Source organism: Leptosomus discolor, chromosome Z (assembly GCF_034619465.1).
Source record: "Leptosomus discolor isolate bLepDis1 chromosome Z, bLepDis1.hap2, whole genome shotgun sequence".
Classification (NCBI taxonomy): Eukaryota; Metazoa; Chordata; class Aves; order Leptosomiformes; family Leptosomidae; genus Leptosomus; species Leptosomus discolor.
Window position 1 is genome coordinate 6,899,907 of NC_141419.1, and position 68,802 is coordinate 6,968,708.

Genomic DNA, 68,802 nt, shown 5'->3' on the forward strand with positions numbered 1-68,802 from the left:
GTTGAGCTGTAACTGGGGTTTTGAATAATGCTAAGCAATTTTAAGGAAGCACTTGCTGACGGCATGCACCTACTCGCTCGCTCAGTGACTCGAGCTGTAGGACGCAGAATGTCTTGTACCGAACTGAGCATCCGCACGGCTTCTGCACACGTCCTCCGCCTGGTTTTAGGGTTAAACCACCTTTTTTAAAGATGAGTCCTACTGTGTAATAGAAATCGTCTTTTGCAGTTTTGAGGGGGCTGTTTGTGCCAAAGAGGTGTAACAGAAAATTGTGCCTTGTGCAGCTGGGTCTGAAGTCCTGGAAAACAGGTCGGATTCCTCGGTTTCAAATGTTAGACCGGCATTTGAGCCCTGGCCCTCGGTTGGGTTACAGTGGCCTGAGCTGCAGAGCCAGGAGCGCCTGTGTGCCTCTGAGGTGTGGGTGTTTTGCAGACATGTCTTGATCTTGGTGATCCCATTTCCCCTTCCCTCTCAGGATTTTCAGCTAAGGAAACATTCCAGTCGTTTGCTGTAATTTGCATGGGTTTAGAATCCTCACAGTGTAGCTTACCTGATAACTAAATTTACACTTTTAAAGATTAATTTAGCAGACAGCCTCCAGGATGGTCGTCCCTAACAATGAGTCTGAAATCTTGGTTATGAATCTCAAACTCCTCTTATGCTGGCCCAAAGTTCCAGTTCTTCAGTACTTTCCCAGCTGTTACCTGGGGAAGTGCCCCTTTCACCACCAGGGAAGGTGACATCATTTCTTCGTGACGAGTGGCAGGTTCAAACCCGCTCGGACAAGTCTCAGTACACTGTTCTTACCCAAAAAAATGATCTTTTGGAGGCAGAGGAAATAGAGATAAGGGTGCCACTGCCTGACCCAGCCCTGAGCCTGCTGCATCTGAATCGCTTCCCCACGTCCACACAATTGCTTTGGTGGTTTCACCTTCTGCTTGTTTGGTGACGGTTTACATACGACATCTAGAACAAAGTGGTACTGAACATGGTTAAAACCCTGCCAAAAACTGAGAAGAGGGCAGACGTATGCTCTGAATTTATGCTGATGTAATGAATCATAGTCTTTATTCTTCTCATCAACCCGAGTTACTTAGAGTCTTGTAGCTCTAAGTGGAAAATAAACAAGCCTGATGTCAGTCCTTTGGTTGTTATGGGAATGTTGAAGGATAATGTGCATTTACCAGGTTTTTTCAGCAGTTAAGTGTACACTTTCAGATGTCTTTACATCTCACTCCCCAAGAAGGCTGTTGTAAAGCCTTGCAGGAGGAAGGCTGCGTATTCACGTGTGCACCCTCATTAACTGCAGCAGCCTTTAATATTTATCTGTGCCTACAGTCGCCTCGCTTTGAGCCTCGCCCTCCGGGCCCTGCCGTCGGCCAGGTCTGCAGCTCCCTTCCCCGCGTTCTCACAGCAGTTTCGCAGGGTCCCCTCCAGTCACTTCGCGCTGCAGCCACACGCGATACGCGTGTGACCAGGTTTTTCAGCGTCGAGGAAGAAGCCCGCCTGCTCAGGCAGCGCTCCTGGCAGCACGTGCGGGGTGTGGGATGTGCCAGCAGCCCTCAGAGCTCCCGCCCGGCGTGTTGGGGTGTCCCACAAACAGGGAGCTGCTCGGTGTGCTATGCTCCTGAGTGCGACCGAGGCTGAGGGGTGTTTTCTTCTGGTAGATTTAGTGAGGATTGAAAAAACAACAACGTAGTTTGTTGGGAACTGGGCTATTAGTCCTACAAGCTGCCGTACCCCACAACGGCCGCAGCACGGGCTTGGTGGGCTGGAGGGGGGAGAAGGAACACTGCCGTTACGGCTGCTGGTTGGGGCTGAGAATCCTCCTCTCTGAGGGCACGGGGGAAAAAACCCAACCCTGCGCTTTGACGTGTGACTCCTGCGGGCGCCCACGTTCGGACCCACTGGGGACGACGGCGGGCGCGGGCGCGGGCACGGTGTCCCGCCGCGGCGCTGGGGCACAGCCAGGCCCGTTCTTCCCGCACAGACACGCTCCGCGGGAGCCGGCAGCGACCGACGGGCTCCCCCCGCTCCGCCCGCCCGGCCGGCCGGGCCCTGGGGGGGCCCCAGGGGGGCTCCGGCCGCTCCCGCCGCTTTTCCCGCTCACCCCGCTCCGTTGCCGAGCAACCGCGCCGTCTCGCGCCTTTCGCCGCGCGGCACCAGCTACTTCCGGCCCCGCCTCTTTTCTCCGCGGGCTGCCGGAAGCACCGCCCCCTCCCTCCCCTCCGGAAGTTGCGCGCGGCCCCGGCGTGCGGGGGCGGGACTTCCGGCGGCCGGGGCGCGCGCGGCGGGGCAGAGCGGCAGCGCCAGCCGGGGCTGCGGGCGGCCACGCAACTTCCGCCCGGGGGGTCTCCGGTCGCCGCTGCCGCCGCCTGAAGGGACGGGAGCTCCGGGAGGCCGAGGCGACGCGCCGGGCCGCGGCCTGCGGGGAGCGGGGCGGGCCGCCGCCCAGCGCAGCCCAGCGCAGCCCCGAGCCGGCCGCCGGGCCCGGTTCAGCGGCGGAGCCCGCAGCCCCGAGCGGCTGCGCCCAGCTCCATGAATGGAAATCGGCAGCGCAGGTGAGTGCGGGCGGCGGCGGGGCGGCTTGGCCGAGTCGGGCCGCGCGGCGGGGTGGGGGGGAACGGGCGCCGGCCCTGCCCTGCGCCCCCGCCCGGCGCTGCCGGGCCGGAGCGGGGGTTCACCGGGCGTTTCACCCCCTGCCGGTCCCCGCCGCGGCGGAGCGGCGTGTGCTGTAGGGCAGAGGCTTCGCTGAGCTGCCTGCGGGAGCGGTGGGTCCGGCCGTGCGGGTTCGCCTCGTGGGTGAGGCGGGCGGGGAGGAGTTGTGCCCCGCCGGGGGAGCCGCGGGAGCCCTGGCGGTATGGCTCCGGGAAGCGGCGGGAAGCTGGGCACCGTGTCCTGCTCTGCTGCCCGTTTTCCTGTGCCGAAGGTAGTAGGGAATTAATTTTTGGTATTTCATAACTAGTGTTGCCCAGGCAGCGGCTGTAGGCCGGCTTGCATAATCTCGTAATGGGGATGATGTCTTTGGGGACCGCCTCGAATGCTGAAGCTTTACCGACGGAACGGGTACCGAGGAGTGCTCGGTTCAGCAGCGTCTGCCGGGCACAGGTGAGATCTTTAGTCTTTGGGAGCTCAGCGCTGGACCCTGCAGTTTTAAGGCTAATTGCATGTGCCTTCGGGAGCAAAGCTGCACACCAGCCAGCCCGAGGGCGTCAGGGTTTGGGCATCAGTCGATTTGGATGGGAAACACACGCTTAGCGTATGTAAACTTCGTGTTTGCAGTATATTTGGAGGGTTGGAGAAGCAGCTTTTGTTTAGCAAAAGAGTTTATCTTCAAGTCTGATAGAAAAGTGAAGAGTTTGGGTTTGGGCTGTGTTTGATTCGTGACGTAGCTGGATGGCAAAGGGACTGTCAGATGCAGCCCAGTCCCATTTCTGTCACTTTGAGAGGTGCCACAGCTGGTGAAAATGCGAGGCTGAAGGTGTCAATGCAGAACATATGTTTTCATCTCTTCATGTGTAGATACCTTTGTAACTCACATGGAAGATTTAAGTTAATGATGGATTTGGCTGGAAAAACTTCCCACTGAAGCTCTTGTCTTTGCTTAAATGACGGGAGTTGAAACTATTTTAGGAAGATGCTGGATTTTAGCAATCTGGCAGGGTTCAGATGTATGCTTGTAACCTGTGTGTGTTAAATAAACTTTAATTATAACCAGGTACAATTCTGGTTGTCTCACGATAAGAAATAGATTTGAAAGAGCCGCCCGTAAACCTTTTACTGTTTCTTTGGTATGAGCTTACCTGTTGTTAGGCCGCAACATGTTAGATTTTAGCAAACTATGCTGTTAGTGCGCCTCGCGGGCCCAGCCTGCTCAGCAGGATGGATGTTTCTTTCCACCTCTGCTGCATGACGAAGGAAGTCAAGCGCGGTGTTCGTGTCGCGAGGAACCTTCTGGCATCAGTATTGGCCCAGAAGGACACAAACCATTCTTGGCGGAGCAAATACAGGTTAAAGTTCTGTGGTAAAAGGGCAAAAGGCGCTGGGACAGGCTTCCTTTTCTGTGGGATAGGATAAGCAGAGTGGGGAAACAAAGCTCGGGTTGGAGTGAAGTATGGAAGCGTGTGCCAGGACGTTTCAGGTGAAGCCGTGCTGTGGGTGTCTTCCCACTTGTGCCATAGGCTTAGCCTGCGAAACCTAGAAAGTGTCCTCTGGGCCACGTGATTTGGACACAGTTTAAAGCAGGAGAAGGATGCGAAGCTGTCTGCTCAGCGCGCGGGTTGTGGGGAGGTCAGGTGAAGTGGGGAATGGCAGTGCAGTGCTGGCCGCGGAAAGGCGGAGCGAAGCAGGAGCAGCTCACGGTGACAGATCGAATCCGGTGTGGGGCGTCATGCTTCCGCCGGGAGTGTGAAGTGGCTTCCAAAAGGCAGGTGTACTCAAACAGTGCTGCCGTGGAACTGGGGATGCTCTGTGTGCGAGCTGAGCCGGATCACAGTCCTGTGGATGTCATTTACATTTCATAAATTGCTCCTTCAGAGTTCACAGCTTTTTGTGTTAAAAGTGTCAAATGTTTGGGTTTTTTACTCTAGTATGGTGTGTTTTTAATGAAGCGCTACAGGCATCTTTAATCATCTCTTTGCTTTTATGTACAAATTTTGGGCAGATAAAATGCTGAGAATTTGCTTTTCTCTTTCTGTGTTAAGAGCAGAGATTTGGGAGGACCATTAGGAGTTACATTTTTGTGGGTGGGGTAGAAGAGGGAAGGAGAGTGGACCATTGGTGCCTTCCAAAGTTGTTCTGTTCCAGAGCACCTGTGGTGAGAGAAACAGTGACAGTTTTCCTCTGGAGCTGCAGTGGAAGCCGTTTCTCACAGCATGAACTGTACAAATTGTTTCATCCTCAGAGCTTTACTTCCCTAGTGGTAAAGGTGTCGGGATGTTTCTTGAGCTAATTTCCAGTAGAAATTTAAAGAAATGACAGGAATACACGGCCTGTGCCTTTCGACACATCCGGTACGTGTTTAACAATGCTGTGGTCGAACGGCAGTCTCCCCCCGCGTCGGGCTCCAGCCAGTTCCTACAGCCAGGAGCCGGGGGTCAGCCTGCGACCGGCCTTGTGCAGCCGCCTGGGTACGGCGAGAGCCCAGCCGATCGCCCCAGGCTCGGATCGGGTCTGGAGTGAGAGGGAGCCGCGAGCACAGCGACCGGCCAAGTGGGCAGAGGTACCTTGGGAACTGGAGTAGTTTTTTTCTCTCATTAGACTAGACTGTGTGACCGACCTGCCTTGGCCTCTTAATTAAGAGAAGTTTGTCGTTGGACACAAGTCAGTTTTGTTCTTAATGTTCTTGAGTTGTAGCATCGCCTGTCTCGGTGCGCTTTTTCTGAAAACAATGACATTTGTCGTGGATTTATTGCTGCTTTTAATTTCGTTTGCATGCACGACTGGTGAGGATGTGGAGTAAGTTTTAGTGTTGTGTTTAAAGAACTTTTGTTCAGTAGCTGTTAAAGCTGTATTTTGTTCTGCCAGGGCCTTTCTGGTAGCGTGGTCCTAAATTCAGTAAAGTGACCGTGCATCTCAGTTCTTGGTGTTCTGCTCTTGGGTATTTTTCAGGCAGCAAACTGGAAGAAGGGTAACTGCTTGCATCTTAAACTTGAAACCTAAATAGCAGGTAGATGTGACAGCACATTTCACTCTCTATAGCAGCAACTCGGAGTTAGTGAGTAGGGGGAAGGAATTGCGTAGTTTTCAAAACAGTAAATATGAAAACAGGACGATAAAAACGAGTGTGTTGGGGATGGCATGTTTTCTTATAAAGTGGGTCCTTTAGCGTAAGTGCACATACATGTTGGTAAAGGTTTCTTCTGGTGGCAAAATGTGGTGTATCTACACAGGACAGTAAAGATTGTGGGGGTTTACCTTCCTGATTGTGGGCTGGGGAGATACCTTCAAGGGAAGAGCATCGCTGTGTTTGTGGCAGTTGTCATGTTCTCTTCTCCTAGAGAAGTTAGGTATTAACTTTACAATGTGCACATAGGCTGCTTTTTTGTGCTTAAAGTGCTTTATGGTTAGATTTTGTAATGGTTCAGGAGAATTTATTATCTTGTAAATGCTTCCAAAACGCTTCTCTATATTTTCTGTAACTTCGTTAGGGTAGAACAAGTTGGTGCACTGGTATTTACTTGTGCAGTTGGCTGCCACTGAGCATGGCATCAAAACGTTGGCTTTTGATGAGTTTTAACATGACCTATTATCTGAAACCTTAAAAAAAAAAAAAAGCCTAAATCGAGAGTAGGAATGTTTAGAAAACGTGGATTGCATTACTCATGAATAATGTAATGCCACCCAGAGAGGCTGCAGCTACAGAAATAAGGCAATTCATGGCTTGTGGCATGAGTAAGGAGCTCGATTGTTGAAACCAATATTTAAATACAATCTTCCCTGTCTGTTTTTTTAATCTAGAATTAACTTATTTTTTGGTAGTTAACAGGATTTTCTTTGAGCAGCACAGGCTGGGCCTGTGAGCCCAGGCAGAGGCCAGGGGCCCTCTGAAAGGGAATTCCACACACAGCCCCCTCATCCTCTCCCCCCTCCATGAGAGGTTCCTCCCGTGTGCGGACTCCAGCCTGAGAAGAGGCTCGGTTAGACAAATCTGCCTCGTGTCACTGAGCCAGAGGTTAAATAACATTTTACCTGTTAAGTCTACTGTCATGTGTTTAAGGCTGTTCAGTCACCCGTTCAATCAGAGATTTAGAACTGTTTTAGAAACACAAATAAAACTGTTAAGTAATCATCTGTTAATATTTTTTGGTTTTATAACGCTGAAGCCACAGTAGGAAAGAGGATCATTTTTTGCTGGAAGCTTGGAACTGATGTCTCTGTCAGCGAGGAAGGGATCATGTGAGGAAATCTGTATTTTTCTGTCGCCATCGTTCTAGAAATCAGTATTTTGCTTCATGCTGTAAAACTGTCTTGCATGCCAAAAGCTTCAATTTTCTGTAGAATGGTTTGTTGAAGGTACTTGCAGGTTTCTGCTTCGGCTCTTTCTGTTCAGGCTTTATTCCGATTAGGGCTTCATTTGGTTGCTAGGTAGATTCAAGCCTGCGTTTGGATGCATGCCAGATGTGTTCTGTACTGCTGGCTCTATTGCCATAGAAATTACAGTCAATTTTTGTTGTGTTTAATCTTTATTATAACATCCATAATTCCACAGAAGAAAAGATTCTGATTCAGAGCTCATTTAAACCATTAGAGGGATTTCCAGATTGGTCTGGAATGTGATCTGACTCTAATGGGAGTTTTCAGATTGTGGATCTGAATACTGACGACTGCAGATCTCCACAGTTTTCAAGTTCTATTGGAGTAAATTATTCTGTTGGCAGAGGTGCCACATACTTGCACTTGAAACTGATTTCATTGTCCACGTATTTTTAATGTTACTCCTGACTTTAGCTCTTTGAAAAAGCAGTTTTGGTGCAAGCTTTTTCTTCAGAATGTGTTTCATAAACAATGCACTTGCTCCATTTTAGCATTTTTTTTTTAACATTTTGAAATACTGGTTTCCTCATTAAGCCCTCCAAAAGTAATAATTCTGGTTTTCGTCTCTTTTTGGGTTTTATTGAAGAATTAGATTAAATGTGAGCACAACTCTTCAAAATACCTTCCATCTCTCCTCAGCAAGCTACATGGCTGTGGGATGCAGGTGATTTGACACGTTACCCAGCCTGGTGCGGCCGGCAGAGGTGACCAGCGTATGTTCCTGTGCACGCTGGGCTGGGCGGTGATGTCCCGTATCTGCCTGTGGGAAAACCCAGCGTAGATCCCCCGTGATGTGCAGCGGGGGGTCAGGACATCTGCCGCTGAGCGTGGTGGCAGCTGAAGGGAGCAAACCGTGTCTTTGTGCGCTGCTGCGCCCAGTAGCACGTCGGGCACCGCTGGTAAAAGGAGTAGGTGGAACTTCCCTGGTTTGGTATTTGTCTGGCGTGCAGATCTGTTGTGAGGGCTTTTGCTCCTACTTGTTTGTTGAGCGTTCACTTGGGAGGAAAAAGTCTTCCAACCTTGCTGAAGGATGTTCGTGAATACCGACTTCAGCAAATGCTGTGAATGGCAATGTGTAAGTTGATATACTTTTGGGTCCTGAAGAGGTTATTTTTTTCTGCCTTGTGTTATTACTGACCTTAATGCTCAGTTAAATACTTTCTCTGCAGGCTTTTCCTGTATTGTTTCTAATGAGTAACTGCACATTCAGATGGTTCGAGTTATTTGGTGATGGATCTTGCATCTCCTTGAAACTTACTCCCTCACTCTATAAAAGCCTTCCAAGAATCCATCTGAGGTGTCAGTTTTGGTTCCTGTCCGTGTGTTCATTGTTCCATGTTGTAAATCAGTTGGGGACTTCCCCTAACTTTTATGAATTAAGTGCTCTTCTGGCATGCTAAACAGACTTGGTTTACCTTTTTTTTTTTTCTGGGATTTTTGAGGACATACTAGGCATGTGTACATGTCTGATGCTCTAATGGCAGAGTAATAATAGTTTCTGAAACACAAAGAAGTTTCTCTAAAACTTGTGGGCAACTGCATGGTGCAGAGCTTCTCCTCTTCCACAGGCAGTGGAAGAGCGAAGATTCCTCCGCCTGCTGCAGAGCCAGGCCGTGCTGCAGTAACGCTTTTGCAAAGGTTTTTGAAACTTTTAACAGCTTTGGTTTTGCTACCATTATTTGGTTAAATAACACAAAGGAATCGATCTGCCCATCACAGCTGTTCGGTGCTATTTACAATAACACTGCTTTTAGTGTTCCTGGTTCCTGTGTTTATTTCCATGAGTTTGACACAGGACTTAGGCATGAGGTTGAGTGAGTCATTGATAGATACGGGAGCAGTAGCTGTCCTCAGAGAGCGTCGTTTGTTGTTTGTGTGTGATTGGGCTTTGAGTCACAGGTTTGGAGCCAGTGACACAGACTTTCACAACGAGCGATCTGGCAATTTAGGTATTTTGAAAGCAGGATATTCTGAGTGGGTGCTGGTGCATTTGGACAGTGATAGCAGAATGGAATTACAACATTCTCAGGTTTCCGATTTGTCCAAGGGAGCATTTGCATCGCAAAATGATGGCAAAATCAGCTGAATTTTTTAAAATTGCTCCCGAATAGTGTGTAGACCTGCACTACTTATTCGTTTATTGGTCACTTAATTCCTCTTTGCCAAAGTCTGGGCTCTAACTTCTTCCAGGGTGAGCTGTTTCCTGAGGAGCCGCGTGTGGTACAGCTGACGAGTGAGGCTAAAGAAAGCCTTTGTCTAACATCTGGTATTTTCTTGTTTTGCTCACCAGTGTTTTCCAAGGAGCAGAGGTTGGAGGCCTGCTCGCATACTTGGCTTTGGGTAGAGCATTTCTTTCATGACCCAGGGTTTGAAGTGCACCCTGCATCAGATTAGTAGCTGAATGTCGTTCCTCTGTTTCAGGTTCTTGCCCCTGTGCAGCTGATCACTAGGATTCTGTTAATCCGAGCACAGGGGTAAACAAGGGGACAGCAGTCCCGTAAAGGGGTTTGTCTCTTCTCCAGCAGTTGAGTGCTTGCTTAAAAAGTTCAACTTGATGCAGCTTCCAGAGGAGATGGTGACAAAGATTCCAGCCATACTGTATTTCCCTGTTCCGTGCGTGCTCCAACTTCTTCCCCTACCCTTGGTGAAGATGGTCTTCACACTGACTGTCTCTTCTGTGCTTACAGATTTTAGTGACTGTTCTTACACTTTCCATGATTTTAACAAACGGGGTGGGGGGAGGCAGGGCAGACCAGACTATAGCAACCTTTTTAGCATTATTTCAGCAGTTTTGTTAGCATTTCCTACAGATATGAACTAAATATACACTACGGCATGTATGTCTTTGTAATGTTAAAATAAGCTATTGAGTCATTTATGTCACTCAACTGTTTAGTAGTAACTTTTTGCATATGCTTACGTTCTGAAAATATATCTGGAGTAAATCGTAGAGCTGCATTTACTCATGTGACAGTAATGTTGAAGAGAACAGATGCTCGGAACAGGTTTTGCATAAGCATAGTCTGTGAGGGTGTTCTAAACGATGCTGCTTGTTTTATGTTTTTGTTTTATCTTACGGCTGGAAGCCAAGCCCACTCAGAATTTTTCGGTAGGTTTCTGGGCAGAGCCAGACAAATGTAAAAGCGGAACTTAGCTTTGGTGTTCACCTATTCTCAGTACACACTTTCCTTCAAGATAATGCATTTTTTTTCCTGGAATGGTGGAGATTAATCAAAAGGCAAATAAGACATTTTTGCTAGCACTTGACATTTTAACTCTTCTATGAAAGTGAGTGGGCTGGAATTGCTGTCTGCGTCACTGAGTAGGAGTAGAGGGGAGAACTTTTAACTAACTTAATCGGATGCTCTGTAAGTCATGACATTTGTAAGATGAGTAATTTTTTAAAACTTGGGCTACATAGTTGGTTGTGTTCTTGTTTCTTGACTGGAAAGATGTATTTTTAAGTGGAAATGCCAATGGAAATTCTTGAAAGTGGACTATGTTTACTACTGCCTTCTGTTTTGTGAGGCGTGAATAACCCAGATCTGGAGCTGAGGGTTCTCATCGAAGTCATGCAAAGTAAATTAAATAGGTAACCACATGAGAATGTGATATATATTACTAGACAGGTGTTTTTAGCTGACTTTCAAAATCCCCATCTCATTGCAGATTTTGATGGGCAGCTGTGGGTATTCCTCTCGAATGTATAAGTAACCAAGAGTTTTACACTCCTGTGCCTAAATCTGAGTGTTTCCTTTTCTGGTCAATTGGCTTTATCAGTGCAGTTATACAGGAGGTAATGGTCTTACTCTTCATCCATGTTCAGCCAGCAAAGTTCAAGAATAATGTCTTCCAAGACTAAGCTAATAATGGCGCTGAAATGAAGAGTTTATCACAGATAATGTACTTCACTCCAGAGCTGCTTCTGCACTTTTTTATTCTGTGGCAATTTGGTTGTTACTAGTGTGTTCAGAAGAGACTTGGAAAACTTCTTGTGTTTCAGTCGCAGACAGGCTTTCCACAGTAGTAAAGTGTCAGAAGGAAAAGCTCACTTATTTTGTTTGTTTTGGAAATCTCCTGGTTTATTCATGCTAATCACAGAAGCTGAAACTCATCAGTAAGAAAACAGTCAAGATGTGGGTGGAGGCTCAGGGAGGAAAAATGGGCAAGCGTTTGTTTGGAACTTAGTAGGTTAGCACGCTGCTTGCTGTGTGCTGTTTGATACAGCTAATTTTTCCTTCTTCCAGTGGGCTGGCCCTGGTGCCTGCCCGGTCATCCTGTGAGTTGGCTCAGGGGATTGCCTAAGACTGAAAAAGGGGAGTACGTTAATACGTCTCCATAGGAGACAAGTATGTGCACCCACAAATGCAAGGAGCCTCAGTACTTTTAGACTGCTGAGATGTAAGAAGTAGTACCTTTGCAACACAGCTCGTCTGTTGTGCTTAGCTTCTAATCTGTGGTTTTTGTTGTTTTTTTTTTTCCTTTCGCAGGACCCGTCGGGGCACAGCCCCTACTCATGGTGCCCAGACGTCCCGGCTATGGCACCATGGGCAAACCCATTAAACTGCTGGCCAACTGCTTCCAAGTTGAAATCCCAAAGATTGATGTCTACCTCTATGAGGTGGATATCAAACCAGATAAGTGTCCTCGGAGGGTGAACAGGTAAGAAGGTGAAGTTTGTCCTGTAGATGATACTGATACTGAAATTTTTAAGCAGCAGTGGGTCCTACTGAAGTAAATACAGTCTCCGTGTAGCTTAAAACCTCAGCATTATGCTATGGAGACCTCTGTGCAAGTTCTCACAAACATCTGAGATGGGTACAGAGCTGTTTCCAGGTTCTCTTCAGTTTGGTTGTGACCAGATGCTGTGAAGGGAGCCAGCCGTTATGGTCACAGTGCTTTGTGAGCCGTTTGGCAGCAACCCCTGTTCTTCAGGGCAACATAAATATGGTCTAGCTGTAGGCAGTTACCTGGTTTGGTTGCAGTACTGGCTGTTGAATCATCTGAGTTAGCAGGAATCTGCTCCTGTGCGTGATTTTTATCCTCGGTTGATACTGAGATACTTCACAGCATTGGTTAATCTGAGGAGTTCCCAGTTTAATTCACTTGGGTACTGTGGTCAGAAGCTAGTGACTAAAAGCCATCACTGTAGGTACAGGAGACGACAGCCTTCAGGGGGAAGGCTTCCATTAGGAGCAGTGGTATGAAAGCACCACAAACAAACTGTTTCTCCCCTTGTTAACAGATACTTCATGCAATCAGCTCGTGTATTTGAAATGGTCAGACTTGGTTTGAGCTCCGCCTGCTCCTTTCTCTGTTGTTACAGCGTGTTGTACAGCACATCGTATCTCATCTTGGTTTCACGTCTGCTGCGTATTACGGTCCGTTAAATCCCTTGCTGGGCTACTTCATTGCTAGGTTGATGGTTAAATGGAGAGGACACTGTCATATTCTGTATCCCTGTTCACTTAGTGATCCAACAAACTGTACGTATTGAGTGCTGGATGCTTCAGCCTTAACAGATTGTTACTACAGCTTTTTGTATATGGTCTTAGTGTATTTTGTCCTAAACCTCATAAAGTTTGGGAGCCAGAGAAGCCTTCTCAGAAAGAGTAGTTAATTGAAAACCTGACATTAGAACTATAATCACCTTTGCTTTTTAAAGATTACAACGTTTTGTATTTCTTGTATTTCTTCTCTGCATTCAGTAATTTTTTTAGGAGTTACTTGTTAGTCTCTCATGAAATCTGCTTCACCAGTTAAAGTTCAGGGTAACTGAAAAGCAATTTTTTTCCTCTTTCATCTTCAACTCTGTTTCTTTTCTTTTTTTTGAATTTTAAGAATAACGTGTTGCTGATTCTGGCTAGTGATTTTTTTTCCCCTGCTAGTTGCATACTGCTGTTGTGAAGGCTATATAAATACCTGCATTAAGTATTAATTGAAAGGAAACTAAAAAATTGCTAGAGTTGGGATATAATAGTTCTGTGTGAATTAATGTTTAATATAATCTCACTTATGAAAGGTTAATTTACAACTGTATTGTTAAGTGAAGGCTGGTGAAGCCATGCTCGTAGGGACACAGGGAGAATGTAAATGCTCTGAACTGGCGTACTGTTTTGCATGTCTGCTTCTTCTGTAGTGTAATCTTGTAATGAAGATAAATGTCATTTCACTTAAAATCTGTTGAGTAAAACCACTGGTTTTTTGTCAGTTTTATGGCAGTGCTTGATTGAAATAGACTAAGGGGGAGAAAGCTGCAAGAACTCTGGTTGCTCCAGCAATTGCAGTCTGTGGTTCTGTGTAGTTGTTTCCGTAACAGTGAGAGAAGTGCATGTTTGATAGTAGTGCATTTGAAATCAGTTGTTTTAAAATAGCAACTGAATTTTATGTAAAATTGAAAAGAAAAAAAAAAATTCTTTTGTAGTCTGGTTTTAGGGTCATTTCAAGCTTGCTTCCGAAACCAAAACTGCTGTTTGTCACAGCTTGTTTTGGTTGGTTTTGCTTTAGCTAAATGCTGTGTCTTGTGAAGTTTTCAGTTCATGTGGAAAGAGGCAAAAGCATTTGGTCTGAGTTTGTCAAGTAACTCAGTGTGAAATGATCAATATTTTTGTTTACCTGAATAATAATTATTTCCTGAAGAGAAATGTTTACAGCTGATACAAGCTCATACTTTCTGTGAGTCTCAGATTGTCTATAATTTAGCATTGCTTTTGACTTTCATTAGGTTGTGTGAGGGCTGGTTGTTTCCCAGAAGTGGTTTTTATAGACGGAAGTTAATTTTAAGTGCTTTTTGGGATTTCTCATTCATTAATGTAGTTGTGGTGTAGGTGTAGTTAGTGCACTTTGTCCAGGAGCTCATCAGTTTTCTGTTCCACCCGTACAGACACGGTCTTGTTTTTTCTTGTTCATGTTACCACCTGGCAGGGGCAGTCCACTGGTTCTTGTCAAGGTGAACTGAAGAGACTAACTGCACACAGGCAGCAAACCTAGCAAGTTGCTTTAATAGTCAAATATTTTCAAATGAAACACTGAATTTGTTTTCAAATTTGACAGCAAATACAGTATGTAGATTTGGAATCCTAATACAAGCTGTAGTTTAAAATCTGAAAGCTGAGGGCGAATCTTGCATGCATATTGGTATTTTCAAAGTAGGGAACCGTGAAATTGGTTATTTAAAATACTGTTTCACCAACTTTCATGTGTGTGAAAATGTGGCAGAGCTTAGTTAAAAACTGCAAGAGCCTAAGTGAGCCTGATGAAAGACTATGGTGTCTGCTGGATAAATGCCCTTGGATGGTGTGCTGTGGATTGTGCAGAGGAGAATGGCTTTCATTAGTCTAAATTGAAATCAGTATACTGAAATACCTGCTTTGAAGAATTTTCCTTAGGAATGTATTTTTTTCCCTTTCTCTTGTATGCTGTGACAGTTATCTCTAAGAAATCAGTGGATTTACATAGACTCAGCTATTCTGAAATAGTTTCTGACTAACATCCTGTCTGCACACTTTTATTTGGAGTAAACAGGGTTTTGTTCCTGAATAGTTGCTGGGTTTTTTTAAATTTGTTTGCACCTTTATTAGCTTTTAGCCGTAGGCAGGCTTTAAAAACTAGAGTGTCTTTCTGTTTCCTTTTCGCTTTCCTGTATAACGATATTCTTTACCACTGTTTCCGCTGTGCTGTAAACTGGAAAGCAGAAGGTCAATAATGCTTTGAAGGAGATGAATAGCAGAGCTACAGCTGAGAAGCACAGTATGGGAGTTTTGTTTTGCGGAGCCTCTTGCTCGCTCCTTCCTGCTCCTACTCTTCATCACTAACTTTTATCCCTCTGCTTTTGTCACACATTGTGTGACAACAAGCTGGTACTTACGGAAGAGTTTCTTTTGCAGGCGGAGCCCTGTGCGTGGTGTCTCATGGGAGCAGTGTACCAGTGCAGAGTGGGGTTTCGGATAGGATGGGCTTGGGCAGGAGTACGGTTGAGTAATAAGTAGATACTTTGAAATTGCTTAAGTGTATTGATGTGCTTTTAGGCGGTGAAAGAATTTGGATTCTGAGAGTTTAGTAACATCAAGAACTGTGAAATGGAGAGTTTCTCTTCTCTTTCCCCGAGTGCCAGCTGAGAGGTGAAAGTACCGCTAATAACTTTGCTTGAAGAGGAAGTCAATATTTATCATCTTCCTGAAGCACTTTAGTTTAATGTTGCCTAGTCAGGAAACTGTGTACTTGTAAGCTGCAGCTTTGCGAGAATGCTGGTTTGCACATGCTGAAGAAGAAAAGTCTTTTGTTTCTGTAAATTGAGGGAACTGCAATGTGTCAAGTAAGATACAGTTGTTCTGCCACTGAAACATGAAGAATCCCCAAAGAATTCAAATCCCGAAGACGTGTTTCAGTTAGAGGTATTGCAAAAGTCTCTTTGGATCTGATGTATCTACTGCTTGTATCGAGAAGCCTTTTTTCATACAAGATGAAAACTTTATGTTGTTTTTTTCAAGTGTAGTTCCAGGGCTTGTATCAGGTTGCTATTTATTGCCATCAAGTTATAATACAGAAAGTTAGGGGAATCTGTAACTGTGTGTGAATTTGATCAGGCTTTACTTGATTTTATTGCAAAAACTCAGATTATTAAGGACTTAAAGCTAAGACTTTTTTGTTAAGGTACTTTTTTTTTATATAGTGTAGGCAGAATTCAAAACTCTTGTTAACTGCAGAGCAGGTGGGTGTTACTAGGTAGACAGTCCAAATAACTACCACTTCTGTGAACTGGCATAGCTTTCAGTTGTGAGTTTGTCCTAGTTTTTGTAATACCAGCTTGTGGGTTCTTCCAAGGTAAGTGTGTCCTTGTTTTCTACAATAAAGGTTCTGCAAAGGCCTCAGTCATTTCTGGGACTTTATGAAATTATTTCGATAACAATATTTTCTAGTATTTGAGCATTTGTGTTGATTATGATTTTGTTCTTTAGTGTTTATCTGTTATTTTAGTTGAAGTATGTGAAGCACTTTGTTGCAGTAGCAGTGGGTGTTCTAGCGTTCACTCCAGTAATACGTTTGTTGAAACTACTTCAGGAAAACACAGGGTGTGTGGGAGCCAGTTCCAGTCTGAGACTTCTTTGAAAACATCTTCAATGTAAATATCAACTTTTCTAGGGAGGTGGTGGACTCAATGGTGCAGCATTTTAAAGTGACAATATTTGGGGACCGTAGACCGGTTTATGATGGGAAGAGAAGCCTCTATACAGCCAATCCACTTCCTGTGGCAACTACTGGGGTAAGATAACTGGGAAAAAATAGTATTTGGAATGGCTTCGTAGGAAAGAAAAAGATAAAGCCCAATATATACTGCTGAGTTCAGAAAAACTGAAAGTATCTTGCAGTGTCTGTATTGAAATGGGGTCCTTCTGATGTATTTTCTGCAAATTCCAAGGTCTGTAAATGTACATGTAATATTTGCATTCAGAACTACCCCCCTAGAATTTAGTAGCTTTCTGCAGAAAAATCTATTAAATACTCCGTTTTACAGACTGCAATACATTGTCTTATGATGAAGTATTATTAAAATATCAAACCACAATTTCTCTGAAACAAAGAGTTTTCTGATTCAAGATGACAAAAAGTTACATGAGCCTCCTCTGCCTGGTGAGGACCCAGTTCTCTTTATTTTGTGCATTTGATAAGGTACTTTTATCAAATGTGCTGTGTCCTAAGTATCTTGAGGTTTTGAGTCTCTGGCCCAGTTATGGGAAGCAGTGGAAACTCAAGGCTATCAGACTGGAGATTAAACAGCTGCTTTTTTTTTTTTTTTCCCCTCCCCCACCCAGGTGGATTTGGATGTGACATTACCAGGAGAAGGTGGAAAAGATCGTCCATTTAAAGTGTCAATAAAGTTTGTTTCTCGGGTGAGCTGGCACTTGCTGCATGAAGTTTTGACAGGAAGAACCTTGCCTGAGCCTCTGGAACTAGACAAACCCATCAGCACTAACCCTGTTCATGCTGTCGATGTGGTGCTACGACACCTACCCTCCATGAAGTAGGTTCACTGTCTCCCTGCAGTCTGTTTTTACCTGAAGTGTCCCCACTGGGAGTCCTTCATCCCTGTTTCTTCATAAGTGAAAAGAAAAAAATGATCGTTCCCCTTGCGCAGCAGAGCTGGTTAGCTGAAGTGGGGAGATGGCAGCTAATTATGTAGAATTGTGTATTTCTGTAGAGATTTAAACTCCAGAGCAGGTGATGTGTGTGTTTGAAAAGATCAGGAAACAGGAGACACTTATAATAGGCCTTAATTGAAATACTGAGACTTACAGTGTGCTGTAGCACTCCTTTCATGTTTTCTACTCAAGTTGAGCCAAGTATCGTGCACTTGGCGGTGACGATTATCTGAAAGCACGAGTCTTTTTACTCAGCTACTCCGGATCCTATGGAAACATGAAGGATGTTAATCTGGACTAATGCCTGTCCATTACAAATGTGAGGAGGCATGGAGGCTGTTTTCTACCTGAGGGAGAAACATTAGTTTCTCTAGTTCTTTCTTTCCACCATCGTTATTACTTCTCTCGGTGTACATTGTATTCAAAAGTTCCCTGATAAAACATGCAAAGTGGTATTTGAGGGTCAGTCCGGTATATGTGATGTTGCTCTTTGGAATCTGTTGCGATGGAGATTATACTTTTTTGAGGTGGAAGATGAGAAAGAGTAAGTTAACTTAGTTCTTGATTTGTTGTAAAAACTGAAAGCGGTTGTGCGTTGCCAGAACTAGTAAATGTTTTGCCTGACTTAAAAACACTGCAGTGAGAACAGAAGCATTCAGAGTGTGTTGTGTAGACTTGGTTCTAGGCACAGATTCCTGGTGCACCGAATTCCAAAAAATAATAACGCTGTGTGTTACAATCTTAGTATAGAATTTTGTATTTGGAAAGCAATGGCATAAATGTGTGCTCATCTTTTTTGCTAGGTATACCCCTGTGGGCCGCTCCTTTTTCTCAGCTCCAGAAGGCTACGATCACCCCTTGGGTGGGGGTCGGGAGGTCTGGTTTGGATTCCATCAGTCTGTTCGGCCTGCTATGTGGAAGATGATGCTCAATATTGATGGTAGGTTGGCATTCGGGGTTAAGAATAAAAATAATAACGAACGTGCCTCTAAGAGTAAATGTGACCTTGCCATTGGGTCATTTTGCTTGAGTTTGTGGTACCATGTTTCTGTGTGGTGATAACTTTTGGTGCCATCTGTGCAGAGGGATTTAGTAACCAGAAGCCATTTCGTACACTGATGTCTTAATTCGTATTCTGAAGTGTAAAGAGTTAAAGTAGTTTGGGACATTTTGCTAGAATTTATATCAGAATAAGAAAACTTTCAAACTTTAATTGCCTTATAGACAAGGGGGTTTCACCTGAAAAGTACTTTTCTCATTGCTCAGTTTGAAGATTTAGTAGTTGTCTCCTGTAATAGCCTTATGAAACACGGCGTTAACTGTGAAGCCAGCCTGCTGCAGAAGTTGTAATGATAATGGTAGAGTGAGATTGTGATAATGAAGTGTGTGTATGCATACACTGGCTTCCTGTTCAGCCAGTTCAGACCAGACCTGTAGGGCAAAACCTGCCTAGAAATCAAGGCTTTTTTTTCTGGATTTGTCATTGTGTCAGTGTTTCGGCAGAGATTGACCTGCATATTAAAAAAAAATAAATTCCTGTATGGGAAGGAGCAGTCTAGCATAGTGTCTTTTCATACGTAATTGCTGGTAGATCCACAGTGATACAGGGAAATTGCTCAGTGTGTCTCCATGCAGCTGTCTACAGTAGGTGGTGTTCAATACTTCCAAGAAAACTCTGTAAAATATATCACAGACACTTTTGTGAACAGGGCTAATTGAGATGGGCTTTCTTATGCAAAACCAGATCTGCTTTGCACCACTTTATGGAGTCCCAAATGAATGCATCTGAGATCAACTGGTGCCTGTGTTGGATCGTTGGTGCTGTAAGCACTCCAGGCCTATTTAGTTGTTAAACCTCTATTGAAAAATGTCAGTGTTTGAGATGCAGGTGCTGCCTAAAGTTTTCTCTAATTCACATTCTGTTCTCGCTGTGTTTGAAATGCTTTATAAACCCGAGGTAAAGAGTCTGTCCTTTTTGCGCTAGGCTGAGCACTCCAAGTCAGGTTGTGCTTAGCGTCTGTCTTGGAGCATAATAAAATGTGGCAGATAATACTGAACTTTCACGATGAGAATTTGCAAGTGCATGTGTTCTGGTTTACCTAAATTGTGGATAATACTGATGTGACTTCAGATGGGTTTGTTCTTGTAAAATTACGTTTCAAACAGCAGCCAAAATCTGTTGCTGTCTGTGTCGCTTGTGTTGCTGTGGGAGACAAACGGCGCGCTGCCAGTCGCGGGGGGTGTCAGCTATTTGTGTTCATTCAGTCGTCGACGTCCGGAGGTGTTGGCCGGGGTGCGTCATGTGAAGTTGGCAGCCTGCTAAAGTGACGCATGTCTGAAGAATGTTTCGTTGTATTAGCACAGAGATGTGGTGGTTTTGGTACACAAGATCTGGAAAACTAATAAAATGCTTGTTAAGTATTTCTTTTCTGTTGTGGCCATTTAAAGTTTTGGATGTATGCAATAGTTTGCTTGTGTTCGAGCTGTAGCTAGTGCCACCTCACTCTTCTTACTAAAAGGTGTTTCAGCTGCTTAGAACTTTGCCGAGCAGATGGTCTTCCTTCCATGGAATGAGTCAGCTGTCCTGTTTAAAACCAGTATATTGTCCCTTAATGTGATTGTGTCATTAGTGTGCAGGGAGGGTAGGAGATTTTGGTAGATCAAGGGTTGCACGCACCGCTACACTAGCATGATTTGTGTGTGGTCAAAATAGTGCTCGTGTTTGTACCAAACGTTGTTTCAGTAACTGAGCGGATTGAGTCATTGACAAAATTATATTGCATATTGAATAATGTTAGCTTTTCATGTTAAAAAGTTTTCAGTAGAGGTATATTAATACTGTCTCTCTGCTTGCAGCTCCATGTAGAGTTGAAGGAGAATGTCTCTTGGGGACATTACAGTTCTCTAGAAATAAATGTTATCTGGGGAAAGACCCTTTCAAAACCCTGAAATGCAAAGTAGTTGCAGGATGACTATGCTGGAGACTGATGTGTCACTGTGGGCTCTGTGCTGGCATTTGTATACTTAATTGTGGCAAGCCTTGCTAAGCTATTTTTAAAAAATGTGTGCAGCACAACACTTCCTTGAGGGTTCCGTGGAATTTTAAAAAGCGTTGATTTATACGCTGCCGCACAACATTCTGGCTTGGGTTTTTTTACGCTTCACATTTTGTTCTTTTCAGTTTCTGCCACTGCCTTCTACAAAGCACAACCTGTAATTCAGTTTATGTGTGAAGTTCTTGACATTCATAATATTGATGAACAACCAAGACCTCTGACTGATTCTCATCGGGTAAAATTCACCAAAGAGATAAAGGGTGAGTAGAGATGTGTCTGTCCCAAGTAGTGCAATCGAGCTAATTCGAAGGGGCTTGTTTGAACTGGAAACCTTCTGGTTGGCATGCATTGGAAGGGCTCTGGAGTTGCCGGGAGAATTGCAGTATGCCCTGCTTGTAGTTCTAGCCCTTAATGAAACAATGCAGCTCTACAGAAATGACAGATGAAAAATTAGGTGTGTTCCCAGTGGCTTAAAGAGGGAAGGGGAAGGTGTGTTGTTTATTGCCTGGATAGAAGGGAGTGGCTGTTGCCTTGCTGGGTGGCTAACCTCTCCTAAGCAAGGGTTGCTGAGGCCGTAGTGGTATTGTGCTGTAGGTATCCTGCTGTTTAAATGGTGAAGCAAAGTGAAAATTGATTTCAAAGCCAACATCACTGACTCTCCGAAAGTATGCTCTTGCAGTGACTTCCAATTGATTGCCTTGTGGAGAAACAAGAACCACTTGCTAACTTGCAGCTGAAGGCCAAATTCCATTCCAAAGGAGTTGCACAAGCTGCTGGTTTGAGTAGTTTCACTCCCTATGTGCTACTTCACTTTGCATTTTCCCATACCCTTTCGTTCCAGTGGAATTTGCAGAGAGAAGCCTTGAAAGAGCTTGACTCTTCAAAGCTCTGCTCTTAAACGCTTGTGTTACTTGATGCAAGATTAGACTGTATTGAAATGCCGGACAGTGAAAAAATAAATCTGAACCATAGTCATAAACTACTGTGTTGATAGAATAGTCATTAGTGGGGAAAGAAAACCTTAAAGAAATTCTTTTGTACTAGTCCTAACGTGCCTCCTGTTTACATCTGCCTGTCTGTCTTCATTCTGGAAGACAGGCAACTGGAGAATGAGAAGCGGTGTCTGCTTGATCTCGGATGCCCAAGGCACGTTGTTATACTAGTCAGAAAATACCAAAAGGTTACCTTAGCTGTCAATATTTATTTTTAGTACTGTAGCATATGGGAACTCCAGCCAGATGTTGTGATCACATATAGTGAAACAAACCCTGCATAAAAGAACTGGCAGTCTGTGAGCAGCTCCATGGGAGGGCAGTGCCTTCTGCAGTGTCACAGCAGATGAATGACAAAGCAGGGAATGGGTTCCAGATAGCTCTCTATTCACAACCCTTTTCTGCTTGGCCACAGTGCTTCGTGGTTTCTTTTCTTGTATTTTCTCTTAATGCTTGTTGTGGTTTAAGCCCAGCTGGCAGCTAACCACCACGTGGCTGCTTGCTCACTCCTCCCTGCCCCGCTGGGATATGGGGAGGAGAATCAGAAGAAAAAGGTAAAACCTCGTGGGTTGAGATAAGAACAGTTTAATAGGACAACACAGGGAGAGGAGAATAATAATAACAATAATACTCAGAATATGTATACGAAGCAAGTGATGCACAGTGCAATTGCTTACAACCCAGAACCCAACGCTCAGCCCGTAGGTTGAATCTTTTGGGTAACAAGGCTCTGTTTTCAACTGCCTTTTCTTCAGCTAGGGAGAGACAGAACAGCGTGCCGATGCTGTGCAGCACTTGTGTGATAAGCTCGGTACTTCCAGCAGACATTTAGTCTACTCTGTGTACGGTACAGACAGTGCGGGCACAGGTAACAGAAATAGCCACTGAGAGCCTCCTCAAGCTGCCACTGTTGCTATCATTTTATGGTGGATAGAGGCAAGTCTGGTCAGCCTCCGGTGTGTAGGCTGGGTGCTTTTAGATGAGCTCTTCAGCTGCTCAGAATCTAACATTAAACTTGGTCAGTGAAAGTAAAGACAACGACAGGCCGAATGTGGACACAAAGCTAGGGGGAAGAATGAACAATAAGGTAGAAATCTGGTTTTTGCCCTTTTAATTTCAATTATTGGAACTGCTAGCTTTAACAGAGATACAGCACCGAATGAGAACAAAAGAATATGGTGAAAACAGTCGTCTGTGTCTGAGGCTAGTCACATGCCTGGTAAATGAGACTGTGACAACAAATTCAGATGACATCGAACATTAAATATTATACATTATGATTTGGTTTTAAGGATAATACTTGATTAGTCAGAATTCAAATTATAATGAAAGCAAAACATTTAAAGAATAATAATTTATGTAGTGCTGTTTGACGCTGACCACCATCAAAGCTGTTGGATTAGAACATGTTCTATTACAAGAAACCTTGTGTCTCCCGTGCAGATTTTTGTGTGGTTGTGACATCATCTAGGGTTTTGGTACTTTTGTGCAGGTCTGAAAGTAGAAGTGACTCACTGTGGGACGATGAGAAGGAAATACCGTGTTTGTAATGTAACAAGACGGCCTGCAAGTCATCAAACGTAAGATGCTTTTTGTCAGAGCATAAAATGTGTGATACCTTAACGCTGACTGTATAACAGGACCTAGTATTTCAGTAGTTTTGGGGATGTTGATACTTGCCAACAAAGACGTCTGTACATTTTATTAAAATATGTGTCTCTCCAGCTTTCCTTTACAGTTAGAAAATGGCCAGACTGTGGAGAGAACAGTAGCACAGTATTTCAGAGAGAAATACAACCTCCAGCTGAAATACCCTCATCTTCCTTGCCTACAAGTGGGACAAGAACAGAAACACACCTACCTGCCTTTAGAAGTAATGAACTTGTTCTGATAAATCAGCTTGTTATTGGTAGGCTGTATCATTTTGCAGAGTGACACGCAGTGCGCTTTGCAGTGCAGGCATGTTTACGTATTTACACGTTTGTTATTCTTTTATTTCACTGAAGACTATCTACATTTTTAAAAGCGCTTTAAGGTTTAGAACTATGAGAAAGAATATGCAGTTGCTTAAACACATTGGGGGTGTGGTTTACGGGGATAGCGTGGCGTTGTGTGTCTGTACGGTGTGTTGGGACCTAAGTGCTGCTGTTGTGTACTGACGCTTCTGATTTTCCTCGGAGGTCTGTAACATAGTGGCTGGCCAGCGGTGTATCAAGAAGCTAACGGACAATCAGACATCGACTATGATAAAGGCCACAGCGAGATCTGCTCCAGATAGACAAGAGGAAATTAGCAGATTGGTTAGTTCTTTAATTTCCGTTCGGTGTGATACTACTCACTGAATGACACTGGATCAGATCACATTAATGCAAAAACTTCTCACACAATCAACCTAGTCTTTCCATTCCTTCCTTCTAGCCTTTTAACTTCATAGGTTTTAACTACTTTTTTAAATAGGAATTAGTTAAAATTGCTTGCAACAGTAGCATGAGTCCGGCAGTGTGGTTATAATCTTTACAATTAGTTCCAAGTAGGAACTGGAACTGCTCAGGACTAACAGTTCAGTCTTTTGCTGTATGGGGCCCTCACAGTTTTTGAACAAGTTTGTGAAATGGACTTGGGTTTTAGTACCCAAACTCATGAAAGTAAGATTTTTTTTTTTTTTTTTTTTCCCCTAGGTGCTTTTATTTTCCTTGATTCCTGTTGATATTGGAACACCATACTTTTTTTTGGTTGTTATTATAGGATGCTTATATTTGTAGCAGTGCTAAATACTTATAAAATCGTGAGCTAGACTCCAAAGACTTGGTCTTGAAAATTTCCCATTTTTTTCTGTTAGTAGTTTGAAGATGGTAGCACCACTCTACTTAACTGGAATAGGCACTGAAAGCAAACTGGAACAACTTGGTTCATCCATAATTGAACAAGGAATCTATAGCAGGGTAGAAGAATGATTCTAGGTCTCCCGAACCTCAATCTTGTACTTGAAAGATTTGACCCCTTTCTTTAGTACACACTGGATGTTTTCACCTGCTAACTCCAATATCTTTTTCTTGGTGCTGAATCCAGACACTCAAAACATCAGTGTTTTTTCTGACTTGAAATATTCTAGAACTTGAATATTTGTAGTTGAATACTCTTATAAGCAGATAGCTCTTTTTTGAAACAGACTGGTTTTTGAGCTGACAAGTTAGCCAAAATTTTTCAATTAAAATAAGGTTGTTCTAGAGAATACAGAAGACATGAATGTGCAGTAATAAAATGAATTAATTTGTTTAATCTTGTGTTTGCTTGTCTCTAAAGGAGAATGTTTTTTGATCTATCCTGTGAGTGAACAAAATGCTTTTCAATGGGCGTACTACAAATGGGCATTTGAGTACCTAAGGGAACAACAACAAAAAAAGTCTCATCCAATGTATCTTGTGGTATTACTGTTTTCACTGGGGATAGGTTGATAGTGTTGGGCAATTAAATCTGAGCCTTTTTCAGTGGCAAGGGGAATTGTTTCGGAACACTTCGGCAGCATTTCCGTTAGTCTTTTGTTTGTTATGTGAATTACAATTAGACCCTTCTGTAACATGGAAAAACTCTTCTTCTAGGTGAGAAGTGCAAATTATGATGCAGATCCATTTGTTCAAGAGTTCCAGTTCAAAGTCCGGGATGAGATGGCCCATGTGACAGGCCGCGTACTCCCCGCTCCGATGTTGCAGTATGGAGGACGGGTGAGGTTTTTGCTTTTTCTTTTGTTTCTGTTTCAAAGAGTGATTTCCCGTGCACGTTGACTATTTTAGTCAGTTCAGTTGCATTGTGCAATACAGGGATCAGAGTTTGAATGGTAAATTTTTTTTTTGTTATCCTGAAACTGAAAATAGGATAGGCTTTTTTTCCTTCAGTCACTTGAATATCTGTTGGTTTTCTTTCCACAGAATCGAACAGTGGCAACCCCAAGTCATGGAGTATGGGACATGCGAGGGAAGCAGTTTCACACTGGTGTTGAGATCAAAATGTGGGCTATAGCTTGCTTTGCAACACAGAGGCAGTGCAGAGAAGAAATACTGAAGTAAGGCATGTCATGGTTCAGGCTTTGGACTGTTCTTTTAATGAAGCCATCTTGGTGAAAATGTGAATATTGGACTTGTAATGAGCATTTTACCTGGTTTTTATCATCTAAGATGTTAGAGAGAATGCAAGCTGGTTTGCTTCCTTCCTGGAAGCTGCAGTCAAAACACTGTGCCTGGGTACGCTGTGGGGTTTTGGTCTTGTGACACTGCTGCTTTGTCTATGGTTCCTATTAGCATCTTGAATGAAGTACTACAGGTCTCTCAACTTCTTTTTTTTTTTTCCTCTGTTCTACCTATGGTATCTCAAAGCTGTACAGCCTCCACATAATGTGCTGCTTTAAAAGCTACTTGGAATCATCTGCATTTGAGTACCACAGTTGTTCTGTCCCCTTCTGCTCTGGTGGTTCTGTGCTATTGCTACTGTGAAAAATCATTAAAAAACCTTCTCATCTTTAGGGGTTTCACAGATCAGCTGCGCAAGATCTCCAAGGACGCAGGGATGCCGATCCAGGGCCAGCCCTGTTTCTGCAAATACGCCCAGGGTGCAGACAGCGTGGAGCCCATGTTTCGACACCTCAAGAACACCTATTCAGGGCTTCAGCTCATCATTGTCATCCTGCCAGGGAAAACGCCGGTGTACGGTAAGGGAGTACCTTTGTCTTTACCTGTTTGGTCAAGGATCATTCTGAGAAATTTGCTGCCCAGCATGTGTTAGAAAACTCTTCAGGACTGTTCTTTAGACATTAGAAACCAATGTTTTGTGTCTGAAGATAAAATTAATTGGAAGCTGGTCTGAGCATGCAGATAAGTTGGAAGTTATTTTGCAGAGTATGTATGTTTAAATTATTCTGCTTTAAGCCAAGATCAAAATACAGCACTAATTTCAAATGGACTCAGGTTAAATCCTAATATTTACTTCTCAGCGGAGGTGAAGCGTGTGGGAGATACACTGTTGGGAATGGCCACGCAGTGTGTTCAAGTCAAGAACGTCATTAAAACGTCTCCACAGACCCTATCAAATCTGTGCCTGAAGATCAACGTTAAACTGGGAGGAATCAACAACATCCTTGTACCTCATCAACGGTAAGGCTCTTTGTGGAAACTGATTTGGGTTTTGTTTTAACAGATGTGGTTACGGTTGCTGCTGAGCACCTAAAACTTAAACTTGGCCAAGTTTTAATTCTTCTGGTAATAATATTTGATATTTGAGGTAGAATTCAGTTTTTTTCTAGCATGGGCTCTGAGTGGTTGTTGGCCTGTGAGTTATGTCTTAAGCCAAGGTTCTTTTCAAATGTTTGATCAGTATCAAAAATTTGAAGAGAAACTGCAGCTCTAGAGATGTTGAACTATTGATCAGAAGATTTTGCATGTGTAAGAGCATACAACACATTGCAGAATGTAACTGTTGGACATATCCATGTGCTTTTAATAAGGGTAGAAGAATACTAGAGGCATCTTCTCTCGCTATAATAGGCTGAGTAATTCGGCTCACGCTTGTTCTTTGCATGGCTATTCTCTGTTCTGCGTTTGAATGTGTACTCCAGCTGCTTTCATGCCTTCCATGAGAAGGTTTTAAGTCCAGCCCATGTGTGCTCCCATCTTTCTCACATGGATCGTTCTGGAGAGGCAGAATAGCTTTTGGTCCTGAAGAGCAGAAATTCGGATTGACTCTAGCCTTTACTAGAGCGTATCTGTTCTTTGAGTGGAAATAAGTGTAACGCAAGGTAGCAAGCTAGAAAAACTTGTGGAGTGCAAGTTTTAAGAATTCTTTCCCGAGGCTTCCTGAGTGCTTGGAATCGAAGTTTAAATGTGAAACAATGGTGTGTGGAAGAATATTTTAAAGGCACTGGGAGACCATCCTGTGGCTTAAATCCTGTAAGCCGGAATAATGCGTGTGCTACTGCACCCGGCCATCTATCGCGTGGCGGATGCGGTACCGAAGGGGCGCTCAGCTGCCCTCTAAGCACTGGTGTAATCAGCCTGCGGAATGGTGGCTCCTGTAAGAAGCTGTCTGTACTGCTCCGGTGGAGCTCTATGGCTTGTCTCCACGAGAGTCACGCCACAGTTAAATGGCCGTGTCTTTTGGAATGACTGCTCTGGTGGTTTCCAGGTTCACATCTTGCGCACAAAGTTTGCGTTGTTTAGGCTTGGCCAGAGTACCTGATAAGAAGGCTTCTCTGTGCGGCTTAGCTGAAATGGAAACAAAACCCCATGTTGAGCAATAACCTTGTGCCAACTGTTCATCTGCAAGTGTGACTTAGCACTTTTTTCTTTTTGAAGACCTTCTGTGTTCCAGCAGCCAGTGATCTTTTTGGGAGCCGATGTCACTCACCCTCCTGCTGGAGATGGAAAGAAGCCTTCCATAGCTGCTGTAAGTGTTGTTGAATTAGCGCTGTCTTTTCATTTTAGGTAGATGTTAGAATAGTAAATGCATTCTTCCAGGGCTTACGCCGGTTCTTTGTACACATTTCCAGTGTTATTAAAAAATCATGTCTTTAAATGAAAAACACTTGCTTGACACTTCAGACTGTTTTCTTACCTTTTTTATTTCTCAACCAAGGTAAAATGGCAGTCATGTTAAATAATACGTTTTTGCATAACTATTCTAAAGGAAATAATGCAGCTTGTGATGTTAGTAACATTTTTGTATTTTTAAAGGAGAAAAAGTTAATGGCCTGGTTTGGCAGAAATGTTTTTTATACTCTTGCCTTTTGTATTGGTACAGTCCAGGAGATCAAGGTGGTGGCTGGACGCTTGGTCAGTCCCTTCCTATTTTGTCCCCTCGGTATTTTACATGGCATTAATTGCAGTTACAGAAACTGTGTCCTTGTTTAAAGTAATTAAGGCAAACTGCAGTGTTTCTCGGGGTAAAAGGTGAGAAAACTTCAAAGAAAAAATGTCTGTGTCTGGACTACAAGAATATGCATTAGTGTGCTGTCAACAGAGGGGAAGACTCCCAAGACAGATAAATTCTGCGGATGTGTTTTGGGGTGCTTGGAGGACAAGTTTTATACCTCTTTTCAAAAGATGTTAAACCTGTACTTACTATAAGTTCCAGTTAAAAATATTACTGTGGTGGTTGTTTTAACGTAAGCATCTCTTACTTGAAAATTGCTGCCTTTTTTTTTTTAACTATTATTTTGGGGGGGAATATAGATTTGATCTTAAAGCCTTTACTTGTGTAATCTTCTCCTGAAGGTTGTAGGTAGTATGGATGCTCATCCAAGCCGGTACTGTGCCACGGTGAGAGTTCAGCGACCCCGGCAGGAAATCATCCAAGATCTAGCCTCCATGGTGAGAGAGCTTCTCATCCAGTTCTACAAGTCAACACGGTTCAAGCCCACACGTATCATCTTCTATAGGGACGGGGTCTCTGAAGGACAGTTTCGACAGGTTGGTTCATTTGTGGGTTTCCTGAAGGACTGTGTTACTACACAGTAACTCCCGTTCTCGTAGTTGAACAGCTGTACTGTTGGAGTTGCTTACATTTATACCAAGATACCACAAAATAATTGAGACTTTTAAGGAGAGAATTTCTTAAGCATGTTGAGTAAGAAAAGTGGCAGCTTCTTTCCTGCCTGGGAAGGAGAGATCTTAGAACTTGGGAAACAATGTGTTTCTAAGAACTTCTTGAGATTACTAATTGTGTGGCAAAGTTGCACAACTGCAAGCCATTTATTAGGTGTTGTGTGTAGAATACAATGGAAGGAAAACCTGAACTATTCTGTTCTTTCCCTTGTAGGTTTTGTATTACGAACTGCTAGCCATTAGAGAAGCCTGCATCAGTTTGGAGAAAGATTACCAGCCTGGAATAACCTATATTGTGGTGCAGAAGCGACATCATACACGATTGTTCTGTGCTGACAGAACAGAAAGGGTAATCATTGCCCCCTCTCATAGTAGCCTTCTGTGAAAAGCTTGATGTCGAGCACTTACGCTGCTGGAGAAAGTACTGACGTAGGCTTCTCTGTCAGTCTGATTGTCTTTGCATTCAGGGAAGATGTTGAATTGACAAGCACAAAATGTGGCCCCAAATTGAGAAATCATTGACCTCAAGTATTTAAAGAAAAAAAAGTCCCCATCAAGCTTTGTCATGTTGCACAGTGGTACTCGTCTTTGTCAGTGAACTGTAGCTAATATTCATGTGACTAACTAGGACCAAGTCTACAGCAGTTGCAATAGAAGAAAATACAAACTGATGGAACCCTTAACTTTTCCGTTCTTCTGAGGGAGTCAATCCAAACTCATGCTGACAATTCTAAAAACAAATGTGCAGCTCTTCTGTGTTTCTGAGGTTGAAAGTTCCAAAGTGCCATAGGTGCAGTGTTCTGGGTCGAGATGGTAGAGTGCTGTAAAGTGTCCTTGTCAAGTGTCCTAGGCTACTGTATCGACGCCTTCCAAACAGTGCTGAGGCAGTTCATTTGCTGAAACCTTACATGTGTTGAATAGAAACTTTTATTTTTAATGACAGTTGAGACACATAAGCAGTTGTTAGCTGCACTTTTTCACAAAACTTTTTCTCTAGGTTGGACGAAGTGGCAATATTCCAGCTGGAACAACTGTAGATACAGACATTACACATCCATATGAGTTTGATTTTTACCTCTGTAGCCATGCTGGAATACAGGTACGATTGCTTCTTTGTAAGTAAATGTGAGTTTAGAACATGTTGGGTTTCTCCCTTTCGTGACACTTGTGTTTACCAACAGTTATTTAGTAGGGAAATGTCATTGAGTTCAGTTTTGTCTGAGATGTCACGTTATTGCGGGACTGATAGTGTTGTTTGCTTAAGAGGTGGCCTCTGCCACACCTTTAAAACTTGCATTGATGTCAAGTGATGCTTTTTAAAGTTTATTTTAAAGAGGTCACTCTACTTCATACTTTATTTCTGAAAATAAAGCTTGCTACGTTTATGATTTATAGCTACAATGCCATTAATGTTGAATCATGTTTTCAAATGTAAAAGTTTGAAAGACTGAAGGCAATGTTTGAGTATTTGCTGACTAAATGCAGACTGGTGGATTATAAGCTGTGGAAATTAAATCCAACAATGTGGTGGTATTGCCAGCAATACAGTAGAGTCAACTTAATGACAAAAATTGTATCGGGATAAAAATGGAAAAAATCTAACTCTTTAAATTTTTATCATGTCCAACCACATTGTCATAAGTTTTGTTTAGGTTGTGCAGGCAGTTCAGTTTTCAATCATTGCAAATATTTTTTATTCAGGAGTTCAAAACTTCTGCTGCTTTTCTTCACTTATGTGTCTGTCTATACACTAGGTCTGGGCAGGCTAGTTTTTGGCCCCTTGGAAAAGAAATAGTATCAATATAAGTTGAAGCAGAAATGCCAGATGTAGCTACAGCTCGTTGTTGTTAATATAGCAAGCCACAAAGGCATCTCAACTAAATCGATACTTTATATATATTAAAAAAAATAATAAATTTCTAGCCTGGCTAAAACACAGCTGTTGATGTAATTCAGTAACGCTGTAAGATTTAACTCCAGTGCATCACACCTTTTGTGTGGTAAAAGGGGGAAAGCAGCAGGAAAGAGGAGTGCTCACTCCAAAAGTGCCTTTCAAAGTAAATGCCAGTCAGTCACCTAGTAGAGGACTTCTAGGAGTTCCTAAGAACTGTACTCAGTATTCAGTAGCTGTTAATGATCTGTAAGGAAACGTTAAAGAACTGGTGGTGAAAGCTGGTATCTGGGAGGAACCTTGACAGGAGTGAGGGGTAAAAATCTGATTCAGCATAATGCCAATGCAATTCTTGAACCGGCAGGAAAGGCAGCATTGTGTGGAAGTAAGAAGGTGTATGTTTTTGTGTAGAACTTTGTAGGTAACTTCTGAAATACTGGAGCCTTTTCTCATGTTCATACTTTAAATTAGGGTGCTAAGGAACTGTAAAGCAGCAGTTGTTTCTCTGAGGAATGTGTCTCAGTGAGAAACAGTTTTAATTGAAGGTAGTTAATAGGTGGTATAATCGTGGTTTAGTCACGTTGGGAGCAAGTTTTGATTGTTGAGGGTTTTCTAGGAGGCATGTGGCTTTTTTTTCCAGGCAAGGATAATTAAAGCAACATAATAATGTAAATGTTAGACTTCTTACTCATCTTTAAACACATTTAGGGCTGATGTGAGACTGAATTTTCTTTGGCTGCTTTTATGTAGGAGCTCAAACTAGACAGTCTGGCCCTTTCTGAACTTAAAAATCTGATTTGATTGTATGGAAAAGCCAGATGAGTGAATTGATGTTCCCTTCTTCTTAGGGTACCAGCCGTCCCTCACACTATCATGTTTTGTGGGATGATAACTGTTTTACTGCAGATGAACTTCAGCTGCTGACTTACCAGCTCTGCCACACATACGTGCGCTGTACACGATCGGTTTCTATACCTGCACCAGCGTATTATGCTCACTTGGTAGCATTCAGAGCACGATACCATCTTGTGGACAAAGAACATGACAGGTAAATGAAAATGCGTGCTTAAGTTTTTGTCCCTGTTGGTCTTTGCTCCATTGTCAGGCATATAAAGCCATCTGACTGTAGGTAATTACTGCTCATTTTGCAGTTAATTTTTGTTACCTCTGGGACTAGTCTGAAGATTATCATTCCTGACAGCTGCTGCTCAGTATCGGACAAGAGTGGGCTGGTGGATTCTTCTGAGTAACACTCAGATTAAAAGAATTTAGTTTCATGGTGTATTCTGTTATTTCTTTGATGTGGTCTGAGGGAATCAAGCCACGCGTTTAGTTTTTTGCTTTAGAATTAGAGTAGTCGTGAGCGAAGCAAATGTGAAGTGCCTTCCACTTGCCTAACTCTGCTTTGTATGTCAGAAGTGTTTTATAACCTTCAAGACATCAATATATTTGTAACAGGATTATTTTTCGATGGACAAACTGATCAACTAAGGTAAAGGGATTTGTCAAAAGCCCTGAGGTTACTGGGTGAATAGACAAGTAGATCTTTCTCAGTATCCAGGTCTATTACTATTGCCACTCTCCTAAACATTGAAGAGACGTGAAGGTGGCTTTTTGAATTAATATGATCAACAGCCCTGCTTGTCTTTCTCTGGTTTTCTTGCAGTGCTGAAGGAAGCCATGTTTCAGGACAAAGCAATGGGAGAGATCCACAGGCCCTGGCGAAGGCTGTACAAATTCACCAAGACACCTTACGCACGATGTACTTCGCTTAAGTCAATAAAACGGGAGCATACTCACTGAAAGGAAGAACTGAACAATTAAGCCACATACGATGTATGTTTCCAGTGGGGTTGGTTTATGGGGTGTGCCTCCGACCGTGCTGAAGGTGACACTGTGCAGGGGCGAGAGGCTAACCCTTAAATTGACACAAGGAAGATTGTTTACTTCATCGAGGAACACGGCACTATTATGCAATATGAAACCAGCCAACTGCTTTTTTGGCACGGAAGCACCGCCATCATATTTTATTTTTTATTTCTCGTAGTTTAACCCTTTTATGCCTTTACCTCAAGTTGCTCGGCAGCACAACTATCTTTGCAAAAAACCAACAACCTAATAATAATAAAATAAAAAAACGGATGGTGTAACTTAAAAAAAAAAAGGCAAACCACCTCTGTAGGAGCAATCACAGTGATTGTTTGGGGGACGGAAGTGTGCAAAAAAAAAAAAAAAATTAGGTTTTTACCCCACTGCATTGAGGAATCTTTCTCTCAGTGTTGCCATCAAGCATTCGAATGTGAACATATCCAAGTACATTTGAATGTACAGCACTAGCCAGAAAAAAATTGAGGGGGGGAAGATGTTTTGCACACTAATCCAATAATTTGAGCATAATTTAGCCAACTGCTGCCTTTGTGTCTGACTTCACAGCTTTGGAGTTCTCAGCTCCAATAGTTCCCTTTCCAAAAGCAGAGAAGCTAGTGGTATTACGTGCAGGCAGTAGTGATTGAAACTCTTCTTGCTCCCTGGTGAATTTACTAAAGCTGCTGTTTTACGTAGTCCAAAAGTTTCAATTATTTTCTATCTGGCAAGTCAAATACGTTGAAGCTTCACGTGCGATCAGTTGTCCCAAGTTTTATGGGATTATGCGTAGTAAACACCAGAACTGAAACTTTAGAGCTAAGGCCTTTTTGGAAAAAAGACAAATGCTAGTTTACTTGCTGCCTCTCACACCTTAATGTGATTTCATATGTCTGTGTTTTTGAAGTTTAGCTTCCTTTTGTTTCTTTTATATTTATTAGAGTAATAATAATGCTTTAATTTAATTATTACAGAACATATGGTCAACATCAACTTTTATTTTTTAGAAATGTAACCATGTTTATTTTTTAAAAACTGACAACTTGTTTTGCTATCTTTTAGTGCAATAAGCGTTCTCAAGAAAAACTGTGTCCATTGAGCTGTATTAAAGCAGTGTTTGTACCACTAACTGTGGAAGAATGGACACCTCCATGATTTTAAAAGGACAAAGTAAAAGCCTTAATTTTGAAAGGAAAGTTTTATAGTCAGAAGGAATCTCGAATTTTCCTTTTTTGAATCAAAAAATAGCAAAACTGCTTCTAGACTTCTGCAAGCTTTACTTGTCACTGCAGTATTTTGATTTAACAAAGGATTTGGCCGTATTTTTGGCTTTGAAACGTGGATATTTGAAATAAATGGAAAGGGGTTTTTATTAAGATCTTGAGTTTTTACCTGCTTAGTTAAATCTATTTGACATCGGTAAAATGTCTGGAATTAATAAGTTTCTAGGCTTTTTTCCTCTTTGATAATGACTTTCCTTTTAAAATTAAGTTATTGGTAACTTCATTTCACTTTGCAAATAAAGAGGGCTGGGATAGTTCTAACATGTTAAATCACTGAAATGTGAAACAAATTAATGGGACTCTTTCATTCCACTTTAAAGGTAAAACAATATTCAAGATGTCAGAGATGAGCATTTATTCAGTGAGGGGACTGGGGAGTTTTGCACTTTGTAAACTCGTGAACTGCATTTTTGACTGTTTTTATTTGCACTGGTTCATAGTATATATACTGCAGATCGTTTGTATGGGCATTGCTGTTATCCCAGCCCTTCCGAACTCCACCTGCTCTCCACATGAAAACCAGTGGGTTGGTTTAAGTAGCTTATCTCTGTCATTCTCACAGAATCCGCTCTTTGCCAATAGACTGTATTTTGAGCCTAAAATCTGAGCCCGTTTTGCTTCAACAGGCATGAATCTCCCCTATTTTTTCTGCCAGAAAACAAAGTACTGTATTTTGAGCATTTGTATATTGTATTGAAACGTACGTAGTGCTGTTCACAACACTGTCTCAAAGAGCTTTACTGAACAGTTAGTGTATATACAGCTTTTATCTCCCAGTATCAAGGACAATAAGGTGAAGAGACTGACTTCGCAGAGTCAGAATTGCACTGGAAATAGTCGTGACGGCAGGCGGTTGGCCAGTGGCTCGGGGGTCCCTGGAGAGGAGGTGGGAGGGTGGTCGAGGGAGGCTCGGCAGACCCCGGCCTCTCTGAGGGTCTCTGGGTCTGGGGAGCCGCACGCTGTCGGCCGCAGCCCCGCAGAGCCAGGGCTGGCCCAGCCACGCTCCTTGGCTGCTTCATGCACTTGCCTTTCAGCGCCTTCAGATAAACCTGCTGCAGGGAGGTGGGGGTAACTAAATAACTTGAGCAAGATGGTTTCTGAGTAAGTCTCAAATGCTTTTCTTAGTCTGTGACCTGACAGTTTTCTCTTAGAAGCACTCTAGCTAGTAGTTCTGTTTATAAAAGGTTCACGTTAGGCTTTTTACAGAAAATTGTTTTAAAATAGAGAATTTTTAAAAAATATTTTACAAAGACTTCTTGTGGATTTCTGGCGTTTAGGTGAAAATTCCTTTTTACAAAGTCTTTTAATGCTCCTTACAAAGACACTGTATGCTTCTCATTCTGCCCATGCTCAGCAACTATGATTTGAGAAGCTTTTTTGCTTGCTACTTTCTCAAAAAAAAATTTAAAAATTAAAGAAACTCTGTTGGGGAAAGTGACTTGTCGAGCTAGCGTTTTGCCTGGTTTTCATGTGAAGAGTATTTGGATGTTTTAATCTCTATTCTTGGTTTTGCAAATATCTACGTAAAGTGCCGATACTTATTTGTATTACGATATCAAGTTACTGGCGTTGTGAGGGCCACACATTTATGATGCTGTAGCTGCTATATTTATTTAAATGGAGATGGACAATTACTGCACTAAGGAATGAGGAGATAAGCAAGGAATCAAGGTTAGTTAGATATCTTGTGGTTTTTTTTCAAAAGAGAATTAATGGTGTGAAATATCAAGTGTAACAAAGGGTGCTGTCATTTTAACGGAGATTAAATAGCCAGATATTCTTCCTTTGTTTAAAAACATATATATTTTGATGTTTGCAGTTTGGGGGTGGGGGGTCGGGATAAATGGTACCTCATCTGTGGTGGCAGTTTCCAGTATATTTTCAGAGTATATGGATTTCTTTTATTTTTGTACCTGCTCTCCTTTAAAAAGAAAAAAAAAAAAAATTCTCAAATTTTATGTGCTGTTTGGGGAAATCTTGGGTGGAATAGCAGATCCCCCTCTCTTGCTGGGAGCTGTCTGTATATAGTCCAAAGAGGGACGTGGGCAAATGCTGACAGTTCTACTTACTTTGCAGACATACTGGCCTCGTTTTTACGCCTATCTAGAAAAACGGTTCCCGTCTCCTAAGACACTGTACCAGTTGACTTCACCGAGACCTCACTTGTACTTAACAAGTGCCACTAATTGCTTCCGTGGTGGGAGCACGCACAAGGGCCCCAGCGCGGGGCTGGGGAAGGAGCAGCCGTCGGGTATCGGCCGCGCGAGCCTGCAGCTGCGCCCTGGTACTGTGCCAACTGCGGGAGCCGCTCCCCGGGGCCGGCGGCAGCAACCCGGCAGAAAGCCTTGCCGAAACCTGCGATCTGGCGACTAGTCGATCCAGATTTGGAGAGAAGTAGGGTGTTTTGTAGTTGAGGCGTTAAACTTGCAACATCTGCTAACAGAATGACTGACTCCACTGTAAGTAGCTTTTTTTTTTTCCTTTGTAGGGCACTTCAGCTGTGGCCATTTTACTCAGGATCGCTGTGTTACTGTGCGATGTGTAATCTGGTTAAACGCGTCCAAAAGTTATTTTTATAGGGTTCATTCTGGCATCCTTTTGGAAGTTTGGCCACAGAAATGGTTTTCAGGAGTAAAATGGGTTTCTGGAAGTTGTCAAATTATTTCAAGATGCTATTGGTCCTAAACTATTTTCACTTCTTCATGTGCAAATTTTTGTCCTATAAAACGCTCAACATAAGATAACAGATAATCATCTTCTGTACTAATTCCAGCTACGATTACTGGTTTTCTACTAGGCTTGAAGTCCACTCTGATGAAATTCCAAGGTCAGCCTACACTTAAAAAAGCTTGAGGCCTTTTTTTTTTTTTACACTTTCTTCATATCTTGTCCTCTTTTGATATTTTTTCCCCATTTTGTGAACTGAGGGTTTAGAACCTTACTCGAAGCACTTTTATAACCAAGGAATCAAAAGCTCAGACTATGTATGTTGAAACTATAAATTCAGTTTTCAGAGATCGTTATTTCTGAATGGCCATCTTAGTCTCTGGTCACGCCAGGCAGATACTGTCCCTTTCAGTGCTGTGGAGTTTCGTGGCTGCTACTGGCAGGTTGATTTGATCTAGTGAAAAAATCCATAGGGATGTCAAAGGGAAAGACTCCTGTCTGTCTTTTTCTACCCAAAGATGGTACTTTAGATTGATCCTGGGTGTTAGGACAGCACGTTTGTTTCAGCACATGTTTAAATAAAACTTCACTTAGCCAATTCACTCCTTTTTTGTGAACCTGAACAGGTAGTGGTTAGAGCTGGAGCTAATTGATGTTTTCTGCTAGTAGAAGATGTTGTACTTTCAGCAGTAGCGGTATGAACGACGTGGGTACAGGATCCTGCACTGTACCTCCCTAGCAGAGTCTCAAGAATCCTGATCTCTATGACACTAAAACAAAACCAAACTGTTGTCCCTGAGCGGGCAAAGGTGCGTGTGGAGGGAAGGAACTGCAAGGGAGAGGCTTGCGAGGGAAAATACCGAAGCATCAGTTTTGCAGAAGCAAGGGTGTGATGGAGAGTCTCCATCCACTTCCCATCCCACGTGCCCTGGCCTTTTCAAGTCTTGTCTGAGGTACCCCCTCACCTAACACGGGTAGCTAACATTAGGGTCCTTTTAAAACAAATCAGTTTCATTGTTTAGAACTTGGAGTGTTTTTTATTTTTTTTTAAGCAAGACTGTCCTCAGAAAGTGCCTTTTTAGAAGATGGTGCTGTAGATTTTTATTTTCCAGTTGTACATGGCTGAAAATTTAAGATAAATTATTGAAAATGCCAAGCGTTTGATGGTATCTTTCAGGTACTTTCAAGCATCAGCTTCTCTGAGTCAGGACCAAGAATAATGAGGAAGGTGTTTTCATATGGAGGGAGAGGCATTGAGGAGCGATCACCAAATTCAGCTGGTAGGCTAGAATTGGGTTTGGTTAGTCAATGAATTTACCTCTTCACATCGAGGGGGTACGTGGGGGGCTGGGGGGTGTAGGAGAGGTGATGGCATGGGACTCCTGGGGCGATGTGATCGGTGCTGGAAGGGAATCTGTGGCTACTGAAGGATGTCATCTCCTAGATGTAGCAAGCTCCCAAAAGTGGAGTAGACAAACTGAAAGCTTTCTGAAGACTCACGAGATGGTCAGTCCTGCTGCGAGCAGACCTCATGTGGCTTGCGTGTTTGAAGGAGGGGTGTGCACGTATCGGTGGGACTTCTCATTCCCAGCTGGGAGTTTTGATACTTTGGGGTGGGGGATGCTGCCCCTCTCCGATGGCTGCAGAAGGTGTGGGTCCATAGTGAGTTTGGTGAGCATTCCTCTGGTCAGGAAAAGCTGTAGACTAGACTATTAAACACTGCACCTCAGTAACCTTGTAATGCTGCATAAAGTAATAATAATAGCAAAGTTCTGCTTTGATTACACTGTAATGTGCTTGCACATGCCTGCAAAAAATACACACTTAACTTTCGTTTTTGTAATGGTCTTAATAGCAGTTATTGGACTTCTTTCTTTTATGATGAACCTTGTCCTTTATTGTGGTGTTTCTCTATATTTATTGGTAATCTGTGTGCAGCTCATAGGTCTGTGTGTCTGGTCTGTATGTTGCTTTTAACACTTATTTTCAGGTGGGAGAATTTACTGAATGTTTTGTTTTTCTTCACCGAAATCAGCTTAACTAGTTGTATTGAGAGGAGACTGAATGAAACGGCTTGACAGACAGACTGCTTTAATTGGTACCTGGGTTTTTAAGTTTAAAGCTAAAATTACTTTGTGTTCCTTTTATTACTGTTCATACAGTATTGGGCATTTAAGATGTAGAATAACTTGATGTCAGTCAGGATATTTTTGAATATCAGGAGCTTAAGCGCAAAACTCCCACTTTACTTGCGAGTGCTGTCTTTGCACGAATATGCTCGTGTCCAGACTTTTTCTAGGAGTAAGCAGAGCCTTTCGACATTTATCAGTGTCGATCTACTGATTGTCAATCAATGAAATATTTAGGCAGTCCCAGAGTGGGGCAGTGCCCCCTGTTTGGAGTTGCCCACACCTCTGTTGAAGGGGACGCTGTCCGTTCAATGCGCAATAGAGCACTCACGCTGATGCTACCCACGGAGACTATGAATCAAGTACCTTTTTGCTGTGTGGTTTTCTTCTGATTCAGGTCAGAGAAATGAACTGATGTTTCTTGTAGTTTGTTACCAACCTTCTTGTCTTATTACAGCGCTCAATGCCACTTTGTTGGTATTTAAGCTTGTAATGATATTGAATGATTTTATATTCCCGATTTCTTAACGTTATTAGGCTAGGATTTAGAAAGCATTTTTTCAGTCTAAATCCTGAGCCAAAACTGTCTTCTATCCCTTTTAGTAGTAGGCGTTTTTACCTTTTAGATGAAAAAGGGCCAAAAATCTTGCACCATCTGCTTGTTTGCAGCAATATTCTCCATCTCTTCCCTTGCCTGTCAACCGGTTTATTTTCTGTCTACATTTAGCTAGTACTGAAGCTTTTGAGATTTAGAAGGAAGTTGCTGCCTCTTCTTTCTGTCAAAAGAAATGAGATGGACTGGCATCTGACAATGCTGGTTTCTGTGGGGCACAGATCTCTTCCTGGAGATGAGCTGTAGCACACGTGGGTTTAATTACAGTAGAAATGTTCTGCATGTTTCTATTGCATTCATTGGAGGGTGCATGATGTTTTAAAGTATCCAGTTTAAATACAAGCTAATAAATCGCTGAAGATGTAGACACTCCATTAAAATACTTCAAATTTAACTTTAAAAAAAAAAAAGACAAAAAAAAGAAACAAACAACAACAAACCAAACCAAAAACCCCAACAACCTAGTGCACATGGATAGTTTTAATTCATCCTCCTTCCTGGCAAAGTTTGAGGCTGAGGATTTGCTGTAATTGATGCTACTCATACTAAATCGTGCTGGGATTAATCCTAAAACTGAACCAACTCAGCTATGTGTTTTATGAAGAGGAGAAGTGGTAGTGGTGACTGTGCTATTAAACCAAGAATAGAAAGCTCCAAAAAATGCAAGGAGGAAATGTGTCTTCATATTGAAAAAGCTGAATACGCTGAAAAAAATCTCATGCTGCTAAAGCCTTGTGAGCCAGTGTCTTTGCATCCACAGTTTACCCAAAAAGACTCCATATGACTACTTCAAAAACTGATAGATGAAGGGAAAAGCATTTTCCTGTATTTTTTTGAGTGCCTGTTCACCTCCTGAAAGAACCGTGCTGGGAAGCAGGGCAGTGCCTGTGACAGCCATGTAGTTAAACTGTCCGTGTTGCGTACCCAAACCTTGCAGCTACCTTACTTGGTCGAAGCAGATACCAGTTCCAGTGGATCGGTGCTATTTGAAACAACGGAGCCAAGGGGTTTTGTGAGCACTGTCTGACCCCTCCGTAAAACATAGATGCTCTGATAGATTTCTGGTGGCAATTTTCACGCAGTTCACACTGAAGCGTGCCTGGCTACCAGGAAAAACAGGAGCAGGCAGTTGTGGAGTTAATTTTGCTGTAGCACTGCAGTTGCTCTGCTCATCCTCAGCTCTTACCTACCTCCCTGTTCCCTTACGCAGGATCACTCTCCCTCCGCTGCCTGTATAGCGCTTGCCATGTCGGGGACGCTGTCGCTGCGTGGACGACGAATCGGCCGTGGGTGTGAGGGGTGGTGGCGGTGCAATGGTGTCCAAAGCAGCTGCCTGTAGAGAGAAAGGAGGGTGGGAGTTGGGTGGATGTCAGGTAAGCTGTGGTCAGCTCGAGCCCTTCGGGGAAACTAATGGGTACGTCAGACGTTAGCTTAGGTGTCCTGAACTGTTCGTGTTGGACTTGAACTCATTGAGAGCAAGCATGTGCCTTTTTCTGATCAAGAACAGAGCTGGAAGAACTTGTGTTCACATTGGTAGTGTGGTTAGTATTTTACCTGAACAGTTTTTAAAGCTTGAAGTCCTTGGTCAGAACGGAGTTGGTTTTGCATTGAATTACTTAGGGAGCCCTGAATTATTTGTGGATTAGAATTGCCCAGAGAGGAGAAGCTATTAAAATAAGTGGTTTCTGGAGAGTAATGTCATCAAATAAACATAATTCCTGGTAGACTTGCAATTTTTTAAATAAAATTTAACCTTGATATGTTTCTCTAATGAGAATCATTAATTCTGCCTTTATTTGAATGTTGCCTGTCCAGTAACGTCTTCACTCTTTACTGTGCTCGTGCAGCTTCCCATACACTCCATTGCTTCTTCCCCCCTACCCCCATTTGGTGGCTATAAGGACATGAAGAATGTTGTCCAGTGAATGTTGGGGAGCAGTACAGAAGTCTGATTAAGTGGGAATGTGGAGGTGAGGATTAAACATCACAGATAATTCGTCAAGAACCAGTTTGGCAGCAGCTGAGGGTGGTGCTGTCTGTGTATGAAATCGGATGGTGTCTTGGGTGTGGAAAGGGTTAGTGAGGTGGTAGGAGGGGAGAGAAGATCCCCCATCCTCTGATATCGAGGTACTGGTAGAGGGAAGGCTGGTGTAGACTGTGTGCTGCACAGAAGTAGGCACCTGCATCCTTAGGTGCTAGTTCAGGCTTAAAGCTCCTAAAAAAAAAAAAAAGTGGATTTTCAGACTGAAATGGAAGAGCTTTTCAAATTGGTTATATTTTATGCAGTTTTGAGATACTGATGAGCTATCCAGCCAGGAACTCTGGTATCAACACTGCCTCTGAAATGGGTTCCCTCTCTGACCCTGTGTAAACGATTCTGCCTCTTTTTTTAACCCCACATAGAAAATGTTTATGATGATTCACGTCGCCTTACAAGAGCTAGCTGTTAGGTGTTCTGAGGATGAACCATGTTGTGGAAGTGCTAACTTCTGATGCAAACCTGTGCACCTTCTTGCAAGTTTGCATCTTCAATACAGTTCTGTTTGGAGTCCGTCTCTGATGTGAGCCTGGGCTCTTCACTTGCATCTCATCACAGCTCTGCCCAAGGAAGGCCATTGGGATTGGGACATTGGTCCCATGGTGTTTGCCGGTTGCTTTCTTTTGAGTTAATTTGTGGCAAAACAGACTGTCAGAGGGCAAGTTTTATTTAAATGAAAGGGTTTTTTTCGTTGCTGAGAGTTATATAGGTCTTTCAAAGACATTTGGCAGTTGGAAAATGAATACCTACTGTAATACTATCTAGCAACACAGAAAAAACATGGCTGTATGTTGAGTTTAGGGCTACGCTAGCCCATAAATCATAGGTCCACAACCCATTTAAGTACAGCTGTGCAAAAAATAGCTATTAAAATAGTTACTAATAAACTTTCATTATGCTTACACTTGCAAATATCTTAAATATACTCAAACCCAGTTTCTTTGATAGAAAATCCATGTCTTGCTGGTTAGTGTTCACTGAGACAATAGCAAAGTAATACCCGCTGGAGCAACGCTGAACTTAAAGAACCTTTTGAAGTTTTTGAACCTGTTGGTGTGCCAGCAAAGCAGAAACTTGAGTAGTGCTCTTTAACGGGTGGGGAAAACTGAATGCCAAAACAACTCGGTGAGAGAAAGACTGCTAGAGGTGAAGTTTGTCTTCTGACTTCTGGGAACTTCGCGGTGAAGAATGGCTTCTTTTGGGTACTCGGTTTTGTCCATCACTTTCTTCCTGTGGCTGTAGTTTTTAGTTCTCTTTGGACTTGATTTCTGTTCTTCAGCGAAACGGTCTCATTTCTCCAGTTTTCAGTGTTGAATCTAGCCTTGAGACAACTTAATGTTGTTTTCCTGTAGAAAAACCTGCTCCTAGAAAGTTGCATTTTGTCTGTTTCACAGGCGGTTTTGAAAAGCTAGCCTCAGCACAGCAATAGAGTTGTCAGAATGAGTTTTTGGTCTGAAATCTTGATTTTTACAGGCTCGTTGCCCAGCCCCTCCTGCCACGACCAGTGACACTGGCGTACAGACCCTGCCTTTCACAGGTTGGGTGACGCACTTTGGGCTCACAGGGTTCAGATCCTCCTGTCTGTTACGTTCTTCTTTCTCCCCTTGGCATAAGCAATTCCCGAGGTAGCCTGCTGGTGGACAAATAGTGTTGTTGCTTGTCATGGGGGAAAAAAATGGGCTGTTTATGTGGCCTGGAGGTGTCTGATCATAGGGAAGAATGTTGTCTATCAGCAGGTATTACTTCAAAGCTTTCACGGTAATTGGTAGCATTCAGTTATGAGCCACTATGGGTATTAAAGTATCGTCAGGAGAAGGTGGCTCAGGTGGCATGGTGTGTGCCATAAACATTGCTAGCGATCAAGCTGCATTTGTTTAGGAGACCGCTGGAAGCAATGTGTCGCGTATAAATTTTGCGTATTTAATACCGTATGTTTAAATTGAAAATTAAAAAAAAATTGTGCTGTTTGGGATTCCTTTTCAGAATAAAATTCTAATAAACCAGTACAGTGGATCGAGATTCCCTTCTATGTGTGTGTCTTGCTCTTTCTCATATGCTGGTAACTGCTCCCCTCTCGTTTTGGTGTTACCATTGCTTAAGCAGGAACTTGAAAGTGTTCCCACCATGAAGGAACTGGGGGTTTTCAAAGCAAAAGGGAATTGTTTCAAGAATAAAGTAGAGCTGTGACTTGAGACATTGCACAAATAGATCGTAGATGGATGGCAAACAAACTGGTAAAAGCCTTTATTTTTACTTAACCATCTTGACCATGTGTGCCTATTTGTATTGCGGATGTGGGCTGCGACCACGTTGGGGTGGGAGGGAAACCGTGCGTCGGTGTGTTTTGAGATGTACTTGCTAAGCAGAACCGGTGTCCTCTGCCCGTTCTCCCTTTCCAGACAAATTGTTCTTGCCAAAATTTTCTACCTGTTGCAAGAGTTGCTTTCTTTCCAGCACAGTAAAATGTCAACTTCTTTCACTGTTCCTTCCCTCTCGTAGGCATCTGTAACCTCTGTACGACTGTGTATAGTACACACAGCAGTCATCAGATCTCTACTGGCTTTAGACACCATCAAGCTGGGTGTATTGTAAACGAACCGTATTCATTTGAAAAATAAATTTTTTTTGAAATGCACATGTGAGACTTTTTTTTAATACTCGCATCATTTTCATGTATTCCCAAAGCCATGTCTGCAGGAGCAGGGGGAGGTGTTGAGCTGGGCCGTGGTGGTAGGAGCTGGGTGGCATCGGGCACAGCTGCCACACCTGTGCCAGGAAACGATTTTACTTTCATCCTTTTCTGTTTGATTTGGTTTAATGCCATTTAATATTAAAAAAAAAAAAACAAACAAAAAAAACAAAACAAACAAAACAAAACAAAAAACAAAAACAAAAAACCCACAGAAACCGGGGAAGAAGTTTTTGCTCAGCTGTTTGCGTCCTCCTGCCCGCAGCACTGGAGCCATGCTGGGGGCTTGGAGGTCTCTGCGGGTGACACTGTGCCCGGGCACAGAGGGGGTGGTGGCACTGGGACTCCCCGCTGGGAGGACGCCCGCTCCCCTTGGGTTTATTGGCGATTTGTCGGGATTTTTATTAATAACAACAGCCACCACCACCGTTTTCGGTGTCTCTCGCCTTTGGTTTGCAGCGTAACTGTCACCGCTGGCTGTAACGAACAGCCGAGCTCTGCCGCCGCCCTGCTGGCTCCGCCGCCCACCCGCACCCCGGGGCCGCGGCCCCCCTCGACGGGGGGTGGGGGAAGCCCCAAGCCCGCCGGTGCCGATGCCGCCGCCTCGCAACGGGCCCGCGCGTGCCCGGCAACCGGCCCGGCGGCGGGATCGGCCTGAGGCGGGGAGGGGAGGTGAGGGCAGCGGGGAAGGGAGGTGAGGGGAAGGGGGAGGGGAGGGGAAGGGGGGGGGAAGGGGGAGGGGAGGGGAAGGGGGAGGTGAGGGCAGCGGGGAGGGGAGCGGGAGCAGGGTCGGCCCCGAGGAAGCGGCGAGCGCGGCCGGGCTCGGGGCGGGCCCCGAGGGCGCAGCGAGGCCCTGGCGCGGCGGAGCTGGGGCACCCTGCTGAGGGGCTGCCCGGCTGGGCGAAGGCCCCTCCTAGATGGGGGCTGAACCCCTTCCCTTTTTCTCTCCGCTCCCTCCTTCTTTCCACCTAGGGGGTCGGGTCTCTCTGCCCCGCAGGCCTGCGTGGCTTCTCTCTGGCTCTGCAGCCCCACGGCCTGCTGCAGGGCTTCCTTCCCTTCAGGAGCTCCCCAGCGGCAGGCTGGCTGTGCTCAAGGAGCTCTGTCCCCAACTACCGGTGCCCGAGAGGCCTAGGGGACAGGCTGTGGGGTATACCTGGGGTAGACACGACTCCTCGGCTCAGGTATACCTGACTGTGGGGTTTTAGGGAGCTGCTCTGATTTTGTTGAGTGGTCTCTGCAATTCCTGTCAGTTTTTTGCAGGGGTGTGCTGCGTAGCAAGGAAGATGGCTGGAAACTATGCTGCTCCTGTAAAGCCTTCGAGTCCCTTGGGACTGCAACTCTGGGCTGTGCCTATGGGGCTGTAACAAAAGCAGAATTAGTAACTTAATCAGCCTTTTTCTCCAAGCTCAACAAGTACCGCGTGGGAGATGGTGCTGTGAGCGGCTCTTTGTCTCTCTGCAAATAGCACTTTTCTCTAGGGAGAGACTGGTGAACAGGGCTTTCGTCCTGGCCCCGGGGGCAGAGGGTGGCTCCCATCACCTGCCCTTCCCCAGCTGTGTGGATATGTGTGACAGCATTGGGTGAGGTGCTGGGTTAGAGTTTGCTGCTGCTTTTCTCTTGAAGAGCTTTCCAGTTTGTGGGTGCATCTCTATTTCCGATGTATTTCCATGAATAAACATGAAAAATGTTCCACTCCCGTTTAGTCACCTGTTTAGCAAGATGGCCACGCTGAGTGTAAAGCCAGGACAGCGGTTCACCTTGCCGGAGTGGCACACCAACTCCCATCTCATCTCAGCTGACGCCGAACGCCAGCGTTCTGCTTCCCACCAAGTCCGGCAGGAAGCCCGAGCTCTCCGCAACGAAACCAACAACCAGGTGAGCCTTGTGGCAGGTGGGCTGCTCCCCGGTTTGGCAGAGTAGCGGGCTGAGGAGCACGGGCGAGCATCTGGGTGCATGGGCGAGGGAATAGGAGAAGGCGTTAACTCGACGGAACCTACTGAGTACGTACATTTACCTCCTGTAAGCCCATGCGCAGTGACGCATGTGTACTGTCATGAAATCCCTGTGTGTGATCCCCACATCCGTTACAACTTGCGTTGTTTTCTGTGCTCGCCATTTGTGTAGATGACTATTAGACCAAATGGCGGTGTGTTGTACTCTTCTGAGGGATCAGTCAGTCCTGAAAACAGGGAAAGGCTTCAGCAAGATTCATAACTGCAATTTAAAAAAGAGTAATGGCATTTCTCCTCTGATTCCAGACGAAATGGGATGAGCATGACAACCGAACCCGCCTGGCTGAACGTATCAGCAGCGTGAACAGATGGAAAGAGGCGCTGGACAAATGCCTTGCAGACATAGATGCGGAAATCGATGCCTTAGCCAAAGTATGTTGGGAAGACAGATGGCTGGAAATCAACTTACACTCTCCACATGGGATGTTAAATAATTGAGGCTCGTCTTCTGCAGTGGGCAAGCCCATATGGAGTTCAAGGGGGGCTTATCACAGGTATACAGAGATCCATACCTGATGAAATGGCTTCCTGGAAAGAAAAACACCGTGTTCTTGGCTGAGCCAAGCTGTTTTACAGAGCTGTGTATCGCATGCTCATGTTTGGGGTTTTGGGTGGTTTTTGTTGGGGTTTTTTTGGTTGTTTTTTGGGTTTTTTTTTAAAGCTCTAGAGGATAATGAGACATACGTTAACACCATCATTCAAAAATATTTGATTTTCAATAGAGAATAGCAGCGGGACATCTCTGATTCTCTTAGTTCTAAACCCAGAGGCTGCTGCTCCTGGAGTCGTCAGCCCCCAGCCAGGTGTGATTCCCAATGCAAATAGCAGATGCAGAGGACTAATTAACGTGTTTGGCTCTCGCAGTTTTCACTCCAGACTTGCTAAATGTTTCAGAACTGCAAAGACAGGCCATGCGAGGCCCTCTGAACAAGGGTATCGGTGGGTTCCTCTTCCTTTCTTCCTCCTGTCTCAGAAGGAGACCCCCACACACCCAGCTGGCTGCTTCTTCCAGGTGAAGGAAGCAGCAGAACGTGCCCTCCAGGCAAAGAACTTGCCTTTGGACGTTTCCATCGAGTGCCTGACGCTCCGCGAGAGCCGCCGCGCCATCGATGTGGTGAGGGACCCTGTGGAGGAGGAGCTGCACAAGGAGGTGAAGGTGATAGACAAAGCCAAGAGAGAACTGCAGCAGAGAGTGCACGAAGCCTTCGAACAGCTCTGGTGAGGCGAATGACGCAGCTTTTGACCGGACTCTCCCCTCCTTCTTGGCCCCAGCAGTTTAATGTGCCCCTAATGCCTTGCTGAGGTGGGCAAGCAGGCCGGGGGCAGTGAGCCACTTAGGAGGAGCCTTTGATGGTTATTGTCAAGGTCTGTGGGGTTTGGGGGCTTCTAGGTGAGAGCGTGTCAAGGGAGACTTCACAAGTATCCTTGGAAAATTTTGGCCTGGACAGATATCTTGTGCCACCTGCCTTGGTTCATGAATCGGTGACCTGGAGGTGTTACAGCTCCCAGGCCCTAATCCCTCGTGGGTCGCTGCCCCGCTGCAGGAGGGTGGGCAGCTCAGTTCACCAGTGCGATGCCAGTGCAGAGCACGGGAGAGCCAGGCAGGTGGTGCAGCAGGTGTGCTGCTTCACCCAGTTGGGCCCGGTTCATTGTGGGAGGGCAGGAACTCGTCAGTCGTTTTAAAGAGACTGATGTGGTGACAAAAGCTTTGGGAGGTGTGAGCTGCCTCGCCCCTCTGTGCTCCCCGCTGACTCCCACCCTGCTTTCTGCAGCCTCTTGCAGGAAGCTCGCCAGCAGCTGAGCTGTGACCACCGGTGCAAGATGGAAGCACTGGAAATAGATCGTGTGTGCTTGTCCCTCAACGTGAACTCTCCCAACATCTCCTTCAAGGTCAACCCGACACGAGTCCCAGGCGGGTAAGGAAAGAACCTGCCTTTGCGTGGCCAAATCCACGCTGGTGCTCGAAAGAGCCCTGGGGATGCTTTTTCTTTCCATGCTACGTCCTGGCTTGGTGGGTGCAGTTTTGGAGAGAGCTCGGAACAGGAGTTGGCTTCTGGGATTTGTTGTGGTTCTTGAATAGTGAAGCCACAGACTTTTGGGAGTTATCCAAATTGTCACCACAAAACCAGAAGCTAGCTGCCCTGCCTCCTTCGTGCTTGGCCATAGGTGACACTTGGTAGGAAGCACTGTGGTGTCAGCCTTCAGCACAGCTTAGGGGTGAGTTGCTGCCTGTTTTCGCTTGCTTGGTGTTTCATAGCACAGTTTGGCCGTGTCCCCGGTTTGAGCAGAAGTTGGGCTCATTGCATGAGCCATGGGGTACCAACCTCCAGCTGGTGCAGTGAGGAGATCAGACAGGGTGTGACCTCCAGAATTCCTGAATGATTTTGTTCTGCACAAAGCCACCTTGGCCTGCAGCAGGTGGTTCCTTTTGAACTGTCTTGCAAATGCTCAACTTACTTTCACAACTGCTGATTTGTTCACAGATCAACTGGGCTTGATGAGTGGGAACAGAATAGCCAATGCAACAAGGAGCGTGCTGAGGCAGAAATGAAAGCCTCCACTGGCCTCCGAGAAGCAACAGCGCTTGCTATTGCACAGGTACAGCAGCCCCTTGGCCGTGAATCGGTGGTGCAGAAGTTCTGGATCCAGTGTGGGAGAACGGGCTGGCGTGTGCTGTGGCCAGGGGAAGGGAAAAGGCAGCGTTGGCCCGTGGTCCTCTCTGAGAGCAGCTGCCCTCCTGGTTTGAGAGGAGCTCAGTGATGCTGCGGAGCTTGCAGCAGTCTCAGCAACCTGGGAGACACGTACCTGTCCATCATTCCCTGCCTTTTGGCACGGCAGGGGGGTGCGTGACCTGTACCCACGTGGCAGCTGCCAGACCCAGCTGGGTTTGCTCATAGGCTTGTCCCAACCTCACAGGCCACAGCTGGGAGGGAGACGCCTCCTAGGTGTGTGTGGCTGGAGCCTGTTCTCTCTTCAGACTAACAACGAGCTGGAGGCTCAGCGTGTAGCTACGGAGTTTGCCCTGCGCAAGAGGATCAGAGACCTGGAAAGAGCCTACGATGAGCTGAAGTGGCAGGAGCAGAATGTAAATGTTGCTTCTTCGGTTACCGACCGCAACCTTGGGTGGGAATTGAATCCGAAAGGCTGTTTGTTATGTGCAGAGCTGCTTGGCCTGAGTGTGGTTTCTACGTGAGAGCTGTTAAGTGGCACACGTATGATCCCGGTAACATCCTACCTCCTTCTGCTATCACCGTTGCTGCTCTGGCATTTCTCAGCAGCAGTGCCAGGTTTTGGCCTTTTTATTTCACCCCTGGTCTGAACTACTCTGGCCATAAAACACCAGCAGCACCATGCCTGGTCTGTGTGAAAAGCCCGATCTGTGAGCAGAGAGGTTCAGTGCTTGGAAACCCACCAGCCCTTGTTTAAAATCCCCTCCCAGCACGGTAGAAGCCCGGGATGCACAGGGGCTGTTTTCCAGTCTGTATCCCTGGCTGTCCCTCATCCTGCGTGTCTTTATCCTTAGACCTTGGAGGAAATTGCAGAGATGGAGGAGGACATCCGACGCTTGGAGGAAGATCTTCGGAGGAAAACACAAGATCTGAAAGTGGCACACACCCGCCTGGAGACCCGCACGTACCGGCCCAATATGGAGCTCTGTCGGGATCAGGTACCAGCCTCTCCTGGTGCGCTCCCTGCCAGGAGGGACTAGGGACACCCAGCGGGCCGGGGGCTTGTGTGTTTCTGAAAAATGTGGATGCATTTTGGAGAAAACTACAGAAGGGCTGAGCAGTGGATCCTACAGTCCCCTAGCAAAGCAAGGAAAGAAATGTCATAGCTGGGCTAGAAGGTGAACGGGAGAACCGTGGCCTTTGTAAAACACTTCAGCCCTGTTAACTGCTGTCGCCTTCTCCCTCCTCACCTCACAGGTCCAGTACGGGCTAACAGACGAGGTCCACCAGCTGGAGGGAACAAGCCGTGTGCTCAAACAGAAGCTGGCAGAGTCACAGTAAGTGTCCTGCTCTCTGGGGCAGAGCAGTGGCCTGGCATTGCCCACGTGAGGGACGTGGCCACGTGCAGTCCTGGACCACGCACGCTTCCAGAAGCTGCGTTTGGAGCTCGTCTGTTCAGATCGGGAGTGGGAAAGGTCTTGGGAGCTGGACTGGGCAGCACAGTGCCAGCAAGGCACGAGAGGTCTGCGTGGTGGGAGGGTGAATGGGCTTCCCACGGTCCCTGCTTGACTCTGACCTCAGCCAGGCACAGAGAATTCTAAAAAGGGGGGAAAAAAAAAAAAGGGGTGGTGAAAAGTAAAGGAAGAAATAGAAGTGCTGCTCTGGGCTGGTGTGGGCTCCCAGGGCACACGTCTCTGCGCTGCGCTCCAGGAGCAGCGTGTGGGCTTGGTGTTTGCAGACCCAAACGGTGCTGCTGCTGCGCACCGAGAAATACCCGATTGATGTGTTTGTTCTTCGCACAAACGCTGCACGGATATTTCTGCTGCCAGAAAGTGGGAAGTTGGGTGTTTCCTGTCCAACTTGGGCAGTGAATGCACTGCTTGAACCCAACTCGTCTCACTTCTGCTTGTTCCCAGGGATACCTTGGATGCTCTTTACAGACAACTTCACCGCATTCAGACAGATATTGGCTACAAAGCCAGTTCCCTGGTGCTGGACAACAAGTGCATGGACACCCGGAGAAAACTCGTTGTCCCTGCCGAGAAATTTGTGCCAGAGGTCGACACTTTCAACCGGACCATGAACCGCGTGCTCTCCCCGCTGAGGAACGGGCAGCTGGAGTTGGCGTAGCGCGCTGGGGAGTGTTGTGCAACGAGCCTTACCGAGGAGAAAGCTACCGATGACTCGGTTCTGTCGCGAGGAAAGCCGACATCTGCATCGTGTTAGGATAATGTCATTCTCCTCCCAGTTTGTTATATAATTCTCTGTCCCCCTCCTATGATGTTTATAGCCTCTCAAAGGAGCGTTATAAACAATAAAGAGCCTGTACCCAAGAGCAGTTGTTATCCGACAGCGTTTGGAAGCGTTTTGTGGTGATCGAATCCATCTGGGCTCTTTGAAGAAAAGCCCAAAGGCAGGGCTCTGAAAAGGGACTGTGTCATGGTGGCGGCAGGCCAGGTCTTTCCTCTGGGTGTACTGACTCAAATCTGCTCGCTTTTAACCGTTCAAGTCAAGTTTGGGTTGGGATTTTTGGCAGCTTTAGAGGGGTTTTTTTGGGATTGGGATTTGGCGGCTCTTTGCTGCCTGCGCTGCAGCCGCTCTCCTCCGGGCCGCCAGGGGGCGCTGCTGCCGCCGACAGCTCCCCCTGGCGGCCCGGGAGAGAGCGGCGCGGCAGAAAATGGCGGCGGCGAGTTCGGGCTCAGGGACGGGGCGGGCGGCGGCGCGGCCTCGGCCGGGACTGGCCCGGTTCCGCGGTTGTTTGGCCGGGGCGTTGTTGGGTGATTGCCTGGGCGCCGTCTTCGAAGGCAGGAGCGTCGTGAAGCTGCCCGACCTGCTGCGTTTTCTCCGAGGCCTGGAACCGGCGTCCGGGCCGCCTGAGGCCGAGGAATCGGCCGGCAGCGCCCGCAGAGGTGGGCACATCCCCTTTCCCGTACCCACCGGGTCGGGCCCGGCCCCCCAACACCCCCAGGATCGGGCTTTGGGGGTGCGTGTTTCCCCCCCTCCCCTCCCCGGGGACACCCATGGCTGCCCCCAGCCCTGCTCTGGCGTGTGCCCCTGTGCTGTGGGGTTTGGTGCCGTGGGGGTGGGGGTGTGTCTGTGTGTCTGTGTGTCTGTCTGTGTCCCGGGGTGAGGATGACCTTGCTGAAGCAGCGCCCAGCATCTGGCTCCGCCAGGGCAGCTCCTGGTTCGTTATGCGCCTGGCTGGTGTGGAGGGACCTGCGGTTTGCTGTGCTCAGCCTGTGCGGGGTGTGTAGCGTGCTGGCAACCGGGGGATCGCAGCGCGGGGGTGTCAGCAAGGAACAGGTGTACCAAAAATAGGTAAAGAGTAGAGTAAGAGAACCACAACAACGGTTATTTAACTCTTAGCAAGTGATGATGGGCTTGTGTTGGGGCTCTGAGCTGTGCAGGGAGCCCTGGAAACCCTTCCAGTAGGACCTTAAAGGCACTTGAGTGCGTTGCAGTCTTGTCCAGAAATGCAGCTGAGCTTTCTCTTTTGTGCTTGTCAGCTTATGCTGTAAACTCCTTGAGAAAGAGACGGGTCTCTCGCTTGTCCATATGTGCCTCTGGATATTGAACACCTCCTCTTGGCTCTTATTAATCTTGGAACGCGTTCTGCCTCGTTCTTGCTGTGGATGCGTCTTGCTTGCTCTGTGTTTTCTTACTCTGGTGACTGTGGCTAGTGACAAGCTAGAGAACTCCTGGGAATGACTTAACTCCAGCTATACAGATAATTAGGCCTTGGAGAGCAGGGAAGTGCTGACAGTGGCAAAGGACAGGAGGAGAGTTTGTGCCTGGATGGTCACGTTGTGTTTCGACCTTCTGTTTTAGAAACGCTCTCGTACACGGACGACACGGCCATGAGCAGGTCGGTGGTGCAGTCCCTGCTGGCCAAGCGAGAGTTTGATGAAGTTGATATGGCCAAGAGGTAAGGACTGCAGCCAGCTTTGGAGCCGGGTGTTGACGTCTGCTAGTGAAAGCAAAACCCTCTTAAGATTAAGCAGTCACTGTCATTTTCTGAGAAAGGGGACAGGGGCTGTGGCAAAGCCGTTGTTCATTTGCGGAGGAAAAAGAATTAGAAAAGCGATGGCTAATGGTGTAATTTATGGTGCGCTTGACCTGGAACATGCAGCACCATTAGCTTTAGTGTGGGTTCAGAGTCTGCTTTAAAATGAAGCAGGATGGCACATGCTGAATATGTATATTCACCTTTGTGGAAGATGATGCTTAGAAATTGCAGAAGCATTTAGTTTCATGTTTATTTGTTGCTATTTATGCTTGTGCTTCGCTTAATTGAGTTAGTGAATGTTAGTGAGGTCAGCTTCAGTTTGTTTATGATCTATTTCCCTTTTGAATCCACAGCCCTGGTAGCATTTGGTTCCACTTAAGGGAGAATATTTATTTGTTTAGAAAACTCCAACTTCCATTGAACTTGAACAAAAGGCTTTCTTTGTGGTTGTGACCCACAGAAATGTTTCCAGTTTGCTTCTATTTCAAGGCAAAGTTGAGAGGGAAGCAAGTTTATACACTCTTTCCTCCTTTCACACCAGTTTTTGGGAATCAGATTCTTTCCCTACAGAACTGAATCGCTTGAACCCTGACTGTCACTGCGTTACCCATGTGTTACTAATTCGCTTTTATCAAAGTGGCTTTTGTGCAGCCTCTTTACAAACCTCAGTACCAGACCAGATATCCCATGTATTTTTTTCTCACCTGCGTAACTGCTGCGGTCTCGCCCGCGCCAGGTTTGCTGAGGAGTACAAGAAGGAGCCCAACAGGGGCTACGGGATGGCCGTTGTCAATGTCTTCAAGAAGCTCCTCAGCCCCAAGTGCAGCGATGTGTTTGAACCAGCAAGAGCCCAGTTTAACGGGAAAGGCTCCTACGGCAATGGCGGTGCCATGAGGGTGGCAGGCATCTCACTCGTGTACTCTGATGTCCAGGATGTTAAGAAGGTACCGTTCTCAGCTCCTTGGGGCACCTTGGCTCTGGGGGGCCCTGCTGTCACGCGAGTCCCACCGTGATCTCTCCGGTGGGTTTGCTAACGATGTGTTTTCGTTCGCAGTTTGCGAAGTTGAGTGCTGAGTTAACCCATGCCAACTCCCTGGGCTACAACGGGGCCATCCTGCAGGCCCTGGCCGTGCATCTCGCCCTGCAGGGAGAGCTCAGCAAGGAGACCTTCCTGGAGCAGCTCATTAGCCACATGGAGGATGTAGAGGGAGATGATAAGTCTCTTACTGATGCCCGAGCGTAAGTAGCTGTGAGGTGCGCTAACTCTGCTGTCTACATTTATTCTGGCTCTTCATATTCTCTTTTCTTCACTGTGCTCTTTGTTTCCAGGCTGGGATTTGAGGATTTACCATTTTCAAGGCGTCTAAAGAAAATAAAGGAATTTTTGGAGCTCAGCAGTGTTCCCAAAGCAGATGTTTTGTTTGAATTAGGTAAATACCTTTCTTACTACAAGTGTGGGAGAGAGCTGGAAGCAGGGCTAACTCAGCAAGCCTGGCTGGTGTGTCCTCGCCCTGATATTCTAAAATCTCGTGTCTTAATGGGTGTCAGATCTTCACGTTGGATGGGAACGGGTAGAAGTGTATTGTCAAACTATGCTGCTGTAGCTGGCAGTTGGTTTCCAGGATGTGAGTAGTACTGGGGAGCTCTGGGGAGATTCCGGAGAGGCAACCTTAGTTTTGCACCTTGTCGTGGTAAAGTCAGGGATACTGGTATTGAAAGTAACAGGCAGTAGGAAGATGCAGTTGGAAGGGAAAAGGTGCTGCTGGGGAAGGAAGACAGGAGTGTTCCACAGCGCTGAAGACGCTTGGTTTTTTTAACAGGCAATGGCATCGCTGCTTTGCGGTCCGTCCCTACTGCAATTTACTCCTTCCTGCGGTGTATGGAAGCTGACCCAGATATTCCTGATCACTACAGCAGCCTGCAGAGGACCATCATCTACTGTATCTCTCTGGGTGGAGACACAGACACCATTGCTACGATGGCAGGAGCCATTGCAGGGGCTTACTATGGGGAGGAACAGATACCCCCAAGTTGGGAGCAGAGCTGTGAAGCTTTTCAAGAGACACAGAAGCTGGCAGATAGCTTGTACGAACTGTACTGCCAGCGGCCCTGAGCTCCAAGGGGAGCGTGTTTTCTGAAGGAGAAGTGAGTGGTCACCTCTGCTTTCCTGGTCAGAGATGTGGTGGTGGAGCCGCGCCATTTGCAGTCGCCAGCGAGCCTCCACCTGAGAGAGACGCCTGCTGCTGTGAGTTGAGAGCTGGAACCACGAGCTGGTTTGGGAGAGAGGGGACATACCCTGCAGTTACGGTTCAGCTGGGAGGTGGCTGCGTGTGGTGCCTTGGGCAGCAGGTGCCTCTCCTCCGAAGTGTACAGGAGCGTCTGGTTTCTCCTAAGATCGCTGCTTCCTGCTTGGTCCACCGTTACGCCGTTTTGTCGTTACAAAGTGGTGGGTCTCTGACTTTCTTGCTGTTTTCCTCTGCTCCTATGTGCCATCACCTTGCTTTCAGTGGTTAGGGGCCTGTCCTGCAGTGGCTTTGATAGGCTCCACCTCCCTCTTGAAACACCACGCTCAGCTGGCCAGCAAAGGGATGTAGATGGGAGTCATCGGGGAGGCACATCCCTGGAGAGCCTGGGGGTGTCCTGCGTGGTGGCACGGGTTACTGCCTGTGCTGTGGAGTGGGGACGCTGGAGGGTAGGGCTCCCAGGAGGTTCGCTTCCTTAAAGGTGGAATGAAAAGTGCCGGAGGTTGGAGAAGGGATTTCTTTGCGTTTCCAGTGGCATTGTGAGAAGCGCCCTTGGTGCACGCAGACAGAATCCCAGTGAGCTCGCTGTTGCTGCTGGAAGAGGGCGTAACTAATTACTGCTCCTTTGGTGTCCTTGGCTCTGTGATCCACCTGGCACCTACTGCCTTTTGTGTTCCCGTACGTAGCTGGCTTGCACACTGCTGCAGCTACCCTAGCTACTCCTTTATCCCTGATCCGTGCATCCCGCATTTTCAGTGCTGTCCCGTGTGTGTCCAGAGTGCCAAGTGAGATTAGGGTTTAAATCTGTGGGTGGGAGATAGCTGTGAAACCTCGTGTTGGACAAGGATGAATTCCTGGTTCTGCTGCAGTCAGTGACAAAAACTGCTTCAGCAGGAGGCAGGAGTTACTGCTCACAGCCTTAAAACTCTGTGCCTGGTAAGAATGGTCTGAAAATAAAGGGAAAGATAAGTTAATTGGGGGAGAATTTATTGGTCTTTGAAAGAACTTGTGCATTTGAAGCTAGTAGTGTGGCCAAGAATATTCTAGCAAAGCTATGTTGTTCCAGAGTTCCAAGTTTAAAGCCTTTGTCCAGTGGAGCTGGTCAAAAAGGGAGTAACAGCTCGGGTATGGCATGTCTAAAAGGGGTTACAAGCTTTTTAATAACTGAAAACAAAAAGGAGGAAAGAGGTGAGCAGTCATCATGTGGAAATGTTTGTAAATTTGAATGTGACAATGTAATTCTCTAGAATCTCCCGTATTTCTTGTGACACTGGGAAGTGATCGTTCTGCTTGGACGGAGCTTGCTCCCTGTTGGTGTTGGCACGTGGTGGTTGTGTGCGTCGGGCTGCATGCACGTGTGGGCAATCTGGCTGCGATGGGTCCTTCCAGCTTTTCCTGTAGTCTGCTTCCTTCAAGTGCCAGGCTTCTGTGTGATGCTTTAATGGATTTTCCTTGTACAAACAAGTTCTTGTTCTGAGAACATGTGGAATTTTCGTCTATTGTATATTTGTGTATCAGGCTGCGGATCTGAGATGTAAAATGTCAGGTTTTTCACATTATTCTGCCAGAGGTGTGGACATATTCACAGAATTATTTAAAAGAAGATATTTTCCTTTTAAAACAGCTTTATAATTGTAAATGTTTGGAATTCATGAAGAGCAGAAGAGCTCCTGTTTAAAAAATACAGGTCATTTTAGGCCAGAATTTAAATGTGTACTAAAACATTTAGCTCTGACTTCCTCGGAAAGAAATAAAATCACTTAGTTATCTTTGTTAATTAGCCACTGCTCCCGTCTTTTTATTCAAGTCGTGAAGTTGTGCTTCCGTTCTAAATGACGAGAGGAGTCGTATGAAAACCTCTGGGCTCTTTCTCCCCACCCCATACATCGCTTTAAGACTCAACCTGGAACTACTTTGTTAGAACTGCTTGAAAATCTTCCTGTAGGGAGGAGAATGGGAGTTGTTCGGCTCTGGATAGAGACATCTTGGGCGTCGCCAAGACTCGCGCTTCATTTGGGGTGAGTTTTAGCACTGGAAATCTGCTGTAAAAACTGCTTTGGGGTGGCCGCTCTTGAGCAGTCAGCGGTGGCCGAGGTTCGGCAGAGCCCAGGAGCAGCGGCTCCTGTCAGCAGCAGGGTGAGTCCGGAGCATCGGTCACGTGCAGTGCAGGGAGGTTCGCTGGAGAGGCCCTTGGCCTTCGCAGGCCGTGCTGGCAGCGAGGAGCAGCGCGTGGAAGGAGTGCGGCTGCTGGAGTGCGGCGTGCAGCCATCGTGCGGAGGCCGGGGGCTGTGCTGGGTGCCCCCGCAACGTGCAGCAGGAGCATCGCTTGTTCGTCATGGTCAGCTTTTGGAGCCTGCCCGCCTGACAGCCAGTGATGTCTCCTCCTCCAGGGAAGAGATCAGGTGGGAAAACGTTTTTTTCTTTGTACTTTTGGCCTCTGAAGGCGGTTTGCTTACAGGCGGTTCGCCGTTTCTTCTGTGTGCTGCTGAACCGACTGCTCTTGCTGCTCGGGACGCGGAGGTTGGCTGTAGACAAGGTTGTGTGATGTAGGAGAAAAAAAAAAGATGTCTTGGAAAAAACACAGAAGGGAAAGGGAATCCCCAACACTGTGACTTAACTTCCTCGGATTAATAATTGCCAGTCTGGAAGGGCCTGGATCTCATCCTTTTTTTTTAAAAATGAACTTCCGGAGATGGGAGTCTTTTCCTTAATCACAAGAATCACGCGATACCTTCTCACATCAGAATGTTAATTAGCAAGCCAATCTGCTGGGAACAGGTGAGCTGGATTTGAGAAGGGAATACAGAGCAGGAGGTCTGTGTGAATGGTCTTCCTAGCGAGGCTGGGCAAGCCCGTTAGTGACAGGACAAAGGCACAGCTGAGCCCTCCTTTTATACAATAGGTTTTATTGATGTTTTGTCAATACAATCAAGTACTGTAGTTTTAGTTCTGAAGAGAAGGCCAGTTTCTGATCACAAAAAGAGTGCATTTTAGACCAACTTTTACTATGACAGACAGTGCATGTAATAAGTATTTACAAAACTAAAAACCTCTATATACTAGGTTAGAAATGAAGATACTAGAGGCAAATTTAAAAAAAATAGTAAGAATTTGTATATAAAAATGCACATTGTAATGCAGTTTTCATAATTAAAAATAGACATACTTCATCCAACCCAACCTTTTTTATTATTGTGATTGAAACCAAAATCCCATGCGCTCACACACACGACAGAAAATAATCCTTTCTGCTGGCGAATATCACGTACTCAGTACTCCAGAAAAAAAATTCTTCCTGACAGTGTCCGGTTTAGTGAACAGCCTCCCTCATCCTGTGCATCGTTTTTCTAGCCTAACTCTATGTGCGTGTAATATCTTTGCCTTTCAGTTGCTGTGTAAATGTAACAGGTTATATAGCTGCGGAAGGTTGATTACGGTTTACGCTCTGCACGTGAAGGGAAAGTGAAATTGCGAAACAGCATCTACAGCACTGAGCGAGTTAATGTCTCCGTGTGGTTATAGTGAGTATTTTTGGCCAGCTAGAACGAGAAGTTTCGAATAAAACGGAACCAAAAGAGATGGAGTGTAGGTTAGAACACAGTATAAATAAGTCGCTTTGCTGAGTAACAGGACGAAGCTCCCACCCCGGCACGTGGCCGGGGCGCGAGAAGCTCCTGGCCCTGCTGCAGGTAGTGTGGACGCGCCGCCGGCAGTGCCGCGCGGTGAGCCGGAGCCCGCCGCTCGCCGGGGCCTTGCGCGGCACCAGCTCAAGTTCGTTGCCGTTCTCCGCAGGACAGACCCTCAACAAAGGAGACAAGGGCCCCGTCCTGGCACCCTCCCCTCCAAAGCCTGGGCCTGAAGGAAACATCTGAGCTTCCACTTTTAATTTTAGGGACTCTCTGTGTGGCTCCTGTTCCTGCTGGGAAATAACCTCTTACGGTCAAATCCCGAATGGCCCTGACACCTCCTGCCTTCAGGAGTTAAAAACGTCCAGTGGGATCCGGCCTTCCAGCTGGAGAAGGTTTCATCTTTACATGAAACTTGCAGCTTTCCGTGGAGAAAAGCCCGGGGAGGGGGCCCGGCCAGCCCCAGCCCCAGCAGGGCGGTAGCTGAAGCGCTGGCCTTTCAACAGTAAATTTCCTTTTTGCGTTTCTTAATTTCAGAGATAGGGTGTGTTTTTGAAAGGAAGCCCGGGATGGCAAGAGGCAGAAACACAGGACAGTCTCAAGGAGAAAAACATACAAACCAACCAGAAATAGAAAAAGAAAATTGGTTTAAATATCTTGTACAGTCCCTCTGGAGAACAATCCCAAGTCCCGTTCTTGCTACATTTCTTTGGCCATGGAACAGGCTTTAGGACAATTTAAGGGCAATAGCTGCTCAGCTGGTGACCAAATTGTTGCTGTTTTCTCAGGGATGTGCCTCTGTGGAGGGACAGGCGGTGTAACACATGTGGGTCGACTTCAGCAGCGTGCTACTTGCCTGGGATGAGAAGAATCGCTTTACTGTAAGTGCGAGTGGCAAGGCCTATTCTACCACAAGAAAACCTGCAAAGCACCAGGGTTCGGTTGCTCCCTTTAGCGAAGGACAGAGCAGACAGCGGTCAGTGGCCGTGCATACCTTTCCCAGAACCTTGTAGCTCATATTCAGGTGGGTAACGTTTCAAGCATTAGTGAGACAAAGTGGTAACAACAGACAAACGTGATTTTTTTTTTTTTTTTTTTTAACCTAAGTCACAGATTGGCACCCGGAGTGGCGCACTTTTACAGGTACATATTGCACTAGACTTGTCAATAACATTGTTAAGTAGATAATAGCACCGTTGTAAAATGACTGAATGGAAAGTTAGACTGAACACTATTTTTTTCTTAATTAAAAGGTCCCCAGAGAAAGGGGGGATACCAATGCAAAAGTTTACACATCCCGAAATAGTGAGACAGTAAAAGCAAGTTGTCCGTAAGTGGCACTTTCGAGAAAGCATAACTAAACCTTCTGTCAAACCAGGCTAGAAGCACCGTAAGCCGGGCTTGCAGTGCCATCCTTGTCTTGTCAAGGAATGAGATGCTCACGAGGCCAAGCAAGTCTTTGGGCTGCAAAGAAACAGGACAGAAGTAGCCCTTGGACTTGCCAGTAGATGCGTTAACCCGAGAGAGAGGATTGTTGTTCATCACAGGGGTCCCGGCTTCCCTCGACGGCTTTGGAGTAGGTCGTCTGTCATCCTCCCAGATAGCAATGCCTGGATGTTTTTATTCCTAAAGGTGCTGGGTGGGGAAGGGTTAAAAATAATATTTACTTCTTCTAAGAAGGTGCTTACGCAAAGTGTTCCACTTTTTGTGATTCTAAATCCAACCACACTGAATCCGGAGTGAATCAGGGAGACTGCCTCAAAAGCGCAGTCTGAAAAAACAGGCATCACCGAGACTGAAACTGGGGCGTCTGATGGTTCGGGGAGGAGATTTCTCTATCCATCGTGGATCTCTGCTGCTGTACAGGTTTGTGTTAAGTGCCTAGGACCCCTGTGCTGGTTAGCCAGTACACCATCCGTTACAACAGCTGTGTTTGTTTAACTAGTACTCAAAATGGGAAACGAGGGCGCTTGATTACAGACCAGAAGGGTCTGATCTTCCGGAAGACCCTCTCTGGATCACAGAGCAGTTTACTGCAGAGCCAGATCCTTGCCATCCCAAGCGTGTTCCTGTGTTTGATGGACAGTCACTAGGGTAAAATTTATTCCAAATACGCGTTGCTGAGGAAGTCACTCCCCTCCCTCCCTTCTCCCTCCCCCAAAAGAGGAAGAAAGGTGGATGTCTCCTTTCCGATTACCCTCTTGACTCATGGATCAAGCAGCATGAAGCAAGGTCCCACGACAACGGCTTGCGCGTTCTTCCCAGTGATTTTTCTTTTTTTGTATTAATTTTAAAAAACTTTTTTATCAAAAAAAAGGACAGTTTATGGCTAAAGTGGGTGAAAAGGAAACAAGCCCAACAGCCGTTATGTGGGGCAAAGCAGGAACCCGGAGAAGGAGGAGTGGATGTATTCCGTGGAGTACAACCCGTTGGCCTGGTCGGAGGGCATTTGTACCCAGACTTGGTCGTTCTCCTTGAGTTCAAGCACGGCACTGCCCGAGGCCTGGTCCAGGTAGCCCTTTTTGTACTCATCGTAGGTGTAGGTGGCGGGCACGTTGTTCTTATAAAGCGCCACCCAAACGTTAGTCCCTTTGACATGCACATGGTAGGCAAAGTAGTAGATGCCGGATACGGGGCAGGTGAATATCCCGGTGACCGGGTTGTAGCCGTTGTGCCCATTATACAAAGTTCGGTCAAACTTGACTGGCATGCCTGATGCCGGGAAGGGAGAGGTGAGGATGGCGGTGAAGGCTGGTGCGATCCGGGCAGAGAGCTCGCCTCGGCCGTACTGCGGCTTCCCGGGCTTGCCGTTCCCCAGCACGGCCCCCTCCACGCCGCCATCTGGCAGGTGCAGCCCAGCGATGCCCGTCTCGTCAAACACCCCGGGCGCTCCTGGTGGCCCGGGTGGCCCCGGCGGGCCTGGTGGCCCATTCAGCCCTGGCGTTCCCGGCATTCCCGGGGGGCCGATGGGTCCAGCCATGCCAGGCTCACCTGTCTTCCCCTCACCGGGAACCCCAGGGAGCCCAGGCTCACCTTTCAGCCCTGGTAACCCCTGAGGCCCCATGGGACCCGCGGGTCCTTGCAAGCCCGGGATGCCAGAGGGGCCCCTCAGCCCTGGCTGCCCCGGGATCCCACCGTCCCCTTTTGGCCCAGGGCCGCCCGTTAATCCTGGCACCCCCGGGAGGCCAATGAACCCTGGTTCTCCTTTGGGGCCCGTTGGGCCAGGGGGTCCCAGTGATCCAGGCAGGCCCCTTTCTCCTGGCACCCCCGGCTTCCCCGCAAAGCCGTTGGGGCCCTGGTCGCCACGCATCCCCGGCATTCCTGGGGGCCCACTCGGCCCCACGTCCCCTTTGGAGCCAGGCAGCCCATGCTTGCCTGGCAGGCCCATGGACCCTGGTGGGCCTGGTGGCCCAATGATGCCGGCAGGTCCTGGCTCACCAGGCTCCCCGTCAACGCCGGGTTCCCCCTTATCGCCAATGATGCCTGGCACCCCGGGCTGCCCACGGTCTCCTTTTATGCCGGGCAAGCCCGGCTTCCCGTAGCCTGTTGGGCCCGGCAAACCAGGCAGGCCGCGGATCCCAGGCTCTCCCTTCGGTCCCATGGGGCCCTGTATCCCCGGCACCCCCGCGGCGCCTGGGACACCGATCCCGTCGATGCCGGGGGGCCCGCGGGGCCCGATGGGGCCAGGCTCCCCGTTGATGCCAGGCCCACCCGGAGGGCCCATGTCGCCCTTCTCCCCCGGCGCGCCCGGCAGGCCGTCGAGGCCGGGCTTTCCAATGCCGACAGGCCCTGGGGGCCCCGCGGGGCCAGGAGGGCCCCCGTTTCCCCGGGGCCCCGGTAACCCTGGCTTCCCCACGCCATTTTCACCCTTCATCCCTCGCTCTCCGCGAGGACCTGGCTCTCCTTTTGGGCCAGGTTCGCCCCGAAATCCAGGCAGGCCAGGGCCCCCCTGAGGGCCCGGCTTCCCATTGACTGAGATGCCGGCTGGCCCCGGCAGCCCTGGGGGGCCAGGCAGTCCTCTTGGTCCTTGCTCTCCTCGCATGCCGGGCTCGCCCTTGGCTCCTGGCATCCCTTTCATACCCGCCTTTCCGGGGAGTCCTGGGATGCCGGGTTTCCCGATGCCCGAGAAGCCGGGGGGCCCAGCAGGCCCGGGCTGGCCGTGCATTCCCGGCTTCCCCGTGCCCGGCTTTCCTGGGTAGCCGGGGGGCCCGGGGGGTCCACGTGGGCCAGGCTTCCCTGGTGGTCCTGGCTCCCCTTTGAGGTCCATCGGCAGCAGCGGTGGCATGTCTGTGGAGAGAGGAGACAGGGAGCTTTACTGGGGTTGGCGGCAGACAGAGGAGCGTGGCTGGTGCATGATGCCCTCAGGATGTTAAATCCAGGGGCTTCAGCCCTGCCCGGGTCTGCACTTGCACAACTGTCCTTCTCTAGAAATGGTTTTATTTAAACATGGCCACAGCGGCTTCCTGGGCCACCACATCAGCAGGGCTGCCTTGAGGCGAGGCCTTGGCCAGAGCCCAGGGTATTAATCCAAGCCTTACTCCATCCATCCCTCCACAGAGGGTGTCAACAAGACCAGCAATTGCCATCGGCTCTAGCAATGTTGTTTTGTGATGACCTACCGTGGGGTTTTTTTTAGGAGCTGGATTCAAACCTCGCTGCCTCACTTCCCAGCAGCCTCGAAAGCACCGTGGGATTCAGTCGCTCCTGCCTGGGCTCAGCCGAGAGGATGGCAACAGAGCGAGCCAAGGCTGAGGATAATCCCTCTGCCCCATCCCTCAAGTCCAGGGCCTCAGGAGACCTTTAATCCTTTTGGATTAAAAAGAAAACTCTTGGACATGTACTTGAGAGAGCAAAGAGCATATGGGTTGAGACATGCCTGCGGTGCTCGCTGGCTCAGCTCCCGTGTCCAGCAAGGCAGAGAAAAACTCACCAAAAAGAAAAAAAACACAAAACACTGGGGGTGGAGGAAAAGCCAATAGCTGCAAGGGAAATGCAACCTCAGTAACATCCAAATGAGTCAGCCCAGCTGGGAATAGGCCATAACCACTTGACATTTAAAGAATTTATAGAGGTCTTTTGCAAACGGATATAAGAAAGAAACTAATGGGCTGAGAGACTACAAAGCCGAGGAGAGCCAGATTACATGCCCACCGCAGCTCGGCACTTAAAGCGCAGACGTGAGCATAAATAACTCCTTGAGGCCGGCCCAGGCAGGGTGTCGCTTCCCACGTGACACAGGGAATGGGTGAGAAAGAATAAATCTGACAAACTCTTTTTCGGGAAGCTTGAAAAGAAGGCAATACTTGGCAGTCACATGTACACGGGACTATGACGAGAAACGTGAAGGGCAGAGGAAAGGTCCTTGACATCTTGGGTGAGTTTTAACCGAATCTGCCCAAGGTAGATCATTCTGGTTGGGAACAGATCTGTGCAGGCAAGTTCCCAGGGTGGGAATGGATCCCGTCTGGGATGGGAGCAGAACATGAGGCTGAGTGCCCGGCATGGCACTGAGGAGGAGGCAGGGGGGTCCCCGAGGTCTGCCAGCCCGGCCCCCAGCCTGGGCATTCGACACCCATAGCATTGGGATCCGCCACCACTGAGATTTTCTCAAAGGGAAAAGATTAGGGGAGATTTGAGACACGTGGAAAAAGTAAGTGTGGCAGGAGCAGGCAGGGTTCCCGGTGCATCAAAGGTGGCTTTACCTTTCCTAAGCACAGCAATTAGCTCTGGCCATTTCCAAGCCTGGTGCCTGCTTGTTTTTCTTTTGGTAATGGAAACATTTTCAGAGCTTATCTAGATATCAAAGCCTGGCCCACATCCTAGGCCGTAACAGAGGTCACTTGGCTGTCTTGATTAAGGAAATACTTGTCTGTCATGACATTGCCACTGGATTTCTGCAAACCTCCTGCTCCTCACCCCAGAAAATGATGTGGGAAAGAAGGCAAGCGAGATGTGAAGTGTTGCACTAAAGCAGATTTCTGGGGTTTGAATTCTGGAAAAAAATTTTCTCCAGAAAATTATTTCAATGTGTTTTCTCCCCCCGACATCTTTTTTTTTTTTTCTTCTTGCAATGGTTTGAAAAGAATTAGTTTTCTAGGTCATTTTGCATGGAATCCAAACAAGGATCTACAGCTGAGCCCACGAAGGAAGGAAAAAGCATACACACTCTCATACAAGGCAGCGAAGAGAAACGCCAGGCGAGAGCTGCCAACTTGCAGGCGGCCAGAAAAGCAGACGGGAAAACCAAACCGGGGACGTTAGCGGAGAGAAACTGGGACATTGCAGCCCCAGTGGTATCCGATTTCAAAAGACCATGTCTTACCACAGACGCATGTCTCGGAGCTCTGCATTTCACAGCAGCAGCATGGGGTTATGTGTTCCCTTCGAAGCATGAACAAAGCTGCCATGGATGCTAATGCAAAGAGCCAGCGGGGGCAGCGGGAAGGGGAAGGAGCAGGCAAGGCCCCTGCGAGCTCTCGCCTGGGCACCGCAGAGCTTTTCACCTCCTGAGGAGCGTGGACACGTCCAGGCGGCTCCTGCAGCCCCTCTGGAGCTGCATTTGTCCCGGTAAGGACCCCCATGTGCCTGGAGGAGGGACCCAGCAGCACGGACTGGCCAGCAGAGGAATAACCCAGCAAGATGGGAAGTGGTTCCCAGCCACAAGTGTTCAGCAGCCGGTCTGGCCAGCGCGGCCGGATGACACTGCAGGAAGGAGAGGCTGGCTGCTTCATGGCAGAGCCCGGCCGAGCTTGTTCCAGTGCTCCTGCCAAGCACTGTCTCGTGAGAGTGAGTTTCACAGGCTCACAGGGACGTTCATGGGACTAGTGTTATTGCATCTCTCATTCCGTTTTTCCCTTGCAGCGGGTGCCCTGAGCCGCACGGGGAGGCTGAGCGCAGGACCCAGCCGCAGCCCTGACAGACGGAGCTGCCGTGCGGGGGGACGGCAGCGAGGTGGGAGCAGGCTGCAGAAAGAAACATGGAAGTGGCAAACAAAAGTTTCTCCATTAGCAGGAGCTAAGGGAGCTGGAGGCCTCTTGGTCACACGCAGCAAGCAGCAGCCCCAAGGGCTCACAGGACTGAGTGTCTTCAAAAGCAGCAGGGCTTGCGGGCCGCCTGCTCTGGGGACACAGGGCAGCGCAGCCCTGAAGGCAGAGGTTGGGCCTCGGCTCTCCACTGAGCTCCCCCAAGCACGGGGAGGTGAAAAAAGCACCTTCACCTCTGTGGCTGCTGCCCCGGGGTGACCCCTCTGTACTGTCGCTGGAGGGGAGCTCCACTGCTCGCCTGACACAAACCCCTGCCCCGGGGCATCACCTGTGCCCTGTCGCTGCCCCGAGCTGGGGTGCTGCTGGCTCAGCTCCCCACGTGCACAGGGCAATGCTGGGCTCCCCAGCCAGCACCCAGCGGCGGTTTCACCTGGCTGCAAGCTGCACCCACATGGTTTTAACCGAGCCAAAAATAAAACCCAACTGTGCAAATATCTGCTTAAATGCTTTTAGCATTATTTTAACATTGAGCAGCATCTCCTGCCCAAGCCTGCCCCGTGTTCCTGGGGAGTCTATTTTTGGGTCAGAAAAGGTGTCTGGCACCCTGAGGAAACCAGCCCTGTCTCTCACTAAATGGCACCCGCAGGCTGCTGGGACCCCCCCAGCCCCAGGGCCAGGCTGGGGCACCTCGGGGCGGGGGGTCCCCACACAGCTCCCCACCAGCTCAGGGGTAACCTGCAGGGGCACGGCACGGCCCTGTGCCGTCGCGGCGAGTCAGCTGAGCTCCCTGAGCAGGGCAGAAGGCCAGCAGGGATTTTCCTTGCCAAATTAGAGGTTAAGCAGAGATGGGAGCTCGGTGGGATCCAGGAGGCACCGGCTTCCCCCGCTGCCTCCGTGTGGCCCCACAGCCAGTGGCTCAGGCTGCAGCTGCCCCCCTGCCCACATCCCTCTGCCCGTCCTCTCTTTCTGGGGGGTTTTAGGAGGGCAATGTCCAAGGGATTCCCACGCTCTGCCCAGCCTCAGTGTCTCCTCTAACCTGTGCCTGGTCTAACCTGCCAAAGCTCGCACCCGAACCGCACCTTGCAAAGAGCCCGGCACACTCACTCCTCTCCACCACGGTTAGCAGGCAGTGCTGCTCAGAGGCAGCACAAGCCACTGCAATGCATAGGAAGAAGGGGAAAAAAGAAGGAAAACCAGCAGGGAGATATTTGAATCCAGTCCCACCAGCAGCTGAAATGTTCCTGCGCTACGCTGGAAGGTTTTGTCTCTGGCTGGGGTTCAGGGAGCAGCTTTACAACAGCTGGGAAGGGGGCAGGGACGGGGGCGGGGGGGGGGGGGCGGGGGGGCTTGTAGCATGCTGCAGCTCCAGGTTTTGCTGTGTGTTTTCTGACATATGTGCTGAGCTGAACTCCTGATAAGCCATTCAGCCCAGCAGTAAATCAGCCACCGGCAGCCGAGCCTTCTCCAGTTTCTCCTGCCAGAGCCAAGATTTCAGCTCCCTGGAGGGTCCGGCTCTGTGTGAACCCACGGGGAGGGCTCCAGCGGCTCTTCCCGAGGGCCAAGCACCAACCTGGAGGGTCCAGGCACCCGAGCCCCAGCACTGCCCCATCCTGCAGTGCTGCCAGCAGCAGCTGGCTCTGGGAAGAGTGTTGGGACTGCTGTGTTTGGTATCAAGAAAAAGGCTCAGACCTCCCCTCCATCCCCCTCTTGAGTTGAAGACAACCTGCGGCTGCCCTGGGTGCAGCGAGAGCTGCTCGCCCCTCGGGGAGGTGCTGGGGGCTCGCTTGGCAGAGGGATGCCCTGATGAGCCAAGAAGTACTGGAGAAACTCAGTCACGCTCAACGCTTGCTGTTCGCGAAGACCCCAAGTTCCTGAGCAGTCCCCCAGCGCGTGTGCAATTCACGCACACTAATAACCCCCTAGTGTGGGGCACTGATGGGCCCTCTGTGCCTTCTGACCTCCAGCACTGTGGCCAGGGCTGGGCATAAAAGGAGCCCTGGGCAGGCACATGGGACCACAGCAAGGGCCGGGGACGGTGTGTGGGCAGGGCAGGGCGGGTTGGCGCAGGCGGTTATGAGAGGCTGGGGCTGGGCTGGAGGCGGTGCAGGGGGCTTGGCTGTGCAGAGCGATGACCTCGGTGCCTCTGCCCCTCGGCGCGGCACATGTCACTCGGCGGGGAGTGATTTAACACGTGTGGAGTTTCTGGTCGCTGGTCTCCGAGGGAGGAAATGTCTCTCCTGCTCTCCCCTTGCTAAGCTGAGTCTCGGCCCCGGCCTTGGCCGCCTTTCCTTTCCCAGCTGGTGCAAAACGCAGACAGGGAAAACGGAATAGGTGGAGGAGCGGAAAAGGCCTCGTAGGGATGGCTCAGGTTTAAGAGCAGCGAGAGGGAGAGACAGCGAGCGCCGGGCTCCTGAGGCTGAGCCTCAAAACTACTGGCAAATGTGCGGGAAGGGAGGAGGAGAGCAAAGGGCTTGTGGGTCCCTTTTGTGCACCAGCTCCCAGACCGAGCACCCAAGGGTGCCCACCCAGCCTGAGCAAAAGGCTTTGCCTCTCTGCTGAGCCTCTCTCTGTGCCTGTCCTTGTCCTTCTGCACTGGGTCAAAGAAAGCTACATGGCCCCCCGTGCTTGGCCAAAGATGCTTTGGACAGCAGCACCCTTGGCCATGCCAGGCTGCTCCCCAGGGGCACTGACCCCGGGGATAAGGGGATGACGAGTGCCTGATGGCTGTGGGATGCTATGGCCCCTTCCCGCCGTGCCAGCAGGTCTCCCAGGCAGCCGCAGCCCCGTGTCCTCCCACCCCCCAGCAGAGCACCCTCCTTACCCAGGTACTGCCCTTTGCCTTCGCGGAAGGGGGGTCCCAGGGGTCCCTTTACCATGGGCTGCATGTACTTCACTTGGGCGTAGCCTGCCGCGCCTCCTCCCACTGCCGAGCGAAGGCTGACCACCATCACCACCACCAGCAGCAGCGCCGCGGCGTCCGGCAGCATCCTGCTCCCCACTGCTCCTGCGGACAAAGCGACAGTGAGAACGGGCACCCACGACCCCCCCTCTGCACCCTCCATCCCGTGAGGATCAGCCGGGAATCCGGGAAGGATCCCAGCGGGAGCCTGACTCCCTCATTTTTGCCTTTTTCTGCACCACAGGTGCCCTGAGCACGTTACCCTTCCCGACACGCGCCGGCTGGGAGATGCACAATGAATACACGGTCTATGAGCAATAACTAACCACCGGCAGCCAGCAGAGCCTTTCAGAGGCTGCCCCAGTACCTGTTTGTCTGGG

General features: G+C 47.2%; 4 protein-coding genes across 4 annotated transcripts; 3 read left to right on the plus strand and 1 right to left on the minus strand.

Annotated features, from left to right (window-relative positions):
- The first annotated feature begins 2,527 nt into the window (after nt 1-2,527).
- Nucleotides 2,528-32,866, plus strand: LOC104347677 (argonaute RISC catalytic component 3). The gene is made up of 19 exons (XM_086479773.1): nt 2,528-2,561; nt 11,526-11,697; nt 16,177-16,297; nt 16,848-17,056; nt 17,978-18,114; nt 20,356-20,490; nt 22,715-22,802; nt 22,948-23,095; nt 23,403-23,522; nt 24,822-24,944; nt 25,149-25,282; nt 25,740-25,924; nt 26,207-26,366; nt 27,564-27,654; nt 28,482-28,676; nt 29,026-29,160; nt 29,809-29,910; nt 31,551-31,750; nt 32,369-32,866. Exons 1-19 carry the CDS (start codon nt 2,543-2,545, stop codon nt 32,475-32,477), a joined length of 2,583 nt encoding a protein of 860 aa, XP_086335899.1. The 5' UTR covers nt 2,528-2,542; the 3' UTR covers nt 32,478-32,866.
- A 12,837-nt stretch (nt 32,867-45,703) lies between these two features.
- Nucleotides 45,704-50,795, plus strand: TEKT2 (tektin 2). Its single transcript, XM_009947665.2, has 9 exons — nt 45,704-45,859; nt 46,243-46,368; nt 47,009-47,214; nt 47,769-47,912; nt 48,480-48,594; nt 48,974-49,081; nt 49,520-49,663; nt 49,923-50,002; nt 50,582-50,795. Exons 1-9 carry the CDS (start codon nt 45,704-45,706, stop codon nt 50,793-50,795), a joined length of 1,293 nt encoding a protein of 430 aa, XP_009945967.2.
- Nucleotides 50,796-51,342: 547 nt separating this feature from the next.
- ADPRS (ADP-ribosylserine hydrolase) lies at nt 51,343-56,668 on the plus strand. The gene is made up of 6 exons (XM_086479606.1): nt 51,343-51,574; nt 52,494-52,590; nt 53,408-53,615; nt 53,726-53,910; nt 54,001-54,101; nt 54,492-56,668. The coding sequence occupies exons 1-6, from the start codon at nt 51,343-51,345 to the stop codon at nt 54,782-54,784; spliced, it is 1,116 nt and encodes a 371-aa protein (XP_086335732.1). The 3' UTR covers nt 54,785-56,668.
- Nucleotides 56,669-60,905: 4,237 nt separating this feature from the next.
- Nucleotides 60,906-68,510, minus strand: COL8A2 (collagen type VIII alpha 2 chain). The gene is made up of 2 exons (XM_086479753.1): nt 68,345-68,510; nt 60,906-62,827 (listed from the first exon to the last, which is right to left on the minus strand). Exons 1-2 carry the CDS (start codon nt 68,508-68,510, stop codon nt 60,906-60,908), a joined length of 2,088 nt encoding a protein of 695 aa, XP_086335879.1.
- Between the last annotated feature and the right edge of the window lie 292 nt (nt 68,511-68,802).

Excerpts from the sequence above, each read along its gene's own strand:
- TEKT2 (XM_009947665.2), top strand. The coding sequence starts at position 45,704 with ATGGCCACGCTGAGTGTAAAGCCAGGACAGCGGTTCACCTTGCCGGAG. Across the intron at positions 45,860-46,242 it reads GCAACGAAACCAACAACCAG|ACGAAATGGGATGAGCATGA; the intron begins GTGAGCCTTGTG and ends CTCTGATTCCAG. Across the intron at positions 48,595-48,973 it reads CAGCGCTTGCTATTGCACAG|ACTAACAACGAGCTGGAGGC; the intron begins GTACAGCAGCCC and ends TTCTCTCTTCAG.
- ADPRS (XM_086479606.1), top strand. The coding sequence starts at position 51,343 with ATGGCGGCGGCGAGTTCGGGCTCAGGGACGGGGCGGGCGGCGGCGCGG. Across the intron at positions 51,575-52,493 it reads GGCCGGCAGCGCCCGCAGAG|AAACGCTCTCGTACACGGAC; the intron begins GTGGGCACATCC and ends CTTCTGTTTTAG. Across the intron at positions 52,591-53,407 it reads GAAGTTGATATGGCCAAGAG|GTTTGCTGAGGAGTACAAGA; the intron begins GTAAGGACTGCA and ends CGCCCGCGCCAG.
- LOC104347677 (XM_086479773.1), top strand. Across the intron at positions 16,298-16,847 it reads TTCCTGTGGCAACTACTGGG|GTGGATTTGGATGTGACATT; the intron begins GTAAGATAACTG and ends TCCCCCACCCAG. Across the intron at positions 26,367-27,563 it reads ATCCTTGTACCTCATCAACG|ACCTTCTGTGTTCCAGCAGC; the intron begins GTAAGGCTCTTT and ends TTCTTTTTGAAG.
- COL8A2 (XM_086479753.1), bottom strand. The coding sequence starts at position 68,510 with ATGCTGCCGGACGCCGCGGCGCTGCTGCTGGTGGTGGTGATGGTGGTC. Across the intron at positions 62,828-68,344 it reads AGGCAAAGGGCAGTACCTGG|ACATGCCACCGCTGCTGCCG; the intron begins GTAAGGAGGGTG and ends CTCTCTCCACAG.